The sequence below is a fragment of the Aythya fuligula genome, chromosome 4 (assembly GCF_009819795.1).
Source record: "Aythya fuligula isolate bAytFul2 chromosome 4, bAytFul2.pri, whole genome shotgun sequence".
NCBI lineage: Eukaryota > Metazoa > Chordata > Aves > Anseriformes > Anatidae > Aythya > Aythya fuligula.
The window spans coordinates 6,346,727-6,418,815 of NC_045562.1; the positions used below are offsets into that span (position 1 = coordinate 6,346,727).

General features: G+C 38.7%; 1 protein-coding gene across 1 annotated transcript; it reads left to right on the forward strand.

Annotated features, from left to right (window-relative positions):
- Window positions 1-20,843: 20,843 nt before the first annotated feature.
- On the forward strand, window positions 20,844-53,659 carry TACR3 (tachykinin receptor 3). The gene is made up of 5 exons (XM_032187039.1): window positions 20,844-21,295; window positions 36,504-36,692; window positions 38,051-38,201; window positions 51,009-51,205; window positions 53,350-53,659. Exons 1-5 carry the CDS (start codon window positions 20,844-20,846, stop codon window positions 53,657-53,659), a joined length of 1,299 nt encoding a protein of 432 aa, XP_032042930.1.
- The last annotated feature ends 18,430 nt before the right edge of the window (window positions 53,660-72,089 follow it).

A 72,089-nucleotide genomic window follows, 5' to 3' on the forward strand; every position in this document is an offset into this window, starting at 1 on the left:
TTATTCATAGGCTTCCTTACCCAGAGAGAAGCAAGCCAGCTCTGAAAGGAAGGACTGGGAAGTATTTCCCCAAGGGGTAAAAACAGAACAACAAAGCCAAAACATTTAATCACACACAAAAAGTAAAAATAAAAATAAAAATAAATGTAGAATTATTTTTCAAGCTGTTCAATTCTGTACCTCATTTTAGATAGTTTTGAGATTATCTGAATGACTGCCTTCAAGTAACCTCCAATAATTTTGATCTCCTCCAGGCTCAGGTGCTAGCAGCTGCTCCCAAGCAGTGCCATGCAGAGCTTTGTCGGCTTCCACTGCTCTAGCTGGGCTGAAAAAGGACCCACAGTGCTACAACAGCCCCTGTAAATCAGAGCTCAGACCCAAATGCCCTAAGTGAACGCCATTATTGAATTGTAAATACTTGCAGTATGCGCTTAACTAAAATCCACTAATCCTTGTGAACGTTTGTAAGTACCTCATTTCCCTCTTCGATATTTTCCATTGATTCCCTCAACACCTACTGCAAAATGTCAGCATTCTTCTTCAGTGACAAAATAAGTTGTGTTACATTGTTTGATGTCTTATTGCTATACCATTTAATTTATTGTTTTCTAAAAAAGGAAACTGTATTGACCTTTAAGGATTATGTATGACAGACATAAATTTAAACAGCCTCCTGCCTTTCTGAAGCAAATGCAATTTTTTTCCCTTGTCATTTAGGCTGTCTTCAGTTTTCCCTTATGTCAGTGTAATTCTTAGATGTTTATCCCAAGAGAATGACATTCAGTTATGCAGGCAAGGTGTTTCCGGCACAGACTTTGTTTTTCAGATACAAGGCAGATTAGAAGATCACATTAATCAACAAGCTTCATTATGCTAATGAGGGATTAAGTATATGTTGTGTCTCACTTTTTTTGAGGCTCAGTTTGCCAGACAAAAGATATGTTTATGCATTGATATTCCATAGTCCTACCTGTTTGGAGATTTATTACTTCAACTTTTGCTTCTCATCTACCATACTGTGCATTCCTCGCAGAGGGAAGCTGTGCATTTTACACAATTATCATCTTCCTTTGGAAACCTTAAATCTACCTATATCATTCAGTCTTCTGAATTCTGAACTATTCTACATTTTGTGGTTTCTACAGTTCTGAAAGGCACTGCAAAAAAAACTCTACCAGCAACAGAACTAACCAGTTTTCTCCCATTTCAAAGAAAAACCTTTGACATTTCTTCTCCGCGTGGCATTTGAGTGGAAAGAGTCAGTAACAAAAACTGAAGCAAAATTTCACTGAGCTGAAATTACTTTTTAAGTCAAGTGTTTTGCAAATGAAAACATTTTTGACTCTCTATAATTGCAAACAGTTTCTTTAATGAAGCTCCTCTAGGTGTTCTCAAAAGACAATTTTTGTAAATATTTCCAGTTCTAACATAAAACACCTAGAACAAGACTTCATGTTTCATAGGCAGTACCTCTTTCAAGAGAAAGTTGTTCCATTATGTTGCCATTCCTTTATCAAATGAAGTATATTTTCATTTTCGCCTGTTTACTGCTTTATTATTATAGAGATGCTCACAGAGGGGTTCGATTCACAGTTATGTTTGGTTAGTTAATCAGATTATTTTGAAGTTATATAAAGGTGTGGAAAATCAGCATGCCCAACATGCGCTTATGGCTGATGAATAATGTAGTACAAATCATCTTCCACAATAAAGAAAAATAAATTTAAACATGTAATCTTTTGTGTCCTGGACTTGTATAACCTTTTAAAAAGCTGTTCTTCAATTCAGAAGCCTGAGTCTACTCTGAATTTCTAAATTAATAAGAGCTTTCTACTCTGAGAACATAGCACGTTCCCAATAATCACAATATATAAAACTTATTTTAAATGAAGTAAGCCATGATTAATAGCTTTTTTATTTGGCCCAAACACGCTGGAGTTTGATGGGGTACTATAAGAAGACAGAAGTGCACCTGAGGTGCTGGAAATCTGATCAGCTTTTATTTTTAAGATGCATTCACCCATGCTAGAATCAATTATCATTTCCCTAAAGAGGAATCATATTTGACATAGTTTCTTTGATTCTTTTTTTTTGTGTTTAACAAAATGGCCAGAACAGTGTTCTCTCTTTTGCTGATCTCTGCTACTACATCTAAAAAAAAAAAAAATCAGAAATTCAGAAATCCTTCAAAGTTCTTCCTCTTCTTTGTAGTCTTTCTTTCGTACCTGTTCCTTTCCTGTGACTGGGTATTAAATATCCATAATGTTATAAGGATATAACATATGTGTACATCCATAGCTATAACCTATGCTTATTCTAACATTGGGTCAATTTACAACAATAAGGAGAGTGTCATCAAAAAAATAACCTCACGGAGTATATGTAACATGTAGGATTCACAAAACCTCCTAGCATTTGGATTTAGGACATTGCCCAGCCATGTGTTGCACATCTGCTTGTGCTCTTGGCTTCCAAGTGAAGAAAAGTTGGATTGTGAGCTAGAAAATTGTTGTGGAGCTCAGGTATATTCACAAGGAATCACATTAACATTACTTAATCACTGTATTCCGAGAATAATTAGCCTACATGCAAGATCAACAGGAAGCCTATTAACAATTTATCCTTCTGGTAGAAGCTACCTTATTGACATCTCCTCCGGTGTTTTCTCCCACTGGAAGAAGCAAATCTGAAAGTCTGAATAACTACGGCAGCAAGGAAAAACATAATAAGATTAACAACAACAAGAGGCTTTGAGACCATGTTGAAAAAACAAACAAAAAACTAAAGCAACTTGAAATGAAGACAAATAACAATCAAAAAAAGAATGAATTTACAAAATAAGACAGCCTTCCACACAGAATTTGTCTCTGTTACAGATTCACAGTGAATTACACAGGACAGGTTTTGCACCTCCAGCCTCATGCTGTGATATAGCCTAACCACCCTGCTTTACAGGAAGGCCATATCAAAAGATTTTTTTTGCCTGCTTCCTTGCAGTAACGTATTATTTTTTCACCAAATGCATGCACTGAATACATACATCAGTATTTATTTATTACACCATCCCCATTCACCTTGCTTGTTCTCTTACAGTATTCTTGTGGAAAATCTTGACAGTCAACCCACACTTGCCTTCCTTGGTTCCAGTGCAAGTTGGCCACTGCTTTAGGAGCTCCTTCGAATAGCTGAGTGGAAGCAAGGAGTAGAACTGAGACACTGTCCCAGTTTAACAGAAGTCAGTATTGTGTTTGGTGGCATAGATCAATTCCAGTAAAGTAAATTGGTCTTTGCTGAGCTTCATTCTGCCATGGATGCAGTAATCCCCATGCCAAACAAATGTAAAACTACCTCAATAATCTCCATACCCTAGTACGCTTTTACCCCCAGACTTCACAGAATCCCTAAATATGAAAAAAGCAAGGGCTACTGATCAGCATTACAAGAAAAGTGCTGAAAAGCACCTACCCTGAGTATGAGCTTCTTATTCTTAATGAACTTCCTTAACCAGTTTTGTCCTCTTATTATTTCCTCCTCTCTTGGAAACCATCCACCAGGAAGAGTTCTGGTTTTCACATTAATTAATCCACAAGAACAATAAATAAATAATAATTAAAAAAAAAAGAAGAAGAAGAAGAAAAAAAAGAGTATTTAGAATAAGAGATTAAAAACTCTGAGGACTTCATATGATTTTACCGTAATATAGGGATTAAAGAAAAACATTCATAAAATTGAGATCCAGTACTGTTCCAGGACCAACCATAACCTTCCTGTACTCACTTGGAACTACTGGGGCCTCTTTTATTAGATGAAAAAATAGTGGAGACATCACTCAATATAAAACTCTCAGTGTCTGATGAAATATATCTGCACTGCAATGGAAATTCAGGAGACTAATTTACTTCACCGAGTTTCCTTTCTCATAATAATTGAAGATCTTTATCTCTAAATCTAGTTTTACAATTCTGTGCTAACCAGGAAATACCTACACAGCGCTTTTGGATCTGTGTACTTTTCCAGACTTAACATTTGAAGACAGAGAGAGGGGTTTCCACTTGCCTGATAGCTCAGTTAAGTCAGCAGTAAAGATAGACAAGCTCAAAAACATGCATATATATAAAGGCAATTTTCCATGGGATTTGGAGCTCATGCTGGTAGTGATTTGTAATGATAAAATTCATCCTAGATCTATCTAACAATATATGATTCCACCATAGACAACAGCTGCAGAGCACACTCCGCCAGAAAGCTTATTTCAGGTCTTTGGGATGGGTGATGATTCCTGGATTAACTGATTAATTGCATTAGGAAGAGTCTTGCAAAAAAGCAAAGCCCGTGGGATGCAGAACATTCTGACAAGAAGGAGCTTGGCACAGAGGTGACAACATGCACTGATTAGCATATCAATATGAATTTGTCAGTCACATAAACCTGGAATACCAGGTTGCACTTCACTTTCAGAAAGAACAGTTTGCCCTTCTCAGATAAGAAGTGACAGCAGTGAAAAACACAGTTGATTGCTGAAGATTGATGGCATTTGGGTAGGGGAGATGCAACTGGATAAAGAAAACCTTTAAGTGGAATGATGTACTGTTTTCTGGCCATAGTATCAAACTGCTACTTTCTCACCCTAAGGCTTTTGGCTGCCCTTAAAGAGATGGCAGGAACGAAATAGCACACCAAAAAGCCAGCCTCCAGTGTACAACCATGAGAAATTTCAGTGTGTTTTGGTCCTGGATCAAGACGAAAACACAAACATAGAGCTTGAGACCACAGAATCACAGATTTTTTATTTTTTTTTCCTAAGTGGAAATTCTCAAAAGCTTAGATTTTTATTTATTTATTTATTTATTTATTTTAAATACCCAACCAAATTCTTTGCCGTGTTTCACAAAAGCAATCAGTTTAGCTGTCTGCAAGTAAAACGTGTTCATTGCATTGGCCAGAGGTTTGGAGATGTGAAAAGCATCTAGACTCCGTGATAATGGAGGCTCTATAAAGCCCTGCCAGTGAAAGACAGGGTCTAAACACAGCTGTTCTGTGTCAACAGATAAAACCGCAATATTTTCAGGTCTCACAATGGACCAGACAAAATGGATCATTATAGAAGCATTAATATATCCACAGACACAGACAGTGCATTTGTCAGTCCTTTCTCTGAACCTCCAAAAAAACAACTTGCTTCAATTTCCAATTATCTTCAATGCTGCCTTTCTAATCTCCCCTTTCCCTGCTGCTTATTGATTTGTCTCTTTCCCTTTTGTCCTTCCTTCAAGTTTCTTTTCCCTCCAGTTTTCTTCTTTCCTTTTGTTCCGGATGGAAGCTGGCTCTTACAGCTGCAATTGTCCATTGCCTCACCTCCAGGCTCCCACTGCCCTTTGCCTTGCCTTCCCAGGCACCACAAACACTACGTCAGTAAGAGACAAGGACACGAGGCAAAAACACTGCTCGACAGCAGGGAACACTGGTCCATCTCTCTGGGATAACCAGTCTTTCAGTAGGGCATTGCTGGAATTCCCCTGAAGTGCACACGCCAGCCCAGGATTTCCTTATCTCTGTCAGCCATGAAAGAAAACGTGTGTCCTATAGCAAAAGTGATGAAGAGCCTTTCCTCTGCCAGATTAACCTGGAAATAAATCCGTTAGATAGCACTCTGAACACCTGCAGTCAGACACAAGAAATTAGTTTCTTCAGCCTACAAATGCTACCTCGACATGTATTCCTACCACTACAAATCCTACTTGACAAAATTAAATTATCTGAACAATTTAGTGAGACAACAAACATTTTATCAACATCCAACATCTGTATCAGTTTTAAAAGAGCAGAAGATTTATAAAACAGCTTTAATCCCAGGTGCATATGTGAGAAGAAATTATTTTCAGCCAATAGCCTGAAGGGGATATGGGAGATTTAATCAAAAGGCCTGTTTTTTTGTTTTTTCCTGCCTGACTCAGGAAAGCTAAGGAAGACTCATATTTTAATTTTAGAAATCCCAGATCTCTGAGCTCTTTCTTATAGCCCTTTTTGTAGCTACTCTCCTAGAAGTCATTGCATGGGGAAGAGTATTTGCCTCTGTTTTTTTGTTGTTTGTTTAATAGTATGGCTTAGTTTGTAAGTTCATCATACGGTAGAATTTATTTTCATTTGTCACTTATTGGAGTAATGACTCAACATGAAGGTACAAAAATTGACTTTAGGACACCCATGCTTATAACTGTTCACAGTTTTGAACCACAGAGGGGTTTTTGTGGAAAAGATACCGGCTATGAGGCATTTGGTTTGCTGTTGTCACAGACAGGAAAGGGTTTTCACCTTGGTTAAGGAGAAGTCCAGTAAACCTAAAAGGCGTTTTTATCATGAAACTATTACCTGCAGCCAGCCCGAAATGAATGGTATCCCTTAAAGAGAAAAATATTATTGATAGATTAACATTAATATGATCCTATGATTATGGTTAGAAAAAATTGCCAGATGATCATCTATCATCCTTGTGGATGCAATGTGTGCACAGATAAATACAGTGACCATCCACCAGCCTCGAGTCCATGATCAGGAAAGCTGTAGCGATGCTATCTCCTAAGACCTTTATCATCTCCATACGAAAGGGGTTTTCTTGTTGTTGTTTAATCTAAAAATTATGGAGCTAGCACAGCCTCTTCATCATTAACCTTGCCCCAGTGTTTCAGCTTTTCTTCTGGCTACCCTCACTCCTAACAACACCAAACTGGCCAACAACTCAATTGGTCATAAGACCAACTTAGGTCTGTAAAGTTTAAGTCAATCAGTTAAGGGAACTTAAATTATTGTAATAAATGCAATTAAGGTGAAAACATCTCTAAGCATGTGGAAGGGAAAAAATGATCCTGTATCAATTTAATGATTACTACGCTTGCTTTAAAAATTCCTAACTAGATGCCTACTTCCTTAATTGGAGCTTCCTGAAGACGTCTAGGATTTAGGAAACATCTGTGTCCTCAACATCATCCTCTGAGCAGAGACAGCTCTCAAATGAGAAAGTCTCTTCTCTGAAATTTTTTCTTGGCAATGGAATATTAAACTACAAGAAAATACAGGTTTTGGTTTTCTTTCAAAGTTTTTCAAAAATACCTCTAATTTCTCTACTGTAATTTCTCTATTTTTGTACTGTACAGAATAGCAATATTTATACATATTTTAAAAGCTACTTGGTAGTTTTTTTCCTTTTCAAAAGACAAATGACGTATATTTACTCTTAAAAAATGTTTCATAGCAACATTCAAAATATGAAATTAAAAAAAATATTTAGAGAAGTTACTTTTCATAAACTGTTTTGAGACAATCCTCCTAGGGAGCAGCATCACTCATACCAGCCAGTCACAAGAAGGCAGGCACATACACATGTATGTGCTGGAGGGGAGAGACAGATACTCTACTTCTTAGCAACTTGTACTTTCTTATGGTCAAGAATATAACAGAAGGTTTCGTTTCTTGAGAAGAGTAAGCTTTTCATGATTGCTACCTCTAACATTATCCAAGAATGAGATGCCACTTATATGTTCATATACATGTTCTTTTTTTTTTTTTTTTTTAAGAAATTCAACTCCTTTCCCTTCTTTCTTAAAATGTATGATCAAATTTGCTAGTCTTTTTAACAGAGAGCTATTGCCAATGGTTAGAATACCTTTTCAACATAGCTAGCAAGATAATGACTCATACCACAATAACAGAGATTAAAAGGAGCTGTTCACAGAATGCAGTAAAAGTAATATCCCTGTATGTCCCAAGATGCTTTTACTGAAACCTCAATACTCTTTCTGAAATCTGGACAACTTTATTGAAAATTAAATTTCTCTGACTGAATATATTCATAGTGCATAAAAGCCTAACCACTGCTGCATTAAGTGTAATATTTCGCAGACAAGTCAGCAATGAGTTTGTCAAACCAGCAAGAAAGAAAAAACTCATCTTAGAGGGTATAATGGGGAAATTCTCCAAGCTTGGATTTCCCACTTCCTTGGCTGTTTAGAGTTGCCTAATCTCCTGCTTGTATAGTTTAAAGAATCAGTGACAAAACCAATAATGAATAACTGAATGGCTGGCTGCTAGGTTCTCCTGAAGGTCTGTGTAAACTCACAGACGGACAGACGGCAAAAAGGAAAACAAAATTAGTATAACTGAGGTAAAGCATGAGACTGTATTTTAATGGCTTGTAATGATGGGATGTTTATTTGCGTTTGTACAGTCAGAAAATAAATGACAGCAGTTCAAAATGCTAAAGCCATCACCCAATTTGAAGGGACAGCAGCCTCATTTGCTGCAACGTAATTCCATAATACTTGCCATGTTTCCTTTGGCATCTCTTAATCATAACATACCTGGGCATCTGAAATCTAGTCTCTGTTTAGCTTATACAAGTTGAAGCTTATAGTTGAGTGAATCTATCAGCTAAGACCATAACTATACCAGTTCCTTAAAAGTTTAAGGAGAGAAGCCTTCTTTGACAGGAAAGTAGAGCAGTCTACCCGTGAAAGGTGTGAGCCCACTCACTGAAAAATAATTATCAACGAATAAGGAATTACACGTTGCAGAAGTGTGGCTGAATTAATAAGCAATAGAACTTCCATTACTATAAAAAAATCAGTCAAGATGTTAGTTTGTGACTGTTTTTGATAGACATAGGCACTCCAAGCAAAAAACTTCCATGTTTTCCTGGAAAATTTACATTGAGAATTTCAACTTTTTGCTAAGAAAACTTTCCGTTTTCAAGCTTATTTTTTGGAAAATGAAGAATAAGAGAAGCAAAGAAAATTTTTACAAAGGCAAGTTTTCCACAGGAAAAATTTTCTTCAAATGACTACAAAAAATAACAAAAGTTGTCTGATCAAATCTTGCTCATGAAAATAATATAAGAAAGCATTTGCCAGGCACAGTTTCTACTTTGCACTGTAATTTATGACTACAAACCCGGACACTGAACATCAGTCAGCAAGCTGAGCAAGGAAATAGGGGAATCAACCAGTCATTAAGCAATATGGTAATTACATCTCTCATAAATGAAAGATGTTTGTTCCTTTAGAAAGTGAGTGCGAGGAAAGCAATTTTGTCATCAACTCTTGTCATTATTAGAGATAGCATAGAATGATAGAGTCATACAATCACAGAACCATAGAATCACAGAATGCTTTGGGTTGGAAGGGGCCTTAAAAACCATCCAGTTCCAACCCCCCTGCCATGGGCAGGGACACCTCTCACGAGACCAGGTTGCCTAAAGCTGCATCCAGCCTGGCCTTGAACACTTCCAGGGATGGGGTATCCATAACTTGGATTGGCTGTCACCTCCTTATTTTCCACGTGCCTTATAGCACATCATCCATGAGTTCCAGGAGGATCTGCTTCATGGTCTACATGGGCACAGAAGAAGACTGTCTGAGTTGCCCAGGTCTTCCTTTTTTTTTTTTTTTTTTTTAAAAAATAGTGGTGTTTTTTTGTTTGTTTGTTTGTTTTGTTTTTGTTTTGTTTCTTTGTTTTTTTTTTTTTTTTTTTCTTCTTTTTTCTTCTTTTTAAAAATAGGTCATGATTTCCCTCTTCCAGCCAGTGGGAACTTCACCTGACTACCACAACTTCTCCAATATGACAGATAGTGGCTTAGCAATGACATCCGCCAGTTCCCTAAGAACCCATCTCATCAGGTCCCACGGACTTTTGCACCTTCAGGTTCCTTAGATGGTATCAAATCTGATCTTCCCTTACAATGGGTGGTTCTTCATTTTCCCAGTGAATAGTACAGTACAGTATAGTACAGCATAGGGTAGTACAGTGGAACTATATAGTGTAGTATAGTATGGTGCAGTTACACAGTATGGTATAGCTAAAGAGCATGCAGGATCTGTCTTCGTGTAAGATGAATTGAGAGGCTGAGTCTAAATCAGAAAAAAAAATGCCACATTACTACCTGAGATTTAATAATAATGATCGAATAAAAGGACAGGATGGTAAATATCTAAATACCTTCCACTCTGTTCCAAAATAATCAGTCTCCAAATGTGAATGCTAACATTTGGAGACTGTCTAAGTAAGATGTATTTTTTCACAATTTATATAAGTTACTACCTTTTGCTTTTGTGTCTCACCCTCATTCTCTGCTACTAATCTTTAAAATTGGGTCTGGTGATATATGTTGTATCCACACACAAAAAAAAATAAAATTAGTCTAAATCATTTTGCCTCAGAAAATAAATTGCCTACTTCTCTATTGTCCTCACAATGACTCTGAAACATGCTGAATTATTGAGAAAGGTCAGATCATTTGCAACAAGATTCTTTTTCTGCCAAATGAGCTTGTGTGACACTTGAAATAGGAAGAAGGTATTGTGACTTAGTACGTTAAAAAGATTTCTTGCAAGAAGTGGCATACACAGAAAAGCTTGGGACAAAATTACAGATGCTTGGCTTTTTAACCTCAAAGCAACACTTTGTTGAAGTAACCTCAGAGCACTTGACAAAGGAGATTAGAAGGGTGAGAATTCTGCAGTCGAATGAGGAACTGACTTATCTGAATTGGCTTATGCTACAGCCAAACTAGAATGCAGGACTCCAGAAACCCAGTTCAATGCTCTTACCACTCAGCAACCTGTCTTTTGCTTCTCTCCATTCTAAGAAAAAGCAGAAAATTGAGTAAGAATATGCTTTTCCTTACTTATTTTTTTAAAGTGATGATCAAAGCAAGGAAGATATATTCAGCAATACAAATTATTTCTAGAATTATGATGACCACAGAAATCATGGCCTGCTTCATATCTAAATTATATCTACTTTTCCTGGATTATCTCCACTATAACTGATTTTTGGTGATGGATATTAACGTGACAATTTACTTTTTCTAAACGCCTCAAAAATGCAATTATTCTGTTTTCCCTTAAGATCTAAGAAACACAGAAACATGACTAGGGCAGAAAAGCTCCTTTGAACTTGTGAATAGAACTAGAATACTTTAAAAAGCCTACTGAGCAGGCAGAAACAGAGTAGAAATCTACACAACCACTTGCAGCAAACTTGTCCAGAAGACTCTTTGCTGTCTGGAGGGAGCAGAGGTGGGAAATTATACAAAGCATATTTCTAGAAAATCTGCCATTAGAAAAGCTAACAAAATTACACTCTACATCTATTATCCTCTTTATCATTTCAACTAGTCACTAGTTTTTACTAGCTTCTGGGGGGATCACTGTGACCCAGTTATCTTCAAGTTGATTTGTAATCAGTCATATTTTCTCTCATTTTTTGGACTATAATGCAGCTTGCTGAACATCAACCAAGTATGTGAGCTTCGGCAGTAAATAAACAATTGGCCAGATAACTTCAGAGTGTCATTCCTTGGACTGACTGGAGAAATGAGCCATCTCATGCTGAAAAATTCTGAATGATGAAAGGCAAATGCCAAGTACTCTGCATAAATTATATTCTTTCCACATGAAGACAGGAAACCAGATGAATAAGAACTCCTTTGTAAACAGATGTCATAGCAGAAATAAGATGGTTCAGTGGTTTGCAGAAAAGGAGCAAGAGACTGACTGACTCCTTGAAGCCCAAAATTGAATTTCACTGATACAGTCATAATTGTTTTTCCTTTCATCCCAATTCCAAAGGAAGGAGAAGGATCATGCAACAGAAAAATATAAACTGAGCACTAGGGAGAGACACAGGAAAAGAAGAAACAAACAAACAAACAAATATTTAGCAAAACTGATTAACTTTGATTGAAAAACAATATCCCTTACGACAATTACTTCAATAATGGGTTCCATAAAACTCTACATAGGCAGACCACGTTGTATTTTGGAAAATAAAGTATATTATTATTTCTGCTGAAAACCAACTAACTACAAGACATTTTTGCTAAAGAATCTCTATAGTTTAGAAATACTATCTATGTAATGGTATGTCTTAAAGATTGCCATACCCCTTATGCATCACTTTTGGAAGTTGTTTCTTTTCCATTGACAGGCACATATTGACAGACATTATAAGTAACTGTGAGCATGTAGCCTGTGATACTGGTTTAGGATGCAGAAAAAACAAGTTCAGCTTCCTTCTCCATCTGTACCTAAATTGCTTGATAAAAAAAGAATGGATTCTGTAGTAAGCAGGTCACAAATCTTAGACTTCATAATGAAGGAGAGGAGAAAGCAAAATGTCTTCCTACATTCCTGCATTCCTTTTTACCCTTTATTTCCATTGCAAGAAGATACAGTCCAAGACAAAATCAGCCACAATGCTAAAACATCCCCTCCTATATTTGCTATGGAATTTGCAGATACAGCTTTTCTACTTAGTTATCGTATGCTTCCTGCAAAAGCAATTACAAAACTCACTTGACTCTGAATCTTCTATAGCACTTAGAATTTAAAATATTTTGACAAAACTGATAAGAATGAAATATTATCACATGGAAGTTTATACTTTTGTAATTTTTTCCTTATACAACAAAGAAAAGAGTAAGAAACTATCCCTATGCTACCAGAATATGGTCTCATCCAAGCGTACCAATCAGACAGTCCTCTAAAATGATGATGATGATACTATTTTTTTTTAGAAATTCTCTGTAGATAATATTCCAAATCCACGAATTGCCTGTAATGCTGTGCGGAGAATGATTCATGAAAATTCTTTTCTAATGAAGGAAGCAAGTAACAATGAGTATTCTCTTGATACAACAGTGAAAGTAAGATAATAGGGAAACTGCTTGTCAGAGAAGTCTGAAATCTTTATTCGTTTTTTAAAATGAGCACCAGTAACACATATTAAAGACTAATTGGTTTAGTAGACACGTTAACGTCAGTATTATGTAAGTAGTTTAACTAAGTAGCTCTATCTATGTGTAATGATTTCTTTCTCGCTTTTTTTTCGAAATACTATTTCAAATTATCATGGATTTATGTATTCCCAAAACACAAGAATGAAAGGGCAGCTATAGATACACCTACATACACCACTGTCACAAGTAATCAGAGCCCCACAGCTAGACAACGGAAATCCAAATAACACCTGAAGCCAAGTACTTTGTAGGATCCAAAGATCAATCTCTCAAATCTAAAGACACACTACTACTTCTTTCATCATCAAAGAGAAAGCTTTCCTTTAGAAAATAATTTGTGAACATATCTTTAACTCAGAATAGTCTCAATGCTGCTTATTGCTACTTGCAGAAATTACTCATCCTGATGCGTGCCGAGTATTACTTTTTTCTAAAAGTAGTTTCAGTGTAGTTGTGCCTCAGTATCATATCCTAGAAGAAAGCTTGTCATTAATCAGTTCTTTAGCTCTGACATCCTGGGCCTGGGCTCACGACCTGAGCAAGACATGACCATGTACGAGCATCGAGGTTTGTAGGGCACCTCCTCACTCATTCCTCCACTCGGGAATTGATGCAAACTGCAGTTGAGTGCAGGCGGTAGAAGAAAACAGCTGTGTGCTTCAGTGTGGCCTCTGATCTGGACAACAGGGGACCAAGAAGACCCTGTGACATGCCGTGATGTCAAGTCCAAATCTTGACAATAAGCAATGCCAGGATAAGCGCTTGGAAATGCACTTAGATCCCCTGCACTCTTGAGCATATTAGATTGTATCGCCCCAACCAACTGGTCATCTTTTCCTAGTGTAGCTGGTAAAAAGGCACAGGGTGTGGGTGGGAAAACAATCTGCACAAAATGAAAATTGAGTTCAAATCAGGAATTAAATGTATTGTTTTTCTTACAAAAATCTCTTGCAAAATTTCAGCAAAGGAAACTACGTGCAATGAAAAAAAAAAAAACAGATGAAGACTTAGAAACAAAGAAGTATTACAAAGCAAGGTCATTGAGTAATTTTGCACATTATCTTTTCAGTTATGTAAATCTCAGATTAGACATGCCTAAGTGGAAGAAAAACTGACTAATATTTAGGATAGCACACAATGAAATTAAAAGTCTGATGTTTTAAATGATAAAAGACTTTTTCATACAATGCAAAACTAGACTATGGAGTTCATGAGTCCAAAAATACCACGCAGTGAGAGAAGAAACTGCACTGTTATATCCACAGATACACCAACGAGCAAAGCATTAAGAAAGGATATTAAAAACCATTCTTTAGAATTTCAGCTAGTTTTAAATATTCAACATCCAACTGAGATCTATGTTGTCCTACCGTTTCCAGCTGCAGATTTCTCTTCTTGAAGTGTCTGAAAACAAGGTACTGGCTATCTGAACCTCTGGTTCAACTACAGTGTGAACCCAAATGGCAAGGCATAATAACTTTAGCAACAATATGAAAGGGTTCTTCTTGCCTTCCAGTGTTTTTTTTTTAATGTATCTATCACAAAGTGGACTTGTAAGGTGACCAAAAAGCATTACTATTTGAATCTAGAAGGAATCCTATACCCATTTAAAATACTACTTTTGTTTATATGTGCAAAGCCTAACGCAATGATCTGATAACACTTCCGCAGTGCTCTTGCTCAAAAGAGGACTGCATAATCCTCTAGGCTCCCATGCAGTTAATAAATGCAGAGCCATTACAGATAGTAAATCATTTATTTGCAAGGTATTTTAAAGAAAGTAGTTCTAACAAAGGCAATGAGGCAAACGCTTCCCAGGGAAATGGCACTGTGAAAAGTATTTCAATTCCTTATCCTTTATGTTGCTTCAAAAGGTATCTTCTGAAGTGAAGAACTCTTTGAAATAACCTAAGCGTCAAGAAATTTATTGGTTGCAGCTATGTGAGAAATGGGATAATGTATTAAGTATGGCATCACGTCTTACAACAGCCAAAAACAACAGAATGCCTCGGATCCACCCTGGGGTCTAATCAAGTCCTCACTTCAAGAACTAATCATGTTAAATTCTAATTATTCCGCACTGAGAAAAGGCTGGAACAATTGCTAAAGGCTGACAGGCATTCAACCAAGCTGTTTGCGTTACTTCTACATAACTCTAAGTAATATCCTTTTTCTGAAGGCTCCATATTGGAATTTTCTCAATCTCTTTCAAGTACAAAAATATTGGACAATTAAATATACTGGGAAAATATCTTTCTTCAATTATTTTGTTAGAATTTTTATGTTTTATGCTAAATTTCAGTCTATGTAAGTCTATGCCTATTCTCACTTCAAAATTGTGTGTACCAGAAGCATGTCACACTTCAAAATACAATGCCATAAAAAGTGACTCTAGCAAGCGTGTAGAGTTACAGACAGGAAAGCACTTTTAGTCAATACCTCTTCAGATATGACCCTTCAAACAGAAAACAAAGGTGCTTTGAAAATGAAATTCTTTTGAACAGCTGCCTAGCAGGACAAAGGCCTCTGGAAGATGGTTTTCTACAATCCTGCTACAGGGAAATGACGTCTGTGCACTGAAGAAGCCTAACAGTTCTCTTACATATGAGGTAAAAAGATAAATTAAAAGGAAAATAAAAGCACCTGGCACAAGCAGTATCTTTAAAACTATACGCCAAACCTGAAAAAAAACACAGTGACAGCTGATGCAACCCTACCGTACCATACCAGTAATGCCTACCAAAATCTTTTATGAGTTTTGACACAGCTATTCTCTCAATACTTCTTCATGCACAAAACATAATTCTAGAAAATGTGATGGTCATTATTTGTTCTAATTATCTTCTATTTGTGTTTAGTTTAAGAGATTGAAAGAGATTGGAAATAGCAGAAAAATCTTCATTACAAGTTGCAGCTGGCATAAATATATCAGAGTGGGGGAAAAAAAGGCAGAAAAAAGAAAACACAAAGAAAACTAAGAGAAGAAAAAGAGAGGAAGAAAAAAAAAAAAGAAAGAAAAATCACAAAGTAATGGAAATATCTGGTAGTTTTAAATATGCATTTCAGAGCACCGACTAGACCCATGCACAATACATGTAAGGAATGTTGTAGATTCTCAACCAGGACTGCAAGAAACATAAATCAATAATAAAGTCTACTTTTTGTGACCAATCATTTTTTACAGCAAAAATCCATTTTATACCAAAAATGGTGATCAATAGGACAATTTCCACTGATTCCGATGTGGCCGGTGTGTTCAGGGAGTGGGAGGAGAGGTGTTCTCTTTTCAGCAAAATAACTTTCTAAAACAAAGTTTAAGAGTTTCTTTCTAACCATATTAACACTAGAAACTCTCCTACTCTCCACATTTTTTGGCTACAATTATTAACTGTATTTAACTACCAAGAGCTATATTTGGGTGGCCCAAAACTTCATTTTTTAATTAGTTTATTATTCATCTATCAAGACTATTCACCCAGTTGCAATCCTCAGTCTATGGGGAAAGTTCTCAGTTAGGGAAACCTATCTGCTTCTGTAGAAGTCCTTCACGTAAAAAGAAAAGGTAAAATATAATTCCAATCACTGTAAGAAAGCATGATTTTAATTACTGAGCTAGTAAGTCTGCATGATAATTGGTTGCTTCTTTAGTTCTTTAATATGGAGCAAATACTAGCACAGTCATAACAAATATGACATAGCATTGAATATCCTTAAATTGCAAAAATTAACCAAACTAAAATTTTGCATGACTGACTGATGAACAGAAGATGTTAAAGGAGCTAAGTAACATCCCAATGAAGAAAAAGTCTTGGACCACCACAGCTTCTGGTAAAGGATCATCCCTTCCAGCTGTGGGCTGGAGCAAGCAGTCATAAGGCTAAGTCTAAGAAAGCAAGAAAATGTTAATACAAAAAACAACTTAGCAATAGCCTTGGTGCTAAATACAAAAGAAAGGAACCCCACAGAATGGGTCTTGTGAAATGAAACTGCTGTAATTTACAATGATGCAGGTTGGCATTCATGCTACATAAGTGTGCCGTAAATCCCTGTTTGTGCGCTCCTGCTGATATTCTCTGGCTCTTCCTCATAGTGTACATGTGAATTTAGTAGAAGAGTGACTTCAGATGAAAACTCTGAGTACGCCGTAAGACCTGCAGAAAATGGGATCATAGTCCCATAAATACCAAAGAACAGAAACATTTCTAAATCTACCTTGGAGTTGAAATGCTAAGTCAAGAGCTTAACTTCCACTTTGAGCTTGGTAGGAGAACTTTGGCTGGAACTGTAAAAAAAATAGCTTCAAGCTATGTAATGGAAAGGAAGAACCACAGACAGTCACAGCTACTTCCCTGCTCACAGTTTGGATGTTTCTTACACTTTGCTGAGTAATTCTGTGAAGCTGGGAATGGGAAGCTACTAACAGGCACGAGTTTAACCACAAGTGACTGTACAAACACAAAGCAGCTATCAGTGGGAGGGCAAAAGAGAGCAGCAAATAGCAGATGATCAGAGAGCAGGCACTCTCAAACTGATTGCAGTATTCCCTAGACAAAAATGAAACATTCCCACTGTGAATATGCATAAGCTGGAGCAGGCAAAACTTAACATAAGAAATCATATACTGAAAACAGTTTTAGAAGTAAATGATAGAATGATAAATGATAGATGATAGATGATAGATGATAAATGATAGAACCTTTACAACTTCTAGATTTTTCTGCAGGAGAACAAGCAAAATAAACTCTGATCTTGGTCTTTTGTACTGCTCCTTTACATGAGTTTCAGCAGTCAGGCAGGTTTTGCTACACAGAAGTTATTAATACAAATGTTTTCACCAACGCTGCTGTCCAACTTATTTGAGAAGGTGAATGCTGATAAGCTTCAGCTGACCAAACCTCAATCAATACAAATATCGACAAAAAGCACAGCTGACTTCACTGTCCAAGTGAACTCTTCCACCAGGCAAGAGCCAATTGCTGGCTTCCTAATCTATTTTCTTAATCAGTTAAGTTAAATGCTAGTAAGACAGGAGCTAAAGGACAGGTTAACCTACATCTACCTCGGTTGTAGTCTTCTGGATGTAGCAGGAGCTGGTTCTGCTCCAATTGATTGTACCAGGCTGCTCCTCTAGGAGAAGTGTTTAAAAAGTTCCCTACAGGAGGGGAATATTTGCTCAGGGTTCCTCTGAAGAGGAAAACTAAGAGGAATGACACTTTCATTTCTATGCTACAAAGCTGACACTTCTGTTTTCTTATGATTCACATACCACATCGGTGGTCTGGCTGACATTTCGGAAATAGAATACAAAAAGCTTCCAGATTATTATTTTTTTTTTTCAACCAAATCTCAAGGAGTCAATTTACCTATAGCTTTTTTTGCTTGTGTAATGAGATGATGACTTGTACTGACTTCTCACACCCTGTGAGTAGGAATATACCGAGGAGCAATTTCCCTGGGGCTACTGTAAAGGACGGGGGAAAGATACGTGGAAATGGTCTCTCCAGAATACCAGTATGCAATGGCTAACAATTTTCCAAGGCAGAGTGCTAGAACAATCTTCATTCCTGTGAGAAAAGAGGAACAAAAGATGAGATTGCTGCTCCCAAAGTCATAATATGGACCCTAATTTGCAGCATTAGTGCAGAACTACTGCATATCACACCTTTTTCAGGGGAATCCACCACTGAGACAGAATTTGCTAGGATGAGAGAAATGTAATTAACAGTGGAAGTGTTTGTAAAGGTTGCATTGCAGAACTGCTGAAAGAGAATGAGGGAACAGAGTTTAAGGTCTCACAATGGCCTTATTTTCCCCATGAGGTACATTGTTCGACATGTGAATGGCTCACACATGACCAGAGTGTAAATCCCTGAACTTCACAGGGCAAATAGTTCAAACGCAGTTCTTTGTGTTTCCACCCAGGGGAAATTGTTTCTGCAAGTGCTTTGGTGTGCTGTTCTTGTCTGTTTGCACTCTGCTGTGTGCTTGGCAGTACCACGTGCAAGAAATCAGGTCCCCCTGGCCAGCACCCCACTGGTTTTGCTAGGAAAGTGCACCTGAGTTACTCAACTGCTTATTCTCCACTATCTTCCCAAAGACCCCTCTACACAAGTTTTAAGGGCAGAGAAATGTATCTCATAGTTCACTGTGGAGCCCACTTAAAGAGTAGTTCAACCCACTGCAGCGGTACTACAGCCTCTGCTGGCACAATGCTTCTCACCGCGGTATTTCACGAGAACATGGCACAAAGGCTGGTAGGGAAACAGCGTGCAAACTACTATTCCCTCCTTCATACTTACCCCCAGGGAGAGGACAAAGGTTGATGCAGATGGAAGATGTAGGGTGCAATACAGGGAACCGTGGGATTAACTCCAGTGGCTTGCCTGTGACAAGGACATGCTGCGGATGGATAGATCCTAGACGTGCTGTAGCAAAGGGTGGATTTCAGCAGAGCTTCTGAGCTTGGGGTGGGCTGCCACTTGATCGTGTCAGCTGGTGAGACCTCAGAAGAATATAGAAATGTCCGTAATAGCAGACATTCAAATTAAAACTGCACTGAAGACATGAGAGTTAAAGTGCGGGCACTACTTCCACTGGGTAAATAAAACAGGGAAGAAGTGGCACGTGGGAATATCTGGATCTTTCATTAAAACAATGAACAAAAAAGGTAGAACGTGTCATTGCTAATAGGGGTACTCAACAGTTTCCACTGCTGTCATAGCTGAAGGCTCTGATGATGACAAGTAGTAGCTCTAAATTGTTGAAGTACGGAGCAGATCAGCACTAAAACACATTTTCTCCCCAAAAGACTGCAGCCTGTTGAGTAGCAAAGATTTGCTAGTTGAAGTCCTTTGCAGTCAACCCTTGCACAAAGTATGCAATCTCTGTGCCAGCTGTTGTTAACACGAAAACTGACTTCTTCGAGGTGAAAATATCAGGTATTACATTTACTCATTTAACTTTTTCTACCAGTATAGAAATTGCTGGACCTAAAAATGCTGTTTGCTCAAAGTGATTACAGAATTACGTGCGAAGTAAGTGCAAGTAAGTAAAAAGAAGTCAAAATATACATTTTTTTTCAAATACACAAAGAAAACAAAACACTATTATTTTACCCGTCTTTATGAACATCTATGTTTAGGGCTGCATAATATTTCAACAAACAGTGTCTGATGAATATGCAAACGGGTCTACAGGCACCAACATTAGTGCTGTAAGTAAAAGGTAGTCATATTTTAATTTTATAAATGTTTGTGATGGTAATTGCATATTACAGATTGCAAAGTGAAATTGGAGAGCGACAAGATGTATTTCTTTGTCTGAAAGAGGTCACTGTCACAAATCTGTAGTTAACAGAATGATTACAAGGAAAGCACGCACGAAATGAAAAGACAGTAGCAGAAAAGCAGATCTCGAAAGAGTTTTAATAAAAAGCAGTCTTGATCTTTTGGATATTCAACTAAGCCAACTAATTAGCTTTGCACAGGCAGGGCAAAAAGGCTGTTTAAGAAGGATGTGCAATAATGACTTCAAGAAAGGCAATATAAAACACATCTCAGCAGAAAAGAGACAAGAATTCATTTCTCCCCGTGGTGCTTCCCACAGCTCCTGAAAGTGACTGCTGCTGACAGTGAATGAAATAAAAGGGGAGGAGAGAGAACAGAGAGAAAGAGGTGTTAACTTACCAGCCGATGGAGCTTATCGCTCCGCTCCCTTCATGACGCTGGCAACTCCTAAGCCTATAAAACGTGCCTTAGCTCCCAGTCCCCTGCTCCTTCAGCAAAACCAAAAGCAAGAGGTGGCTGTACAGAGGAGGAATGGGACTCTGTTCTACCCAGAGGTAGCTCTCCTGCTTCAGCTAGAGCAGCATCTCTAACAGGCTGACCAGCACAGCCAAAGCTTTTTCTGACAGCTCTCTCCTCCCCAGCACTTGGCTGTGCTGCCTAACTTCTTGTTTCCTTCCTTTCCTCTTATCTTTGGGGGGGATTTCGGAGGGTCAGGGGAGCGGGAGGTGGGAGAGCCGTTCCCTGAAGACAGGAGAGCAACATCCGAGATGACTTCTGTCCCCACAGCCAACTGGAGCCTGAGCAGCAGGGGGAACAGCAGCCTGGGCGATCCCTGGGGACAGGCGCTGGGCGTCCCAGCTGGAAACGCTTCTGCCCCGGCGGCAGCCAACTTCTCCAACCAGTTTGTGCAGCCCTCCTGGCGCATCGCCCTGTGGTCCCTGGCGTACGGCGCCGTGGTGGCGGTGGCCATTTTTGGGAATCTCATCGTCATCTGGATCATCCTGGCTCACAAGCGCATGCGGACGGTGACCAACTACTTCCTGGTGAACCTGGCCTTCTCCGACGCCTCCATGGCTGCTTTCAACACCCTCATCAACTTCATCTACGCGCTGCACAGCGAGTGGTACTTTGGGGAGGCTTACTGCCGCTTCCACAACTTCTTCCCCATCACAGCTGTCTTCGCCAGCATCTACTCCATGACGGCGATTGCCGTGGACAGGTGAGAAAGGAGAGGGAAAGCACAGGGGTGAGAGATTGGGATCAGATCTGCTGCTGAAATAAAAATTCAAAGGTAACAACTAGTGAGTGACGAGAGGCAGAGTCCTCAATAGTTCATGGATTGTGCTCTTCTCCTTCTTCAGGATCTCTCCCTAAAACTGTTTTTCTCTCTGTCTTTGGTCTTTCTCCTTCAGCCTTTCATTTGTTTTACTCTCTTGCTTTCCTTTACAATAAATGCTCCCTCTCTTTGACTCCAGCTGCTCTCTGTGTTCCATCTTCGTGTACTAATTCTGTGCCAACAGCCATTGCTCAGGGTTTTGCTTTCCCCAGCTGCCAAAAGTCTCTCTCCCCTAGTTGACGCCATCTAATTCATAATGATGAGGAGCTGTAGAGATTGCATGTGAAGGGAGGGAATTTCAAATTTCCCTCCTCTTTGTATTTCTGCATCTGGCAGAGGCATTTGCCTCCTCCTCAGAAACCACTCCAGACTCTGTTTTTAATGGCTCTCCTCTCAGAAAGCTCTGAGCTGCCTGGTTCCTCCTGATTTTAACTAATGAGACCATTTAGGCTGCCATCTGTGCATACCCAGAGGTCTGGTAAGAACATGGATTCAAAGTGCTTGATTTTTTTTTTCTGATTACTTGCGGCAAAGCAGCCTTTCAGACTGTGAAAGAAAACAGGATGGGGAAAAAACTTTACCTTTGCGCTCTTGACAGTAATTGAATAAGACAGCTGTGGTCTCCATACGGCAAAGGGGAGATAGAGTTGTCAGATTTCCAACAGAGATGCCTTAATGGACCATCTTTCTTACATGTTGTGATTCTCTGGTAGGAAACGGTCCTTTCTTTATGATCATTTTCACACGTGCTGTGCTGGAGGGATAACTTCACACATGCTTCAGAAAACCAATGAATTCCTGAAATCTCATTCTGAAAAACGGATTGTTTGTACTTTGCTTTTAGCAATGCAGTGAAATTACTCACGAATCTCCCTTCCACATACCAAAATCATGTTACGGGTCCTGCATGAAGTGACTTGGCACAGCTGCAGAACTTTCAGGTGACGGTAGTTAAGGTTTTGTGAGGTTCAAGCCATCTTCCAAAACTTTACAACCGTCTTGTTTCCAGGTGCAAAGACTGGGAAATATGTTGCACTTTTCTTGGTGCTGTGCACAGAGACATAATGATTTCCCGTTGGCTGTATTCATTGCAGATTTTAGGTGGCATTCTCAGCCAGATGCTGAGAATTCCTCTTCTGTAAAGCTGGAAATGCTACTGGAAATGAGATTCGTAGCAGCTCTTCTACCTCTCTGCTCTTGGGATGGGTGAAAACAGGAGGAGATCAGTGCACTTTCCTCCTGCCAATGATGCTTTGTTCCCAAGTGTTACTTTCCACAAATAAAGGAGAAGGCAATGTAAAGCCAGTGATACTATCTTTACCCAGGCAAAGGTTTCTTCCAATAATTGCCAATTCAGGTTTAATTTGAGATTCTCACCTAGTTTGGGCTTTTCAGAAAGATTACATTTTTTTAGTTGATGCTGAGGATTTAACTGTTACTGCTGGAGCTGTCAGTGTTTTGGCTGAGCCAGGTTACTAGGATGTTCTGAGTAAGGGCTTTTCAGTTTTCTGACACAAATATCCACAGAGATGTAGCATGTACCATCCTGAGAGTTCCCAAATATGCTAGGAAACTGGAAATGAAGAAGTTGTTTTGTGTAATTCGGTTCCTTGGGATACAGAAAGATGCTTTTCTGGAGTGAGTGAAGAATAGCTCTGCTCCACGCTGACTGTCAGAAGTGCAGTGATCAGACAGCAACACACTGGAATGTTTTCCTTGCTTTATCAGTGCCAAACACTTGATGCTCAGTCGTGAGTTAGTTACTGCAGCTACTTCCTCTGATCCATCTTTCGTCTCAATAAATAAATGAAAGAATCACAACTTTCCCCCCCCCACCACAATTTCAAAGCTCACCTGCCCCCATACAGAGACAACTCCAAACATTCCCTCGGGGGAGCTCAGCGAACGATGCCAGGCTGCTTTTAGGCGAGCTCTCTGTAGTAGTAAGGAGCCTCATTTAAGACAAACTTAAAAGCACTCTGACACTCCTTCCCGATTCACACTGCCATCCCTTTTCCTTTTATACCAAACCACATCTGATGTATTCAGCACCTTTAACCAGTTCCTGGCTAGCTCTCTGCAGAGTCAAGAGGAAAAATTGGTGGTCGAAATGAAACTTGAAGAATCTCCTTGGATGTACATTCTGTCCTATTCCATGGCACAGATCTGCTGGGGGATATATTTTAAAACATTGATTCCTATTTGCCTTTTGTAAAAGTTCAGCCAATGCTTTGGACAGGAGACTGCTTTAGTTTTGGCCCAGTAAAGTCATCCTTACATGTTTATATTCATTTGAAAAAATAATAATACTACAAATCAGGGTTAAGCTAGCAAGGGAGCTGAAAGAATGGGATCACATCAGATGATTTAGCAGTACAAAGTGTTAACATCCCAAAATACTGAAAAGTCATGGTTTGCAGCTCATCAAAAAGATTTGCTTTTCTGATCATTTTAGACCATATTAACACTCACAGGGAATGAATGAGTCACTGTGACTTTAGACATTACTGAGCAGAGGTCACAGGCAGCACAATTTTCCTTTCATGCCTGATTCTTTGCATAAGGTTTCTGTAGACGATACTGTCTAAAATGTGTACACCGTGAAATTGCTGGGCTGGCACAGACTTCTGTGGAGCAGGCAGTTCCTACAGTAGGATGTGCCGGGTCTGGTGCTGAGGATGAAAACATCCAAGATTACTATCCTGCCCAATATAAGGCTGCCTGGCCACTGAACACAGACTCAAACGTGTGGGTTTATTCACATTTCTGACCACCCCTTCTTCGTGGCCTTCTGCTTCTTTTCCAACAGGCTGTTTGCAGTGTACTGCAGAAGTGCCACAGGCAGTTTTAACCAAGGCAGCTCAAGTGTGAGAAGCAGCACAGATTTCACTCTGCACTGCTCCACAGGCAGTCATTTGTTCCTTCTGCTGTCATTCATGCCCAGAGCTGCACAGTGCCACAGTTACATCGCTTCCAGTGGTCACTATAGTTCCTTTAGCTACCTTTTGGGGACAAACTCTTAAAATACTCCTATAATGAACTGAACAGGGGATAAGCCACCTGGATCCATCCATTGAAGACCCGCTGTCCCATTCCTAGTAGCATTCAGCATGCAGAAAGTAGTGGTTCATGTATGCTGGTGTTTCATGTCCAGACCCAAGGCTGTCTCTTTCTAGGACCAGCTCTAAGTATACAGGTCTAGAAAACCTCTGCACATATCTGAGGGCTACAGAGGAGGTTTGGAGATGTAGCAACATAGCATGAAATAGCATACCTTCAGGAGAACAGGAGGTTTTTTCTATGCTTTTTCTTCCCTGTTGTTAGCACATCTACAAAACAACTTCCTCAGGTACTGTTTTCTCAGCAATTCCACTATGGTTTCTGTATTTCAGAATGTTTAACTCTTTGTAAAAGCAACTGCTGTGGAATTAAACAAGGTATTCCAACAGTGACAGCGAGTAGTTGCTGATCCTGTTCGCATCTTACTACTTCTTTTCTTCCTGGTGTGTAAACAAACTTTTGAAGAACTATTACTTAGGCATTAGGTATCTTCATAAGCAAAAGTACTTGAAAAGAATTATATATAAATATGCCAACAAATCATAAATAAAATATAAATAGTTATATAAATAAAATTACATTTACAATACATTGAAATCCTGCATTACTGCAAAACACCCTGCAAGGCTCACTGCTGCTCAACACAGGTGAACACAGTAGCATCAAAATGGTGTGCTGGTATCAAGGTTGTAAGTAATTATTCTTTACCAATTACTGGGAAAAGAAAAAAGAGAAAACCATGAATTTGGCCTAATCTTTTGAAAGATCAGAGTCTGCCAAATGTTACCCATCTATCCTAGCCCTATGCTCTGAAGAAGTCCTAGACCATTTTTCAGGTCTGCTACTTGGAGAGTCAATGCTCTTACAGTATAATAATGACAAAATAAAGTCCTATGTTAAAGAGAATTCAAGTTTTGTGGACTTTTTTTTTTAATCCCTGAACTTTCCTCACATGTTGTGTTCACATAAACTCCAGAGCTGCTGCAATGTGCTGCCTCAGAGAGCCATTAATAACGGCAGTCCCATAATTAACTTCAAATCAGAAGCTAATCGAAGTAAATCACCATTTTTTAAACTTAATGTACCAAAGTCCCATTAAAATTTCAATAATAATTTCATCTTCTTTGGTCCTTCTGATAGAGCAAAACATGCTTTTTCTTGCCCCCCACAGAACTGTGCCTGCAACTATATTTTTAGGAGGAATGAGGCTATTAAAATTAGAACTGAGAGACAGGTACTCTGGCACTCTTATTCCTGGTACCCCAGACTGTTTAAGCAGGACTACACAGCACCATGTGGTTGGCCTGGATAACAGGTTGATATGAGGACATCAAAAAATGACATTTTTTTAAAGTTTGGCAGACTCAAACAAAGAATCAAATCAACAATCAAACAATTTGCAGCAGAAGGAAAATCAGAACCCAAGAGCCATGGGCCCTACTTTCTCTTTCCCAGCACCCCTACGCTCATTTTGCTGAACATGAATCAAAATCAAATCAACCTTTCCTAACAAAATATTGGATAATTGTAGAATCTCTGTGCTTCAGAACATGTTTGAGTCTTGTTATTAGAGTCTCTGCTTCCTTTTGGTTGGCCTTCTCATTTCCTTTTAATAAGCTTCCCTAAGTTCTCACTGTTCCCCCTTTCTACATCAAACACTACTATAGCAGACGGTCTGGGGCCTTTTTTGATTCTTCCAAGATGTTAAAAGTGGGCACACTCTAACCACTATTTGAAAAATAATGTTTAAGCCAGATTCTAGGCATTGTTTGAGATCATCTCAAGAGCCTCTTGTCTTCTTTGGGCTTCTCCTTGTAGATACTCCATAAAGACTCATTAAGGTTGTCTAAGCATTTAGTTTACATCTACACCAAAGTCACTATTATCTTCTACTATTATTGTATGACCTGCCCTCACAGCCTTTCTAATTTCCTTTGGCATTTCCCCATTATTACTGTAAATTATCTGAGTGTATAATCCTGAAGTTTATTTTTTCAGTCACATTTGGGGTTTCAAACTGTAAAATTTTATATTGTTTATAAATACTTCTGTTTTATCTGACTTGATTTTAAACTATATTTAAAATGATGTTTCATTCCTCTTATTGAATGCTCTAATCTCTTGTATGAACCTTTATGTTACTGTGCTAGGTTCTTCCTACCAATTTCCTAGTGTATCTATTGAATCAATATCCTTATTCAAAACTTGTCATTCTTGTTTTCCACCTTATTTCTTAGACTTCTAATATATCTACAGAGGTACACATATGAATGGGTCGGTTTTCTGTTTTCCAGTAACATTGCTCAATTACTAATGGTTGTCAGTAATTCCTCTATATAGTCATAGAGTCATTAGGCTTCAGCGCTAGTAATGTGATACGAGCTTGTAATAGAAGACAATTGCAAGCTGTAAGCACGTGATTCAGGTTATCAAACAGAACTAGAATTCATCATGTGTACATAGTATCACTCAAATACCACCTAGGCTCTCCAAGCTCTCTAAGTGTATGCTGCCAGAAGGGCTATTGTCATAAAATGGTACCGCAAGCCCTGTAAATGAATCTGTTACTGAAATCCTGAAGTAGGCAGCTGGCAGATTGAAAAACGCGCATTCTTTCCAATAGAATACATTTTGGCATCTGGCTCTGAATGAGTTTCTATTCCTGGGATAAATTGTTCAAGGCCTTCACGTGCCTTAAACATTTCAAAATGGATAAACCTGTCAAACTGCACTTGTGCATCTTTGCTGTAGAATAACATCATCTCAATTGGTAGTTAATTGCCTGAGTGTCACCTGTCCCATGCGCTCAGAAACACCAAAGAATAGGGAAATGCATATGTGAAATAATGACATTAAACGTGTCCAATAGGCTGGATATGGAGTGAACGGGGCACGCCATCGTGTTGTGGTCGGAGGGTAGCAGCATCTGCAAAAGACGCATGCCAAAAACATATATGCTAGTATTTGTGTTGGTAACTGAGCTCGTGCAGAGGCATGGTACCAAGCTTCTTGTGCTTGGCTCACCACTGCACAGAGGAGGCTGAAGAAATGGCACGGAGAAAACCCGCACTGCCCAGCCAGCTGCCTTCACCTGCACACAGCTCAGCCCAAACAAACCTGCAGACTGTGGCCTCTCATTCCCCTTCTCTCTGAAAGTCATTCAAAGGAAAGATGTCTCAGAGAATTGATTTCCATGTACAGGGAAGAGAAGAGAGAACTCGCACTGAAAACCAGCTAGAGATGAACATAGGGATGAGAAACAAAGCCCAGATGGGTCTCCTTCCAGGTTTCTTGTGCTTTACAAACTATCTTCCCCAGGCAGAACCCCCTTATACCTGAGAACGTTTTCATCCATAAAGATGGATGAAGGGAGTTTCTATAACCCCACAACGCTGTTTTTTCACATCTGATTGTTATTTAGCTTTACCTGCCTATAACTATATCCTATAACTGTACACAAAATACCATCTGCCTTTCCCCCAAACTAAAGCTTAATACAGCTTTTAGTCCAAACTAACGGATTACTTTATAGTATTGCATCAGCCTTGGTTGTTGAATATCACGAAGAGAAAAATGCAAATACATGCTTTTAAAATTATTACTAGTGTATTTCTATTTTTACTCTTACTACTTTGCCAGTCAAACAATAGAATTCAAATGGGAAATACCTTCCCCATTTTTCGTGTTCCCAGAATGTGTATTTTTAGATGAATCGTGATATTTCTGGATTCCAGTATCCAGGATGCCCTCTAAAAATATTAGTTCTCAGAACTAGAGAGAAAAAGTTGAACAGGAGAGCTTTAAGGGGTCAAAAATCAAGAGGTGAAACACAAAGGATTCTGTTTTGAAATGTCATTTGTAAGTACACCACATGACTTGGCACCCTGAAATGATTTTCTTGGTTTGACAATTCTCTCTTTCTTTCTTTCTGAGAAAAGAGGTGAAATGGTTTCGGCAGAATATCCTGATCCAATTGCTACAGGATTCAGACTGTCAAAGACAGGAAAAATAAGCCATTTCTTGCTGTGGTATAAGTTCACGATGATCAAGCAAAAATACAGAACCTTTGGGCTTTTTGTCAAAATTATTGTCGGAGTTATATTTTTGGTAACATACTGAGACAGTTTGGGAATAAATATAGGCACAACAGCTTTCTTCTTGTTTTGCATTGAATAAATATTCTATTTAACAAGCTGCTTTCATATAGTGCAGTGAAAAGATGGAGGTTGATAAGCCAATCTCTGCAGAGATTGCAGCATAATCATATAGAATGGTTTGGGTTGGAAGGAGCCTTAAAAATCATCTAATTCCAGCCCCCAAGCAACATTTACAACAGCAACTAACCCCAAATCTTCCCGTTCAAGGCAGGAAACAACATCTGACAAGTTCAAACCATATGTTCAAATGAGAAGTTCATTTTAGACAGTCTCTTAGGCTTAAATACATTTTTAAGTGTCCTTATCCATAGCTTAATGATCTATTGTGGAATATAACCTGCAGCACTTTTCCAAAGATAGTTGAGGGCTTGGTTTTGCTTGGTTTTGTTTTTGTTTGTTTATTTTTCTTTAATATTATTGTCTACATACATGTATTCCTGATTGTTTAGCAAAGAAGAGACAAATTTGTATCATTCACAGTATTTGGCCTGGCCAAAATCAAGTTATTTCAAAACAAATGCAGCCTAGCACCCCATAGCAGGACAAGAACCTAAGTATAACTCACAGCTGGATAAACGAGGTTGGTTGTTTTGTATTGCACTCATCTTTACAGTTTTAACATGGATTAAGTCAAAGTTTTAAAATGAACTATCACTGGCCTCTAAATCAATTTCAGGGATAAGAACAGAAATTTCCTAGGGATACATTTTGCTGACTACATAAATAGACCCTGATTTTGATGGGATTTCTCCTTTGGTCTTACCTGCAGAAGTCATCCTAATGTAAAGCAGAAAGTTTCTCATCACAAAAGGTGTTCACACATAGGCAGATAAATGACTGCTGTAACAGGGCTGTGTCTTTTACTGTTGTGAAATAAGGGTTCTTTTTCATACCTTGCACTGAAATAATTCAATTTTGATTCATAATAAATGACTCGTTACCAATCGCTATAGTCAGTTAATGAACCAAGGTGTCAACGATCTTATAATCTGACAGTGTCTGAGCTAACCACAGAGAATGGAATAACCTATCTGTCTCCGTATCTGTCCTGGCTATTCATCCTGGCAAGGAGAAAGAAGAAAGCCATTCAGATGGCAGTGTCAGAAATGTAGGCAATAACAGAGCAGGCTGTGGTCTGTGCAGATGGAGCTGTTTTTTTCAAACTTTGCATAGAAATTGGTTCTTCGTAGCCCAGGTGGATTGAACTCAAAGAAAAGGAGAAACAGAAGCCCTCCTGTCAGGAGATGTCCCTTAGTCCATTTTATGAGACAGACCACAGAAAACTGTTATCCCTTTTCAATGAATATGCACAGCTATAGCACACCTCCCATAAAATCAGTTACACACACAAAAACCACACACAAATGTCAATAACTGAAATGTTCCTCAAGTAGGAAGCACTTTTTAGGAGGGCTCAGCCATACTGAGGAATATCACAGAATCACAGATTGGCTTGGGTTGGAAGGGACCCTAGAGGCACCTCGTTCCAGCCCCCCTGCCACGGGCAGGGATGCCACCCGCTAGATGATGTTGCCCAGGGCCTTGTCCAACCTGGCCTTGAACACTGATCACTTCCACAAGAAAAGATTGAGGACTTGCACTAGTAGGCAGAAATCAATGTAGAAGTTGCAGATTTATTTTTCGTCAATCAAAAAATGCCTCTAAATTCTCACCATTCATTCAATCTCCTTTAATCTACTCTACCCACCTTACAGAGACATTTTATAGGACTTTCAAGGACCACGTTTTAAATAAGGGACATGGAATCACAGCAATTTCCGTAACTAAGCTTCTTAATTACCAGTTGATTCCAAATGCAATGATAGGAGACAAAGTTTCAGATCAGCTATATTTAGGGAACAACAGCATCTGTGTGTTCATGAAGTGCACTCTGCTATCTGCCATCGACGAGCCACTTATATGCATGCATTATCATTTTCTCCCAGTCTCTTCCTCTGCCAAATCCCCGTTGCAATCCCTCCCTTTGACAAATTTCCTGTTGCAATCTGGGGCTGAACTCTCCATTGGAGTTTATAAAAACACTGTAAACAGGTGAATCAAATCACTTAGGATGACTAAAGGATTCCAGCTGCATCTCCAGATGGGAATTTGTAGGATCTAGTTTTGAATGCAGCATTTTTTTGTAAGCGTCCAATGTATTTTTGCAACAATTTTCTAAATAATGTGTTAAAAAGGGAAAATGTTCCTGTCTGTATTAACCAATGCATGCAGTCTTACAACAAGCTAAATTAGGATTATTTTTTACCTTCTACTGTCAGGAACATAATACACAAACTTAGGATGATTTTATAGTACTTAAGCAGCTGTCTCTCAGGTTGTTTGCAAACCGTAGCAAGCACACAGCTACGTGACTATACTGTCATTATGAACAGTAATTTAAAGGGTTTACCAATGTTATTCAAATGAGGATTGTTTTATGGTTTCAGAGAAAACAGATTTTTTTTGTTTTTGACAAACCTAAGAAACAAGTACCAAATGGTAAGTTGTGGACTTCAGCCAAACTGAGCAGATCTGAAAGAAACTTGATCTTTCATAACCCTAGCAGATAAGAAAACTGTCTTGAAGGGACGAAGCACTGCGGCAAGCACATCATCATGCGCCAGCCATTACACCTTGCAGCCTGACTGATTTCTTATCAGGTTCAATGGAAGGGCTCTTGGTGACTTCAGCAGTAATTAGCTAGGAACAAAGAGTAACACCAGTTGAAGCTGAAAGAAGAGTGATGTCAGTGAGATATATTGTGATCACAGAAAAATAATAATAATAATCAAGCAGGCTAGTGATGCTAGTGATTAAAGCGCTACCTAAAAATTCTTTAGAGAATGCACACACACAGCGCAGACATTGAATAATGAGATTCTTGCAAGTGTTGGCTTGATAAATTTCTAAATGTGCATAGTCCATTTTATAATTACCTTGCAAGTGTTAGTGTTTATGTTGGATAGGGTAATAATGGTTTTTGCTTATAGTGATAAATGAGCATAATAAGATAATTCTTCTCAGTTGATACGTACTTTAGATTCAGCTCCCCCTCCCCCTTTACTGTGTGGAACAAGCTATCTGTGGCATTATTACCAGCTCCTTCTGGAGTAAGAAAGCATCAGAAATCCAATCCTGAAACTGAGGATCTCAGTGAGAGACTGAACAATACAAGTCCAATGACTGCAAAGCAAATGGGCACAGCAACTCACTGCATAATATTTGTGTGGCTACAGAATTCTCCTCCTCTACTCAGAGCCTCCTGGAGTTCTTTGCTCAGCTCTGGGGGCCCAGCACAAGAAGGACACGGATGTCTTAGAGCGAGTCCAGAGCAGGGCCATGAAACAGATCAAAGGGCTGGAGCACCTCTCTGGTGAAAGCAGGCTGAGGGAGTTGGGGTTGTTCAACAGGAGAAGAGAAGGCTCCAGGGAGACCTCCTAATGGCCTTCCAGTACCTAAAGGGGGCCTTCAGGAAAGCTGGGGAGGGACTCTTTGGCAGGGAGTGGAGTAACAGGACAAGGAGTAATGGCTTTAAACTAAAAAAGTGTAGATTTAGAATAGATATTAGGAAGAAATTATTCGCTATGAGGGTGGTGAGGCACTGGCACAGGTTGCCCAGAGAAGCTGTGTCTGCCCCATCCCTGGAGGTGCTCAAGGCCAGGCTGGATGGGGCTTTGGGCAGCCTGGTCTGGTGGGAGGTGTCCCTGCCCGTGGCAGGGGGTTGGAACAGGTCTTTAAGGTCCCTTCCAACCCAAACCTTTCTATGATTCTGTGAAACACCACAGCAAAAATGAACACAACCAAACTCATATGACAAAAGTTGAACACGTGTAACAATTGCAGCTATGAAGCAATATCTCACTATGTTAATTAAGCAGTTTTGTTTCTAAGAAAAGCCACTCGGGGAACATTAGATACTTAATTGTAATTGTTGTTCTACTAGTAAATTAGAATAAAACAGGTTTGTTGTCAAAGGTTCAGTAACAGAGAGTTGTCAATACTCTCTGGTCACCTAAGCCTGTCCTACACGAAGGCGTTATTGAAGGAATACTCAAGGCTCCTCCACCTCCTTCCCATTTCATTTTGTTTGCTAGAATGACTGACTGCTATGTTTTTGTAATCCATTTTCTGCAAAAGCTAGGCAGTTAGCTCATCACTCAAACTTCATCAACGAAGACAAGCAGAGTGCTTTTCTTCTGATCCCTGTCCTTTGGCTTATCTCGCCCAGATAGCCAACAGCTAAAATTTCTATTAGCACAGCCGCATGAGTCATTTCACACAAACGAGGCAGCACTTTAAAGGGCAGTCACCAGACAGAGAGGTATAACAACACAATTTTATCTCAGCCAGAGAGAAGTATTGTTGGTACCGACTGGGAATAAGAATAATATATCTAGGAATAAGAATAATTTGAACGTAATAAACATCTGACAATAGTACATGAAATAGTGTCAGTCTGCAATCTGAAGAAAACTAGCACTTGAAAGGAATGACCCCAGGCTGGGAGGATCTGCCTTAAGAGTCCTACAGGCATATGAAAATGATGACTTGTTTATGGGTTACCACCTACTGCAGGCACAGATGATCAAGCGCTTTGGACAGTATAAGGCAACCCACAACTCAAACTAGATCAGTTTGAGAGTCGGGATTCATAACTATGTTATCATTACCAGGCTGGGAGGGAGGAGGGTGGAACTAAGGGGTAGAGGGTAACAATCCAACTGATGCGTATTTTCATGAGATCTGCTACTATTTGAGCATTTAGATGTTTTAAGGTATCAGCATAGTAAATGCTATCGGGGACTGAATGCCACAATGATGGCAGATGTTGGATTTATCATGTGTCTGATGGTTAACCATAAACTGAGGGATATTTTTGCTAAACCACATATCTATCCTATAATTACCTATCTCTCAAGTAAGAAATTTTCAAAAAGTAGGAATATCTTGACTAACCAACTAATCAAGTTTGTTTGCCATAGCAGGTAAATACAGATGCAAAAGATTACTTGCATATTTTTTTATCCAGAGCATTTCTACTATAAATATTAGTGGCTTGTACCTATAGACTTGGGCAAGTCTAACATGTGTAATGTAACAATGAGGACAAATCACAATCACACCTTCCTTTGTTTTAAATGAGTAACTGTAGATCAGAGCTATCATCCAGAAAAAGGATTGATTCAAATCAATGGAAGCTTCTCCACTGATTTCAATGGACTTCAATTCAAAGCCTTCCTAAAAATCTAGCAGACTGTATGAATTTGGTAGTACATGCATGTAGACCCAAGCACTCACCTACCACTATAAGAAAGGTTTTCATGATCTAAAGCTGAAGGCAAAGATGAGAACATAAAAAGTAAACGTCATGAATGGCTTTGAAAATGTTATGATCTATGAATGGCCAAAGGACAAATATAGACAAGAAAAATAACTAATCACATATAAGTGTCACTTTGGAAGAGGATCTTCTAATTCAACCTTACCTACACTCATTACCTATGAGCATAAATTGATGTTATAACTTCTAAGCCCCACAGCAACACCTGAAGTCTCAACAATAGAAAAAAATATACAAATACAATGAGAAAAAGTGATGCTTTTTCACACTCTTCGATACCTTCAGGATACAGTATTGCCATATAATGCTTTTTAATGCGTACATAATTTCCCGTTAAAAAATAAATAAATCTCTGGATCTATCCCACTCCATCTTTATATGAGATAGAAATGTATAGAAAGAGTAGATGAAGAATCACAGTACTACTTACTGCAGTTTCTTTAGAAGGTATAAATGACACGAGGAGAGAAGCAGTACTGAAAAGAGGTGAAAATATTTTATCTACACACGTAGGCAGGAACAGGTGTAGTTTGACTTTCTAATTGCCATTAAAACCTGAAACAGACAGGGACAATGACAGTAACCAGGCTTGAAGACTGGAGACCTCCAGTGAAAGCCAAGACAAAGTCACAAACAAGAGGGCCTTTGGGAAATCCCTGATATATTCCAATAATCTTGTCAAAGATGATCAGATAACTTGACACGTACTACAAAAGACAGTAGAAGTATATGGGCCATAATTATTCCCTGGCAGTGAGTTTGTTTCTTCCTGAATCACTATTAATCTCCGTCACTGATGACAAACTGTTGAAACTAATCCAGGCATTCTCCTAGAATTTCGTAAAACTGTCAGTAGTGAAAAATTCAAGCTGGTTTTCATATTCATCACAGTTTGCTGCCTGCCTCAGGTGTTTTCACACTATATGAAAACAAACAAACAAACACGAGGAAACACAGAAAAGAGTATTTAAAATTTGTTTCCTTTTGACTTGTCCTAGTTTTTTCCTCAGGAGCTTCTTACAACATCACTATTCTAATTCTGATTTCAGAAGCACAGTGTACAATGTAAATGCTCTCAACAACTGCAGAAGGCAGATCTTCAGTCTCCCAAAGAAGCACTGAATACTGCCATGGAAATACGTTGATTTAAATTGCTGATCTGTTACCTCCTACATTCACTCACAAACACCTCTGCATTCTGCATTAGAAAGATTTTTCTAATATGCCTGGGGAACCCTCTGGCTCGGAAGCAAAGCATAAATGTAAAAACAATTTATTTGTGGTTTGTTTTTTTTTTTGGAAAGCATTAGTGTGTCAGATTAAAAACCACATAGTTAGTTATTCTGTATGCTCCTTCAGTATACATATATTTATGTGTATGCAGACAGTATCTCCCTAGTTTTACAGAAGTATAAATGTGATTCTGGTTGATACTTGACAGTATTCTAACCAATAGTGGAAATAAATTGGGAACTGTTTGTATTTAACTAAAACTATTAATAATTTGGCAGGTCATTATTTGGTCATTGATAAACGAAACGAAATAGAGTGATCAGGGAAGTTGGTTAAAAAGATGTCGATTTAGGGTTGAGTCTAAAAATCAAAGCAGTAGTCATGGAAAGAAAATGTAAAAAGCATGGAGTTTGTGGTACAAAGTATGTAAAATACAAAACCTCTGGGTCTCCTGTGTTCCTTGCACCTATACAGAGATCAAAGGACAGAAAGCAAGATGTGCTCTTCTCTTACTGTCTGTCTTGATGTTTTCCTATTACTCTCTTTTAAGCTTTGAAATTGTAATTATTTAGAGTAATATTTTAATTATTTTACATGTATTCTTCTAAAATTCTTGATATACATGGATTGCCAATACAATCATAGGGCAGCAAGAAGAATGCTATCCCTCCCTAGAACATGGGAACTGAGAAAGCAAATGAGATGTTCTTATGCTTTATGCATATATTTCTCTTGATGCTCTTATCCCTTCTCCACTACCTGAGGCAAAGCTCGTATGATTCCTTTTTACATCTGTGCATGAACCAGCTGCAGCCTGGGGTTCTTTGGCCAGCAACCTGAAGTCAGTCAATGTCTACTGAACAAAATGCATGAGAACTTACCAGGCTCCTGTAGCTACTCGACAGATGACTAATAATCCTGACAGCCTGGCTGTTAATTTTTAATTAGAGACAAATCCTGTATTATGTAGCAGAGTAAGAGAGGATCCAGATGCCTTGTTGCTTTTCAGTCAGGTAGTTCTGAATCCTGCAGTAGCGGGATTACTAACTCCTTGAGATATTGTTGTTCTACTAGTATACTCACGGTTGGCCAGGTGTCCCACAGCTTTCAGAAATCAGTGAGACTTTTGTTTCTTCTGGCATTGCCTGCAAGGTAGCTGAACCACCCAAACAGCATAATGCCATCAGAACTCACGGAAGATAAATATCTCTGCTTTTATTCTTCTCCCAGTCCTAAGTTTTAGGTGATTCTAGATGCATGCAAATCTCTGAGGGTTCCTTATGTTTGCTTTCTTTTACAGGTACATGGCCATTATCGATCCCTTGAAACCCAGGCTCTCTGCAACTGCTACCAAGGTGGTCATTGGGAGCATATGGATTTTGGCTTTCCTGTTAGCCTTTCCTCAGTGCCTCTACTCCATAACCAAGGTGATGCCTGGGAGAACTCTTTGCTATGTAGCATGGCCAGGTGGTCCAAAACAGCATTTTACGTAAGCTTTTGTTCCTTTACACTTGTGCATGGTGATGTCTACACTTGCAGCGGATGCTACACAGAGAATAGCTAACAGCATCAGTCATTGAGAGCAGGCCTTCTGAGCTAGGAAGATGGTGCATTTAAGTGATAAGTGGAAAAAAAAATATTTATTCTCTTCCACGAGCATTTTCCATTCCATGCTGCAATGTTTACTGTCATTGCCTCGCTTAAAATTACTACTTCCATACAGACAGAGTTGGTCAGAAATGGGGACAGAATTCCCAATTCAAAGCAAGCTCCCAGTTTATCCTAACAGGAAAACAAGCATTTCCAGCCTCTCCTTGTCACAGTCAGATTTTTTTCCTCCGGTTCTTTTTGAGAGAGGTTTGGATCTTCCCACCTTATTCTGTTACGTTATCACAATTACTTATCTCAAACATCAGTTTGAATAAGAAAATTGTAAATCTTGTAATTCACTCCAGTTTCTGAAAGTGTGGAATAACAGCCACTTAAATTGAATATATTCTCTATTTGTCCCTCTGGCAGAATTAGGAATAAGTGGTTATCTAGGCACAGAAACATCATTTGCCCTTTCATGTCCTCATTGGTATTTAAGATGAACTCTGTGTCCAAGGCTGAAAACCTGTGCAACCACACATCATTGAATTTGACCTTTCTTCTTCCTTTGGGCAGGTGAAAGAGGCCCTCATCATATATAATTTGTATCACTGTAGGAGCCATCCACAGGTATTTATCTTTAGGGCAGTAAGGCCACTCTCAGAGACAGCTGGGGATTCTTCACTGATCATTCACTGGAATTTTATGCGAAGATGGCATTTAACATGGACCTAACAGGAGTCAAAAGAAATTACCCTTTTTTACCAATGTTTAAGTCAGCAGAGATGCCGATACCGCACAACAGATACAGCATGTGAAGTACATGTACAGAGGACGCTTATCAGTGTCTTTGTCTAAAACTGGTATTTCAGTATTGGTTTTCTTCTTTCATTTATGGTCAAGCCTAGAGCTCAGAACCCTTAACTTGCCCTTAGGATACTTGACTGTGGAATAAATAAATCAATTCAGCGAGCCATGGACAAAGGTAACTTATTCTGCAGTCAGTAATCATGATTACTATAGAGTCATTCTTAATCTATGCTAGTAGAATCAGAGCTAGAGACCCCAGAAAGCACTTGCATTAAAATGTAACTAAATTTGCAGTGCAATTCAAGACTTTTTCAAAAAGACAGTGAAAGCACCAAGGACTAGCCAATCAATATCAAACATGCTTCGCGTTACAACAGCACTTGACTTTTAGCAGCCCATTCCATCAGCTCTGAAAGCACTTATCAGCCTAATGCTTTTTCATTGCAGGTATCATGTCATTGTGATCGTGCTGGTCTACTGTTTCCCACTGCTTGTCATGGGCATCACTTATTCCATAGTGGGAATTACTCTCTGGGGAGGAGAAATACCAGGCGACACATCCGACAAATATCATGAGCAGCTCAAAGCTAAGAGAAAGGTACTGTTCCCTTAAACCTCACTACGTGAATCTTAATAACATCATCTGCAGTTGCGTTGCAAAGTAGTCCAGTGTTTTCTTTCAGAAACAAAGTCATTTGAAATAACAGTCGTAAGAGATCTACTTCAATAAAAAAATTAAGTTTGACAAGTTGTCTTCTACGTTGGCTAGTTGTTCTTTTTCTAACTTCACTGTTCCTCATTAAATAAAAACATCGGGATTTTAACTTCATACTCCCTATCTAGTAACAGGTGAGTGTGTCTGATATTTGGAAACGAAGCCCAAATTCTTAGCCTTTATAGACATAAAATACTGAGTCCTGAACAATGGATTCGCAAACCATTAGCTCAGATTCTCACCCTACTGAAAAAAACAGTGAATCTTACTGTAATTTTCAATACATTAAGGACCATGCAGCTTTGAGATGAGTGCTGATCAGCCTGTTCATATTGAATGTTCTAGGTTTTACATAAATACCTATTGATGAGAAATACACAAAACTTTTTTTCCAGTATTTTTTCTGATAACTTATTTGACTGTAAATATTGCCTAGTCTAACAGGACTGTGGATTACTAATGACCTGATTATTTCCAATTCACATTTCATGATGTTTCAGAGCTATGAAGGCTTCTTTCTTATATTTTTTTCTTAACTGCACAGGAAAAATATTTTAAAAGCAACAAAATGTAGAGCAAACAATAAGCAAGCCCTTCTGCTTTTTATTTCTAAAAATGTTTCATACTACAACACATTTGAATTTTAGGATTTGTAAAAATGTTACCCAAACATGGAGCCTAACTTACCAGTGGTGAGCATATTTTCAAATGCCCACTTTGACTCGTGATAACATGAATATATTTGAACCTGTTGTATATGCCACCACACTGCAGCATTAGCAGAATGCAACTTGTTAGGTCCTGGGACAAGAGGAAATTTTCTGTCAATACTGAGGAACACTGATGTTTCCATTTCTTTCAGGACACTGCCAGGAATATGAAAGTGTTTATTTCCAGATACTATATTTGTTGTTATGACAGAGCATATATCAAAGGAAAGATTAGGATTTTCTCATTCATACTTCTTCATACGCATGAGAGACATCCAAAAGGCTCTATACCAAGTTTCAGTTTTCACAATAATAGGCATGTCTAGACATCTTCACTGTATGACACCCAGTGCTTCCCATGACAACAGAAGTGTTATTTATTTTGGACTTCATGTAGCTCTTTTAAGAGGGAAGAGCGTTAGCCTCTCCATAGGAAGCGATTATATTATCGCTACTGTTGTGTTGTAATAGTTCAAATATATTTTGGTATGTGAACTGAGAGGAAATGATGAAAAGTCATCATGGGAAACTAACCAGTATGCTTTGAATATATGCCCCAAGGTTAAACTATTAGACTCATTTCCAGAAATATTGAAAGCATGTCACAAGACCAGCATTTTAGTCCTTAACATTATCAATAAAAGTCCAACATTATCATTACAGTTTTTGCCATCCACGTTATCCCTTACCAAAAGTGTATTTTCAAAGTTACAGAATGTCCTTTTCTACAGGACTTATGCAGAAATAGTTTTCACAGGTCAATTAACTGTTATTACCAACACTGCCCTTTCACCCATTGAAAAAAAAGGAAGAAAATACTCAGTGGAGGGTGCCTGGGGTCTGATTGTGAAGACCAGCTGAGGGATCATTTTGTATAAGAGATACAGTTTGCAAAAGCAAGTGTGGAAAGCAGTATTAAAAACAGTAACTACTAAAAGCAGTAACTTGGAGAAGCAGAAGATCCCAGAACAGGACTGCTTTTTATCATAAGATGTTTATTATACTTGGTTATTATGTCATATACACTAAAGGTCTCTGAAGACAAAATTTGGCTCTTAATATACGGTATGATATGTCCAATTAGATCACTTGAATAGTTTTAAAACAGCACTCCTTAAGAACTCTAAATATATGCAAGAGAAGAAATCCTTAATTTAAGCATTTTCAGCGTGAGAGTATTGGAATTCATGCCTTCAACCCATGCAACTAGGAGATGAAATTATGTGCAGATATATTTTAACTGCATCTCTGACTTCACTGGCAGAGCTCCATGACAGCTCTTCAGTTCCACTGCTGTTCTCTTCAACAGGATTTATGAAATAACTCATATTTGGAAAGATGAATCACAATAGGTCATTCAGGGTGATAAACTAATAGACAAGAATCCAAATAAAGTTATCACTCAGCCAGCCTCTGATAACAAAGCTATGGCTTTTCTTTTATTCAAACACAGAAACCATCTATTTTTCCTCCTGTTTTGTATGCAGATATCTAAGCATATGAAAAGTCTGTACTGGCTGCACTTACTACAGAGAACTATAAAGCAGCAGACTGTATCTTCCACGTTACGCGATGATACAGTGCAAAGCATGTTTGATTAGGATTGTTTGAAAAGGTATTTGGTGTTAAGACATTAGTGAACATTTCATGTAAGACCTATTAAAGAAACTGTGTTTGCCAAGAAAAGATTTGAAGGTTGAGGAAATTGTTAATATAGTCACATCACTTTGTCTATGTGACAGTGCAAGGCACCCTGAATTCTTCTGAAAGCAACCACAAAGGATAAAGAACTCAAAGAATTTCATTCTACACAATATAGGTTGGACAACAGAAAGTCATACTTAGTCAGGGGGTCAAACATTTCAAATTTCTAGAAATTCAGGAGTGGATGGGAATGATAAGATTACTTGAGGAAACATTTTGGGAGGAGCTATTTCACGACAGAAACTGATTATCTACCTTTCATACAATTTGTCAGTTCAGGGCTAGACTAAGCATTACACCAGTGGCTTCAGATCCCAGTCCATTATCAGTTACTTTCTGTCCTAATTCATGCTCCAACATTTGAACCACATTTTTCTTTTCCTCTTCCTCTTCTTTGAGGGATCGGATGTCTCATAGACTGACTCATTTAAGACTGCCTAATGTGAGTCTTTTGAACTTTTAAACATCCACCCGCTACATGTGGGGACTTTGCAGACTTTAACCCTTCTTCTTAAAGCTACTGGCACGATATTGACTGATCTTCAGCTACTTTATTCTCCTGTAACTCCCATTTTCAAAAGATAGAGTTATAATTTCAATACTGTTATACATAAAGGAAGTTTATACATGGCTCTTAATGTTGCTATCAGCTTTACTAGGCCAGTGTTCCTCACATTCAAGGCAGACGTAGACCTGCCCTCAGATATTGTCTCCCCACTGTTTTTTCTAGCTAACTTTTCATTCCAATCCCTCTCCAGAGTTTACTTAACCTATAAGAGGGAATAATTATGTAGTGTAAATCAAATTAATCACTTACTGTCTTTGTCACAAGATACAGTTCTGATAAAACTTTTCCTGAAAAAACATTTCCCAACAGAAGATACCATTGCTTTGACCCAACAGGAAGAATACAGAAGAACAGAAAACTCTTTTCATTTTAAACCTTACCTTTACATTTCTCCTTCCTTCTGTTAACTTTATGATAATACTTCACTGTGCATCTGTTTTGGCAGTGTTCATGATTCCTCCATACTCATGCCTCCTCTTGTATTCTTTGCTTCTCCTGCCACAGTCAGGCCGAGGCATCACCTCTGCTTCTTACTGCAATGAAGATTGAATAAAAGTCACATTTTCCCAACATCAAAGCTATTTTGTAAATATGCATGTAAATAAGAAAAAATACGTTTACGAGTGACTCACACTATTATTACAGAAAGCATTAGAGAGATGGTCAAGTTTACCAGCCTAGCTTTATAAAAAAATTTGCAAAGCTTTATATATATATTTTGACATAAGTAGACATGCCATATCAATTTACAGTCAAATGTATCTATTTAACCAGTTAATATAGTATATTGAACACAGTGGAGGAGAAAATGAAGAAGTGGAAAACTTAAGACTGCCATCTGAAAAGGAAAATATGTTGAAATCAATGTGGAACTGTAGGAATAATGATGTCAGGGGAGTCACAACAGTCACATGTAAATTGAAAAATCACTGAAAATTACTATATGGGAAGCTTTTAGCAGATAAACAGGAATAGCCAGGTGAAGTGTTGGAAGGACTACAAATACATACTACAGAAAGACATCTCAACAATTTTAAAGAATTTTTGGAAACGAATACATGGAATATTCCCTTTTTTCACAGACTACAGAAGTAAACAACAAACAGGATCTGGACAAATGGTCTCTGTAAGAACCAGTGTGTGGTGTGAGCACTTCACACATAATCATTCACCCAGGTCTCTGTTTTGGGCATGTTCCTCCCCCCTGTTGATCACCATATCCTGAAATGCAAGAACTGAAAGGTGCCCAATGGAACTAGTCAGACAGCAGCTTGAAGCAGGTAAAAGAGAGAGTAATTCATTTGTACAGAGCTTCTGAGACTCTGTCCTTACAGATGCTATGATCTCAGCAGGTTCACAAAGGGATTAGTCAAATTAAAAATTAATAAATTCATAGATAGAGAAAGAAGGAAGCAGGGACTCACTCTGCTCTAATATAATTCTGGATGCTGGGACAGTATTAGTAAATAGAAGATGGAAAATGGTTCATGGGATCTCCCCAAACAAGCACCTAGGATAACTGACAACTGTCCTATCCAAGAGGCACTGTCTTACGTCCTTATGCTTCTTTTTTAAATAGTAGTACTGCTATTAAAGTTCAGCTGTTGAAGTTCAGCTATTCAGCACATTATTCCTGGCTTCTCACTGAGTTTCAGTGTAAATAAAAAGGCAGATTTCTTTTTTTAACCACATACAAATACATGACATGAAATCATTTTAATATACATTTTTTAATCTGTGGATGAGATAAGAAAAAATCTAGCTAGAAATAATGATACTTTTGCTGACATTAAATGGCAGCTGACCAGGACACAATGAAAGAAAGAAGATAAACTGTGTCAGGGTGGTGTAGTTTATTAAGGGGCAGAAAGAAAAAGCAAGAGTCAAAGCCCAAAACATTATAAGCACCTACTAAGGCTGACAAAGACAGGAAAAAAAAAAGACCATACTCATAATCTAAGGTTTAGTCACCAAAAACAAGTGATGAAAACCTCACACTGTGAACTCACATATCACATGGTAAGTAATTCTGAATTTAAAGATCTTTATTATTAACACACAACCACTAAGTCTAGACAAACAGACTACTTAGGTACCACCCTATTCATAAAACTTCACAAAGACTGCATTCAACCATAAAAATATATATTTTTATGACATTGTGGATCCAAGTAGTTGTCTTGCATGTGACTCCCTATTTCAAACACCATCTTGAAGATCTCCTTTTTTCCTAGACATTTGTTTAGTCTTCCTCAAGGCTGGACAATAATTGTTATCCCAGGGGACTATACAAAGGCATGGTAAGTTTAATATCTTCCCAGCTAGTTAAGCAATCCGTATTCTCCTAGCTTCTCCCAGTATGAGAATCAGCATTCCAGTTTCCAAGAAGTTACGATGTGTGAAACAACCTACCCATCCCATCATGGTGGGATGAGGTGCAGAAATTCAATTTGTTACAAATGCTGTATGCCTCGGGCCAAAAAGAAGTGCCTGTGTAATTTTTATTATTCATCAGCAATCCTCTTCTGTAAATGGGTCTACTCTTTGGCCTTGCAGAGATTGATAATGAACGTAAAATGGAGAAAAACCAAGAGGGGTGTGTTGGAACAGAAATAAGAGACAGGAGGAAGCTGAAGAATTAAACTCTATTTTATCAGCAGGTGGTCTCACTGATCTAACAGACATAGCACTGAGGCTTACAATGTATGGATTCCTTATTGCCTAAGTATCTGAAATTTCATATAGCTACAGATAAACTATAATTTATCAGAAATATGGATGCACTATTGGCAGGCACCATGCAGGCCAAAGCTTCATGATGGTGTAATGCAAATTCAGAAAGCAAAAAGGCTAACTAATAACAGGTTGGAAGATGATTTACCCAGCTAGCAGCAATTCTAGGCATTCTGCTGCTTTGTTGTAACTCAACAACCAGAAAAAAATAACAATATTTTTTTAAAATTATACTTTTTAATAGTTCCAGTCCTTACATGTAAACGTGCATCTCTTTAGGCAGTTTAAGGTGAGACAAAAGCACCACCTCTTATGTTCATCCACGGCCTTTCTTCTACAAAAAACACAAGCAACTGAACTGAACTAAAAGTTTCTATAGTGATTGTCTCTAAATCTCTCACTGTTTGCATGTTGTGAAACTAGCCTAAATTTATGATTTCCTGCTCCTAAGTCAGTCTCACCTGAATTGAGTCACCGAGTCATACATCTTAGACTTGGGTGTATCTTAGACTTTGGAGTGAAAGTACTCTAAAAACAAAATCAGTTTGTAGATTGTGATTGTGTGTCACTGAGAACATGGCGAGTTTTAAAAATCAGTTTTATCTGCGTTTGCCTTTGACATAGGCACATTTTTTGCTAAAAGAAAAGAAATAAACAACCCAAGAAGAAGGAATTCTCAGGAGCAATTTCAGATCTAAAGAGCAAGCATAAGCCAAGTGGAATGAACCTGAAATAAAATGATAATAAAATGGTAAAGGTTGCTTTGTTTCAAGTCCAGTTATGATTTTCCCCTCTAACACCTCTGAAGGTGATGAAAACAGCAGACTGTTTACATGCATTTCACAGCTTAGACCTTTTCATTTATGACGAAGAGACCTCTCTTTCTTACATTTGTATAAACTCTGGTTGTCATCTCTTTCTGCTCCCTTGTACCAGTTTTGTTTTTGCAGCTCTTACTGAGTTTTCATAGTGTTTTCAAGACTAGAAGTAAATTTGAATAGTAATACCTTAAAATATCTTCAATTGTTTTTTGTTTTTTGTCTTTTGTTTTTTGTTTGTTTGTTTGTTTTTTATTCCACATGGGCCTTCTCTCTCCATCCACCCGCTGTTTTAGTTTTCTGTATTGTCTGAATTAAATGCCATGATTTCTCAGAGAGAGAGACCACAGCCAACAAATATGTCTACAGTTTGCGTAAATACACTAAAATTGGTAATTTATTTCCCAGAGGAGGAAGCCATAGAATTATGTGTCATACCAGCATCGTGCTACAGTCTTCTAACCAGATGACTGCCACATGCATTACATAATGGTTATTTCTCTTAGTGACTCAAATGTCATTTTGAGGAACAACACCTCCTGAAATAGTATTTCCAAAATTCTCACCTTCTAAGTCAAAATCTGAAGCAAAAACCTTGCACTGTCAATTTTGGAAAGCCACATATACGACTATACTAAAGAAGAATAGAGGTGGTAAGAACAATAAGGATCTGGAGCAAGACTAGAAATTACAGAGTTAGGCCAATTCCACCAGCAGCACAAACCATGCAGGACTACTCACTCACACCTTGAAAGCCTCAAAAGGTCTTTTACTGCCTCTGAATGTGGCCCATCCAATCTGCAGTCGAGTTACCCCGTAAAATATAATAACCTGTGACCACATGCACAGCCCTGCAGAGAACACAGAGCTCACAGGTAGCCCTTTCCTGGAGGGAAATCAAAACCAAATTAATTTTAGCCTGAGTTTTGAGCCTGTTGAGCTTCCTGGATTGCTGCTCTGCATAATTAATTAGTGTAATTCAGCATAGCCTCATTTGTTTATTATTGCAATGTTCAGTACAAGGCCTTGTTTCAAAGAGAGAAAATTCACGTGTACCAATCCTTCTGCAGTTTGATATGGAAAATTCAGGTGAGTCCTAGAACAGTGGCAAGGTTCTGGGAGAGCCTTTCGGTGAGGATTAAAGGTCCCAGAGCATTTTCAGAAATGTAGCAGAAAGTAGACTTAAGAACCAACTATTCCTACTGGGAAAACAAACAAAGATACAAATACTTTGTTTCCCCTGCACCAAATTTCATCTCTGCTTGCAGAAACAAAATTGAAGTGTCCCCTGTCACTTGTTCCAGGTCATATTTACAGAAGAAAACTGTGGTAATCCAAGCAATAGTTTGAATTTAAAATGCATAAGCACGAGCCCATTTTTTTTCACTTTTTTCAGCACGAGGTAGATAATCATATTTGGTAACGCCAGCTCCACAGCAGCCACTCTGAGTCATTTTCTCAAGAACATAAACTCCTTCTGCTCCTCCATGCTGAAGGGCAGCACAATGATCCCTGGCCACCTCAGGAATTTTACTCAAACAGTGAAAAATGGGAAGAACTTACCGTGCACCTTCTGAACCGTTCTCTCTGCTCTGTATCCTCTGTGTACTGTACGTGCAGACCTTCAATGCTGTGCCTCAAAAAGGCTCTTTAGCAAATTCATTTAACAGAATTCAGAACTGTTCCCAAGAAAAGTCAAGAGCCATGCAGCATAAGTACAATTAAAAATGGCAGTAGCTAAGGCTATCCATGAAAAATGTCAGAATTTCTTTGATTTTGTGGGAAAAAAATAACATTTTAGCATCTGTAAGACAGCAATCTGACTCAAAGCTACTTCATACAAGAACAGACGATCTTTTCCAACTTTACAGCTTAAATAACAAAGCAAGTGATTGTGAATTCGGTCCGCAGCAAGGGATTATGCTAACTGAAATGAAAAGTAGTTGCTTTATATCAAGAAAGTGAGAAAAAAAAAATGGATGGGAAGTCAGAAGAAAATTATTTGTGGAGCATAATGTACATTATCTGACTGAAAGACTTCCTGCACTTTGAAGCTCGCTGATTTTTCTCCTTCTGAATCTGCATCTACTTCAGGTATTAAGAATCTACCCTTTCTAAAAGAGCACAGAAAATACCTGACCTGGTAGAAAATACATGAAAATCCACAGCACCTGTATCTCAGAAAACAGTCCAATCTCTATCCTGAAGCCAGTAGTTACCTTTGAATTACTAGTTACTTAATATTCTTGCAAAAGGTGGGTATCTTACTCCAGCTAAGTGTTGTGGAGAAGCAAAGGACATAATGGTGTTGCTTCTTCTCTGGTGCTTAGTGCACAAGTGCGATGTATGTCCCCAGGATTGGGAAGATGATTTACTGTTTGCAAGCTAACACCTAAGGGGAAATTCTTAGCATAATGTTAGCTTGGTGATTTACATCTTCCAAAAGAGTGCAGAGCAGAAAAAGGCACACATTATGGCTCCCAGAGATTGTCTTGAACTATGTTTAAGTTGTATTCATGGATAAATAATATCCATGAGCGGGTAAATGAAGACATTCTTACATGGTTTGGGTTGTTAAATTCTTGCAAGAGCTGTTGCATCTAATTCAGACTCATTTTTCTAGCTATTTTTCATGCAAAATAAATACAGGAGGGAAAAAAAAAAAAGTATCTGCTGCTGTTTCTCGGTGTAATAGGATCTGTTAGCTCTTCTTCACTTGTACTGCTTCAGATGTTCCAAAACACAGGCAAAGCCACAAACTCCAACTTCAAAAAACTTATGTCTTCTTTGTTCTTTTAAATACATTTGGTCTCATTACACCCATTTTTTAATGAAATAATGTTTCTAATTCGGAAGGGAAGGATTTAAATGAGCAGGCAACACTGCAAAGAACATAATTTTTCTCTAGACGTAGCTTTCCTTTGACACAGGCAGAAGTAGATCAATATCAGCAGAACATGTCGATGAAAATCAGAATATATAATGCTTTGATTTGCCATCAGATTCCAAATTTAGCCTCAGGACTTCCCTAGAGGTTGCACAACTGCTGAGGGATGCAGTACAAGTAATTTTAACAGAAAGGAGAAGTCCTGGGACAGCAAGATCCCCTCTTTCCTCCAGCCACACTGCCCAGAGTACACAAGGGGAGGTTGAAGAGAGCACCAGGGGACCTGAATGCCGCTGGGACACAGGTTGGAGACACCCATTAGGATCACACATTTCAGTAAAATCCATTGTAAAATGGGGGCAGGAGCAGAACTGGGCTCTAACAAGTGAATTTGGTTGCTTTCTGGTTTGCTTACTTTAGTGATGTTTCCTAATGCACAAAAGCAAATTTATTATTGAACTCTATGCAATGCAGAACAGGGGAGAAAGCAATTAAAAAAAAAAAAAAAAAAAAGTGATATCTCAGGAAATAGAAAAAGGAGAACGGGCATATTAAAAAGAAATGAAATAAAAGAACTTTGCATTGCCAGAACCACAGGTCTAAATACTCCAAACAACAGCAACAAAAAGGTACGGCTTTCTTTTCTACTCTGCAGTTGAACTTGCAAAGGTTCATTGGAGATTTTTTTAGTGAATCACCACAGCACAAAGAAACAGGCTTCTGTAGCAAACTCAGCCTTTTTCATTTACTTTCCTTGTGCCCTAATTAATTGAGCTTAACTGTTTATTGGTAAGTGAAATCAAGTTTTACAGACCTGGAAGGCAGCCCCTGTTCATTGCACTGGCAGCACCAAGAAATGGAGCTTTGCACTCTTTGGAAAGAACAAGGGGATGGACAGGAACCACAGCTATAAACCGTGAGGTGCAGTCTTGCACCTTCTCTAAAAGAAGAAGTTGGGAATAATCTCCCTCCTTTCAGCTTCCTCTTGTTCTCCAACATTTCTGCCAACCCACAAGCATTCTGAGCCCATGAGTGTGCTTTTTGATTTCTCTCATAACTTTTGTGGTTGACTTCAAATTCAGCTGTAACTTGCCTGTGTTTCTAACAATTATATACCACGGATACTGCAGCCTTGCAACATCTCACTTATCGCCATCTCCTTAGGCAACGTGCCAACGAGTGCATTGCACTATAAATACTCAATAGCAACTTATACTTGACTTTAAAGCCAAGACTTTTCTTAAATGTCCTTTTTTTTGCATCAAAAATTAGTACTCTTCTAGGAAAAAATACTTTGCACATTAATGAGGAAACCCCACTGTATGTCTTCCCTTAAACATACGTATATCAGCATACCATCACTCAGATCAGCGAAACCCAAATTGAGATAGACTGATCTGAGAGGAAAATGCTACTTTTTAGGTAATCTTTGTTATTTATTAAGAACAGTTGCAAAACTGAATCATTCAGAATGTAATGAGCTTTACTGTCCGTCATTTCAGTGACTTGTGTTCACAAATGAAATCAAACCCTAATGGCCACCTCACATCATCTTTTGCTTGTCTAGTTTAACTTTAGAAACTTTAGAATTTGCTTTAGAAAGCTGTGCTTGATGATGACTGAGTATTTAAGCACAAATTTCCAGACAAAAACTTTTTTTTTGTTGTTCTCACTGCTAATCAAGATGAGTGTGATATGTGTTGTTTTTGCTTTGTTTTGTTGTGTTTTAAGAAAAAAAATGGAGACAAAAATCAGGCCTCAAAAGCTTCCATTTTGTACCTATGATTTTCCGATGGTAAATAATTCTAAGAATAATTTCACATGCACAGCTGGTACTGCAAGGTTTGCTAATTAAATGTGAAGGCAAGTCATTCAATTTTCAGCTGTTCTGAAATTACAGAATTCCTGGACAGCATTGAAGTAATACTAATGACTCCAACCAGACAGAAAAGCACAGCAACAAGCAAAGCGCACCTGGAAATCAGTGGGCAGAGAGCTTAAGGACTGTGGTGAAACTCTGGAGTTAAGTCTTCTACCTGCACAATGTGTGCAAGGCAGAGGTGTAAATCCTTAGCAGAAGAACATGGGAAATTCAAGGGAGTAGAAAAGGACAAAGGTACCTTTTGTATTTTTAAGCGATGGTCAATATTTATCTGTATTGGTCAGTATTTATCTGCAATAAAATGCATTCTTGTCTTGTACAATACAATCCCAGCCTGCCAGTAAGCTCATAAATTTGGTGCCAGATGTTAAATGAAAAATTGCTTTGTTTCCAACAAGATGAGAATTAAGGATAGTACCATGACACTCAGACGTAAAATTATTTAACTAAATTAGCTGAAATTTTCTAACAATATTAGTCTAACTTAGGAAATTTCAGGTCTCTCTTTTTTTTTGTTTGTTTGTTTTCTGGCAAAACTACTAACAGCAGAAAAATCAGCACCTTGTGCAGAGGAATGAACTGTTGATAGCAATCCCTGTTATTCTTCAGTGTGCACAGAACAAATGCACAAGCATACGCCCAGCACAGACCCATCATGTCTGGTTTCATTCTACCCCCAAAATGAAAATCTGTTGTGTGACTTCTTGTGTTGGAAATAGTAGCCAGGCTAGCAGTTCACATGGCTGAAGGCAGAAAGAAGTAGTGAAAACTCCACGTGACTCGACTTCTCCTCTTGTGTGCTTAATGGGAGCAGTGGAAGCTAATGGATGTTATGTTGCCTGCAGAAAACAACAAATTAGGAACAGCAGCCAAGGAAACTCTTAGCCTCTAAAATTAAAGAGGATGTTGCAGTTGCTCATTTCCTACAACCTAGTGTTTACTCAAATCACATCTACTAATTGGGAACAAGGAATACACTTGTGGACTGCAACACAAAAATCACCAGGGTCAATAAAGGCCATCGTATGGTGTCCAAATCAGACATTCTAACCTTTTTCTAGATACCTACTCATGTAATAAAATATTATTTAGATAGCCAAATGTAAGTAAGCAAACATTTATTGTAAGAATCAGCACAGATATGTTAAAGAAGCTTTTCATATTATTTTAATTAGCAAAAAGAGGTTTCAATCCAATTTAAAAAAAATAGAAGAAATAAAATAGAAAAATAGAAAAGTTTAAAAGGAAAATGATACAAAGGCATGCTCATATGTGCTGTGACTAACTTCAGTGACCAAATACAAGAATTAATGGGCATTAAATACTAGTCGTATTAAAAATAAATATATATATATATTATTAAACAGCATTATCATTTCCTTTTTCAGGTGGTAAAAATGATGATTGTGGTTGTGTTGACATTTGCCATCTGCTGGCTGCCCTACCACACTTACTTCATAGTTACTGGGATCTATCAGCAATTAAATCGGTGGAAATACATTCAGCAAATCTATCTGGCCAGTTTTTGGCTTGCCATGAGCTCTACCATGTACAATCCCATTATCTACTGCTGCCTTAATAAAAGGTAAGAGCTAGTTATGAATCAGTGGGTGTGCATGTTTTCAGTGAGAAAGTAAATGGTTTAAATGTGATAAAAGACAATTTTTTCACTTGAATACTTTTCAACGAGTAGGAAGAAAAAAAATCACTTGACATGACCGCAAAGAACCAAATGCACATTTCCAGCAAATACTTTGGTCAACTTAAAATTTCAGAATAAAATTCAGTATTCAGAGACCAACCCTTCCCGTTTCCAATTGCAAAATTTGACACCTATAGAAGTGTCCTATGTTTTGGCTTGAAAAAACATTGCAAAGTAAGGAATTAATGGCAGTTATTAGTGATATACAGTGCAATCTGTTTGTTCACTAACTGTAGCCATCATTTTATTTTGCAATACTGGAAGGATATAACAAAATACTATTTACTGTGTATTTTAAACCTAGCCATTATATTTCTACTAATTTCTGAGGTCATGTTTTTTATGGCAGCTACAGAAGATGTTACTCATTAAAGAAATTAACACTGCTCATGTGGCTTAAGTATATTTTGACACTCATACACTGCAACATTAAACGTCTGGATTCTTTAATGGAAATCAACAGAAATATTCCTAATTTTGAAGCTCATTAAAGGTCACCTGGTTCAGAATTCAATCCAATAATGACATAATGGTGAGAGTTTTCTTATAATCAAGTTTCATATTGAAATCAAGAAGCCTGAGTGTCTGCTTCCTTTTCACATAGCAGGACAATACAGCCTGTTGCTGGGAGTCAGGACAATTCACACAATATTGTTACCTCTGCTGGATCTGGTATCAGACGGGGTTATAATAGCCCAGCCTCATCTTCCAGGCTAATTAGGATATTACTTATGTATCTAAATAGAGATAACATTATTTCAAGAGGAAGAAAAACCAAGCCCTGAACAAGGAAGAACATAGAAAACGAGATGAAAAAATAATACAGTCTAAAGATGCTTGGGTTTTACATCTTCCTACACTAAGCTTCTTTCCATTAGAGGCTCTTGCTTTATTGTTCTACTTTTTCTATATTTAGACTGCCTCTAAACAGAGGAACGCTGAACAGGAAGCTACGTGGTCATTGGTCATCATACAGCATCTCTGTGGCAAAATATGAAAGAAGAATAGCTTTTAATCAGTTCAACGTATTTATTAGCCTCTAAAAACTGAGCAGGAAAGGTAGTTAGTTCGGTGAGATCAGTCAGCTTTCACTAAAAAATATATCTGAGATTTTCTCTCTGGTCATCAATGCTCCAAAAAGTTACAGACACAATAAGCAACATTGCTGCATCGTTGCAACAAAACCCACAGCAGCAAGAGAAACGAGGAAGCCTGCTAAGTTTGAGGTCAAGGTGAAAAGATGCTCTTTTTCAGGTTACAAGAAATATACAGTGAATTGTTTTTCTAATAAATTTCATTTCTATGCTGCAAAGGCATACACACACAAAAAAAATAATAATAGTCCTTATATTGAACCTTCAAGTTATAAATTAAACTAATAAAAAGTACCCATTTATGAGTATTGCAAGCACTAGCGTGCCAAAGCCCCCAAATTCTTTGCTGTTCATATATTGCTCACATTCGGTACTCGGTTTTCTAGGATCTTTATTGTGAACGGTTTTCCAAATATTTTGTTTGAATAACTATTAGGCATTACATCACTCCCATTCCAGTGTTTCTGACAGAGAGGGAAACAGCAGGGATATTGGAATCTGGAAGCTGGGGTGCTAGTTAAGAAAAAAGGATGCTACAAAGTTTCTGCTGAAAGAAGACTAAAACATAGATGCAGGTTTCATCACAAGTCAAATCACAGCAATTTCTGTGAAGGCGGTGCTAGGAAAGCTGGCATTTATTTATTTGTATATTTATTTTTAGACATGGGCAAGTGAAGGGAAAATGAGTATTAGGAAAATATCCATGTTACAAAGCAGGGAAAGTAAATAAAAAAAATCAGAACTAGAAACAAGCTGTTACCACTGTCATTTTTCCCCTACTCAAAAGACTTCAGCCAAGCAAACTCTGACTGCCTTGCCCACGAACAGCATCAGGGGCAAGGTAATGAGCTAGGTCCTCGTGTTAAGCCAGCTCTGTGCGTGTTTTCAGGGGAAGGCTTGTGGCTGGCTCTCACCAGGTATCTTTCTCTCCAGGTTCCGAGCTGGCTTCAAACGAGCTTTCCGCTGGTGCCCCTTCATCGAGGTGTCCAGCCACGACGAGCTGGAGCTCAAGGCGGCCAGGTTTCACCCCACCCGGCAAAGCAGCCTCTATGCCGTGTCCCGAATGGAGTCCAGCATGACCGTAGTGCTCGATGACGGGGACAGCTCCCACGCCAGCCGCAAGAAGAAGGCGGCTCTGAGGGATGTGAGTTTCAATGGCTGCTCGCGGAGGAACTCCAAGACCATCTCCGCAGCCTCGAGTTTCCTCAGCTCCCCGCACACATCAGCAGATGATTATTCCTAAAGCATTTCAGGGTGACGCTTGCTGGAAGGGCAGCGCTGGATGGGCGAGAGGCAACGCTCTCCCACCTCGGAACTAGATATTGTATCACCAGAAAAGTCCCAATTCAGCTGACGAAGCCTAGCTACAAATATGAGACTTTTAGGCATCACTTTGGACAGAAAGAAGAACTTGAAGACACATATTCATCAGTCCAAAAGCACAGTCACAGCTTATACACAGCATTGTTTGCAATCTAAACATTATCTGAAACAAGCCAATAGTGTAAAAAAACATTTTTTCAGCTGTGTCTGGCCTGTGGCATTTCTGTTTCATTTACTGCAATATAACAGCCTCCTTCACTTGCTGAAGTTGAATTGTGTGAGGTTTTCTACTGAGTGCATTGATTTGACAGTAACAAAGTTATGTAAGACCTAATTTAAACTTTTTTCTTTACAATGAAGACGTAATAAACCCCAAACCTATTCAATTGTTTTATAATTTAGCCTCACCCCCATGCAAATGGACAAGATGAAGTTCATATGAACGAAGTTCAGCTCTGTCTAACAATATATATATTTTTTTTCAAATATATGTGAAATGTTTTGCTTTGTTTTTCAAAGGAAGAAGAAAATCTCTAAGGCTATGTTAAATTCTGCATAAGTTCCTGTCTTACTGAACGTTAGATTCTGATCAAACACATACTTCCAGGAGGATGTATTGCTTAGGTCAATGTCCCATAGCTTTCGATCTTAGTGCCAAGGGTAAGATCTTCCTCCAGCGACCCTAACAGGAGCTTTGGGATGTACAAAGGTCAGAAAAGGTTGGAAAGGCGAGAAATTCCCCCAAAAGACTTTAAACTGAATGTTCAGCTAACAGATCAAAAAAAATAAATAAATAAACTGTGGCCATGAACTGTCTTCTCTGCAGTAGACGTGGTGTTTCACCGACTCACCTCCACCAGGAATTTAGGGGGTGACTGACCGTGGCTGTTGCAAACAAAGCTGAACTTAACCCAAAGGAGACCAGAGGGAGGCCTCTATTTTAGATCAGTGGCTGCATGAGTCGGGTGGATCGACTGGCTTCATCACTTCACGGGTCAGCTGTTGGTGCGAATATTTGATTTCAGTGAATCAAAACTTCAGTGTGGATGAATGTCTTCCTGAATCAGCCAGACCAGCAGGGTGGGAGTTGGTACGGGCCAAGCTGAGCTGGCTTCAACCCACATGCATATCCCTTCCCAGCAACTACGGATGCCCAGCATCGTGGTGGTGAGCATATTATAGAGAGCAGTCACTGGAGTCATGTTTGTATTGTGATTTACCTGTACAGTGCAATTCCTATATTCTGCTGAGTGTAACTTGTGCTCGTCTTATATCCTATCAAATATCCTCAGACACGTACATTTGGTATTAAACAGTAAACCCTCACATACAGAATAACTGAAAGAACCTGGTCGTAGAGCAGTCTGCTCTGATACATGAAGTGCAGCACAATTCCAGAGTCTCACTTTTCCTATCCAAGACCTGATCTAAAATCCACTGAAGCAAAAAATTCTGTTCATTAATGGCTCTCCTGACTGTTCATTAAAAATAAAATGAATGAATGAATGAAAGAAAGAAACAAAGAAACCACAACTCCATTATCAATTTTCCCTCATGCCATATTTGCACACCCACCTTATTTTCAAAAAAATAATAAAAAAAAAAGCCAACAGTAAATATTATGCAGTACCTATGAAAGTCATTCTTATTTATTTTTTTCCCTGAAATACTCTATTTTAAGGACATAAAATCTTCGCAGGTGTTTACAATCTCAGCTGAGGAGGTTCAGGACCCCCCCACACAAAAATGAGCATAAGCATATTGACCTGGCAGTGATATATTACCTGCACATGTCATGAAGTCTTCTGGCTGCTTACACACAACTTTTAAGCAACATATGTACAGAAAATTTGTAGTTGTTAAATAAACTGTCTTTTCTAAATGTGGCTATTATAAAATCAGTGTTGATAAAATCTGTCTATGAATGTAAGTTTGAACACTATGACTGCAGTGATCTTAATTTGTGTACAAAACATCATACTCATTACTTTAATGATCCTTGATTGATATATATTGAGGCAGAAATGGCAGCTTCCTCACACCTGTCTTTTTTTTTTTTTTTTTTTTTTTTTTTTTTTTTAATGAGTGGAGCAGTCTCACCCTTACTAAATGTTTTAGGATATGATCTGTTGAACAAGTAATCTCTTGATAATCTCACTATATGTCGGCGGGGTGGGGATGTCCAAACCCAGCCTCAGCATTCCTGCAGCTCTGAAGTTGCACGGTACTCCTGTACACAACAAATGAAGGAATCTGTGCTCACCATCACAGCATTTTTCGTAACAAAACCTTGCAATGACACACGGTGCTAACCCAGATCTCAGCCCAGTCTCAAAAACCATAAAGGATTACACAGATAATCCTGTAGCACAGCAAAAACTGGGACCTACAGGCTGCATTTTAATGACCGTTTCTGAACAGATATTTTCAGCAAGTGTCAAGAGCATCAGAAAGGTTCTTCTCATCTCAAAGATCTTCTACGACATTAGTCTTTCTCATGCAAAACAGTTCTTACTGCTTCATCCCAGGCTCCTTCTGGTGTCTGCCTCTAAAATATTTGTCTGGTGAGAAAATTTCACTGGCACCTGACCTGCCTTTTGCAGGGAAGCTCCCCTGCTATGGGACAGGTTCCACTTTTTCATCTCCAGAAGCGTTATCTTCAGTATCACTTTTCTCTGTCATTCCTTTGACATTGACTACACTTGTGCTTAAAAGCTAAACATGACTAAATTTAAACACAAATCTTGAAACCTCATTTCAAGAAAAGAGATTTATTGTGTCTTTGTCTCAAGTCCTGCATATAAAAGCGTGATGTTGAGAGGAAAACTGAGCTCAAAGTATGCTCTGGGTACTCGTACAGGATGCATTCGGGAGATTGCAGCCAGTAACTGCTTGGCAGGAATCCCTTGACAGCTGCCCTCCCAGACCACTTCAGTTTTATTACCGATATTAGGATGCACTGGCAGAACTGGACGCACGAGCTATTTGCAGCATAGTTATATTTCATAGCTCTGTCTGCTGAGGAAGCTCATTGACCCCTACTAATACACATTTTCCAAAATGCTATAGCAGGGGAACTGGCATAGAGAAAGGGACCAAAACTCAAGTTTCAAAAGCTGTCATTTTCAAGTCCAGATAAGAACATTCCTATATGTTTAGAACACGGATATTTCGCCTTTACTACTGGTGATTTTCAGTGGCAGCAGTGAACAAGAACCTCTTATTTCACTGACATAAATGTCAAAACCTGACCAACTCATCTCTGCGTGAAGTATGCATTTATTTCAATATTTCTGAAGTTGCAACAGCGCAGGTAAAAATTTAAATCCGCCATACTATTTTGTTGAATTCAAGATGAGATGTACATGTAGAGCCCCAATTACTACATGCTGTTTATTAATGAATACCTCCACACATTGCTGTGGAAGAGGCAGGAGATTGCCTAGGATACACCACTGTTTACAAACGTTGAGCGAGCTCCTGGTATTAATGAATGCCTTCAGTTCAATTCAAGCCTTTTCCTGTTCACGAGGATTTAAGTGATTCTCTTTTCATTATTCAAAATGATTTGTTGAGTCCAGTCAAGGATAATTCCTTATCAGCCCATGAGCAGTTGCTGTGGGTATTTAAATTCAGATTGTTTCAGATGGGCTCATGCATCACACGGTGTACGGTTACTGCCTGAGGGGACTGCTCTGTATATGGTACGCCAGCCTCTCTCCTACCTGTAACGCTGAAGCATGCATATCAGGTCACAGCTGGAACCAGAATCCCCACAGCAAATGGTTACTTTTACGGATACCTAACCTGCCTGTTAGGAGTGCTCTGTAACAGCCTCCAGAATCGTTATTTCCAAGAGTTTCCCAGCACTACGTTTTTCACTGCAGTACTGGTGATGTAAAATAGCAGGGACACCAGCACCAGTCACCTGGACACGCTGCAGTAGTCCAAAACCTCTCTTCATAGCTTGCTAGGCATGCAATCCTCCTCCTACTAGTAGGATGTAAAGACACCTCAGAGCTAGCAGCAGACGAGCTTAGGTACAAGAGATGGTGCAGACATGCTAACACCAAGCTCTGTGAGGGCTAAAATTTACCTCACAATTACCAAAATAACAGATTATTCTGGGTAAACTTGTCCACGCTGCCAAGGCAGACCATCTCCAGTATGCAGATCCACACACACATGGTTCATGTAGCTACCTCCACGTTACAAAGCAGTTATTTTCCCAGTGTATACTACGAAAATGCCCGTGTAACCATCTGCCATGCTCTCAAACACTTCCAGCACCTCTCCCTAGTACCATTTTAGCAAACGTCTCTCACACCACGCCTACTCACAGACTTCTCCCTCAGTGAAATCCTTCCTCTTTCACCGCCTCCAGGTCATCCTGAGCTCAGTAAGGTTCGTATGAAGAGGATCACAGCAGCGTGGTCGCCAGGTGAATGTCACAAGCCTCACGTAGTGTGGTCAGAGTGCTCTGCCTTCTGGCAACGTGGGGTGGTCTCAAGAGATTTTTCCCCCATCACAAATGAGCTCAGCACTCAAAATAATGGGTCTGGTGTCACCGGTCAAACACCCTCTTAGCACTTCCTCGCAAGCATCACGGAAAGATAGAACAGCCTTAGCCAAAGAAACTACAGAGGAGCCAGAGGATGCTGTTATTAAGGTAAATGGTTTTAAACAGACATCCCATGTAAGTTTAGTTTTACAGCTTGGTGATCTATTCCGCAATGTCATGGACTAATCGCACTAGCACCTTCTGTACCTTGTACAGAAATCCAAAAATACTGTCAAACAGCTAAGGTATATGTACATGAAGTTTGACTCTTTGGCCCTGAAAGGTTGAAAACAAGTTGGGTAGAAATTATCCATAATGATGTCCATCCATAACTTCTTTGGAAAACAATGTCTGTCACTCAAAGTAACCAAATACATGGTAAAATAATTCAAAATCAATAATTCTCTCTTCCAGTATAAAAGGTTGACAGTTGGTAACACTTGTTTCATAATTAGGTAAACAGCACAGAAAATTATTCACTGAGTATCAACTGAAGAGATTATTTCGTTGAACTGTATCTCACCCTTGGAAAAATCTGGAGAAAACAAAAGCAACTGAATAGAAATTCATTTCCCTGACAAAATCCTATCTGAGTATGCCAGACATCTAACACAACTGTCCATATCCAGAGCCCAGATTTAGCAGTTATAAATAAATTAGACTGATAAGCAGAATTTGTTAGCTCAGAGTTTCACTAATATTTTTGCAAATAAGGAAAAACAATTGCCCTAGCTCTTATGAGTTGTGCTGTTATTTGAATGCTGAATTCACAAAGCACAGAATGCTCTGAATTTCAGCACACATTATCATATGTCTGCAAGTTCATATCTGAAGCATCTTTCCTTGTCTGTATTGTATAATAAACCACCCAGGATGATCGTTAAAAAAAAAATAAATAGTTCAAACAGCTTAGAAACAACAGCCTGCAAGTATTTTAGCATACAGCAAACATTTTCAAACTAAATGTGTTTTAAAAATAAAATAGCATGAACAATTGAAGAAAAAAAAAATCTTACCAAACAAATCCAAGAGCCTATAAAGGGTTCTAATGCATTTCTGCTACGTCTTATTTAAGGTAGATCAACTTTAAACAGCCTGAGCACCCGTGGCCTCTATTCTCACGTATAGGGTTGGCTGATGAGGAACTTAACTTTAATCAAGTGTCTGTAGCAAAGCTGTCTGTCCTACTCAGCTAACACGATTATGTTGTGCCAGTTTCTGCAGAAAGCAGCATGCCAGGAAGAGATCTGGCTAACTTACGCACCTGGCCAGCTCCCAGTCCCAGATGACATTATGTCACCCAGTATGCTGGTGGGATCTGCTGGAAGTCTGCTCATTACAGCTCCATGCAAGGTGGAAACAGCTCAGGAGGATTAAACTAATTTGCCTATACTTGGATTAAACTAATTAACCTACCTATATGCACCCAGTTATTGTTTTCCTTTCAGAAGCTTGCTGTAAGTACATGCCAAAAGTGATGAGCCTTAGAGTAGAGATTACCCAGCTACTAGAGGCTATACAAGAACTAGTGGAAACACCAAAAGAAATCGTAATTTCTTCCCTTTCTGAGGATATGCCCATAAGCATGAATGGAAAGCCTGAGTTGTGAAGGTCTTAATACAGTAAAATCCAGCAAATGAAATGGCACTTATGGCCCACAACAAAAGTTATGATTAAGCTGTTAGATTTACATTTAAAATTTATACAGTATCATTTATAATTTAAATTATAAATTTATCGGAAACATACATAAACATATAAATTACATAAATATATTTACTATATGTATTTACATAAAGAAATTTATATCATTTATATTTCTCTTATTCCAAAGGAGATGGTAAAACTCCACACTCATCCTACACACCTCCCATCTTCCTGCCATAACAAAATCTTTGGGCCCCCTACTCCAGTTCCTACACACTAAAGTCTGGCCCCAAGAGCAGGAGGCAGCTGTGATGCAAACCATCCAGCTTCCCACACAGCTGAGCCTCTACAAGCTCTGACACAGGCAGCTCTCATCTCAGCGTGGACCTAGAGACCTGAACAAGGCAGGAGAAGAAGGTCCTAACCCCTTTTCACCAAGCAACTCCATTTGCCTTAGCTGTCACAGTGGTACACCAGGGTTTATGTGTTACACAGAAGCTGGTTGAAAGAGAATAGATAAGGGGCATGCCAGGAAAGAAGGATCTTGAACAAAATCTATGAAATAGAAGATCTATTCACAGAAAAGGACTTGAAATCTCCCAATGCACCTCGGCCTCTGAACCGCAGCTCCAGGGCCCGTTCACAGAGCTGAGATCCTTGCATGAATTTTCAAGGTACAATATTCACAATATTCAAAATAATTAATTCACCCAGCAAATTAAGAAAGGAGATGCTGGACAACCAAATAGTTAAATGCTGATGCTCTCTTCTCTCTCCCACTGGCAGATGACTGCTGCAATGGAAAACCATGGGGACGTGTCAGAGGTTGGTATGAATGAGGAAAAAGTGTGCTAATCGCTCCGTTTTCATGTACGGCTTTGAAGGGATCTAGGTCACTGTTTTCCTAATCAATGTAATATGATCTTCAGCCCCAAATGCATGTTCCTATTCTACTGGATAAATTTGGCTTGGGGATTAATTGCTACAGAAGAGCCTTAATTCTTTCCAGGCCTCTGAGGAGGAGATAAAGGAGCTTGCAGGTCATGCACCAGAGTACCCAGGAGCCCTTGGCTTTAGGGGTAATTGAGTACAGAAATTGAATTATTTTCTTCTTGCTCAGGCTGCCATGTGTTTCTGGGTATATTAGGACAGGTTCTTGAGGTTTTAATTGACAAAGCACTGTTGATATTACTTTTGTCTTTCCAATCACTGCCAGAGCCATTAGGAATTAAAGTCGAACACTGATTTAACTTGCTGAGGAGGCGCAGCACATGGCATAGCTGTTAACTCTGCAAGGCTGCTGCCTGGAGATGAGGGTAGAGCTAAAGGAAAGGGAACGGAATGGAGTAAGAAGTTATTCTTTGCCTGCCAGACATGGATTTGAAATTTTGGAAGGAGTTGCCTCTGGCAAACAATGGAGAGATGTGTACTGAGGTTGGGGAACACTGCTGTGTGCGCATCACACACGTGCCTGATGCCCATTCATGATGCCTTTTTTTTTTTTTGATGCTCTATAGCATCCCTATAGATCCTTCCTGAATAGGAAGCTTCTTCTGTCCTCTCTTCTGTGTTTACTTTCAATCACACTGAAAATGAAGGCCCAGAATTTTGCCATCAATGTTGGGATTAGCTTTTACATACCAGCTAATCCCCAAACAAGTGGCATCGCTACCCTGAGAGCAGCTGACACTTGTAACAGCTGAGCATCAGCTGGGTGCTTTTAAAAACCCAGGACTATGCACGCAAATTGAATTATCATATGTAATGAGCTTGTTATCACAAGTAATCGACGCAGTGGGTCAGACTTTACCGTGGTATTAATAATCAAGGGTGCATTTTGCTCTGTTCTTCCACAGCTTGGCTGAGTGCTTCATAAAAGTCCAAGTACTGTAGTGTAAGAAAGTGATGAAATTCAATCCCTTGCCAACATCTGAATTTTCCTGTTTTTCTCCAGTAGATCAAATTGTGTTAGAGCCATCCATTTTGTGTTTCTGTCCTTATAATGTAAATTCCACCTGCTCCCCACTTTTTTTTTTTTTCTCCTTTCTCGCTCTTCTCAATGGCTCTCAGATGAAGACTGTATTTATAAGGCAGCCTGAAAATGGCCCTACTGAATTAGTGACCTCCATAAGAAGAGTGTTTTACAGTTAGGCTGCTATAACTGAGAAATATTAGTCTCCAGCTCTTCCTCCACCTCTGTAAGAAACTGCAGATGGGCATGAGATAACTGGGCTCTGTTTGTGATCTTAACAATGAGATTTGCAGGAGGTGCTTTGGTGCTCAATAATCAAAAAGAAAAAAAAAAGTTATTCATTGCAGAGCAACAAAACAGCAGCTGGTGATTGCAGTCATACAAAAGTACATTGCACCCTTAAACAATTAATATAAATGTCTTAAATGGGACTTTTTGTTATTTCAAAGACTTTTAAGAAAAAGAAAAAAAGTGGGGAAAGAGGTAGAAAAAGATAGGAAAAAAAGGGTATTAATCTTGCTTATCCTGAGAGAAAGCATTCACTCCCTAAGCTATAGAAATCATTACATGTACATTTTTAAAGCTCAGCATTTTCCTCAACGAGCACACCATAAAAGCTTTTACTGGAAATAGGCAGAAAAAAAATGTCCTTTTAATTTGTCTTCCTACAAATTCCAATAAAGCTTCCCCCTCCCACCCCCTTAGTCATTTGTGGCCTAATACTATCAAAGTACAAACCTGTCTGCATCCTTCTAATATGGAAAACCAACAGGAACCCCCAAAATGCTTAACAGAGATGCTTCTTTTTATATATCAAACTGTGTGCCTGCAAAAGGCACTGGGAAAACAAAACACTGAAAACTGTATTAGGGAATTCATGTTTCACCTCAGAGATGGCAGTGTGAGAACAGAAATATTATTTTATAATCATAATATATAAACATGGTACTTATTTCTCTTCCACATAAGTTCTTGGCATGGAGCAAGACCTGGTGTGCTGCACGCTTCATGTGCAGCAGAAAAAAGTGTGTGATACAAGAAATCACAGCCAGAAAACAGGTTAGCTAATAAAATTAATCACCCTGATTGGAGAAGGCTTTCAAAATGTCACCTGGTTCTCCCAGGGGGGAAAGGCACAATTCCCCTTCTCCTCTTGCAAGGTTAACATTGAACTCACAAGATGATCTGCAAGAGGGGTCCAAATACTGTACACTGTTCAGTTGCATGCAAGAAAGTTAATTAAATTATTCAGGGTTCGCTCTTACATAACTGAGCACATCTGCTCCTCAACAGAAATTATACGGATATTTTCATTACAGAATTTCATTTGTATTCATTCAGGTACAAACAAGCGAGCATAACACATTATTTTTCTTAGCTTTGCTCCTAAGGCACTCATTTACACAGAAACTGAATATTTGTTAAAATTATATAGCTATAGATGACAGATTTTCTGAAAGGGAACAAAAAAGAAGATTAAACATGAAAGCATTGCTTGCTTCCAGTTGTTACTGAGAGTTTAGGTATTTCCTCTAAACTATTTAAATAATTTAATCTGCTGAATGCAAGAGGAAAGGCTTTTCTGCTTTGCAACAGTTGCTGTTTGCAGAGAAATCTCAGAATTATTAGAAATGTAACACAGTCTGTTCTCTAAACCTTGTGACATTTTAGAAATACAATGTGCATTACAGATGCAATTGAATACTCACCTCCGGACACTTCTTGTTGAAGGCTGCTTAAAACTTTTTCAAGTTACAGGTTTATGGAAGTCTTTCTAAACTATTTAGTAGTCAGTACCAAAGAAATAAATTTGATATGTTTGCCTTGCAGCTTTATGGCTTTCAGGCATTCCCATACCATTCCAAATGTACAGCTATGGATTTGAATACATTACTGACTTAACGCATATGTACTAAAAAATAGGCATCCAAGATGCTGTAAATACGAAAAGTTACCAAACAAAATGGCACAGTAAAAAAAAAAATGCACACATAATGATATTCTGACAATTGTTAAAACAGGTTCCAGATCTTTTTATGAGTAATTTTTGGCAAAGAACATGCCTGATGAACCTGGCTTTATTTTCTATCTGCTATTTTGAGTGAGCAATGCGGTAAAAGAGACACAAGTCTTAGCTTATTCAGACACTATACTCAGCAAGTTATGCCCCTTTTTACCATCTTTTGTTCTAAATCTTCCCGTTAGGCTTTAAAATTTCAGGATAAAAACAAGTTTCTTCTAAGCATGACTAAAACCAGATTAAAAGATTGGAAGGTGTTTTTTTCAGGTTTAGTACAAAGGGAATCCAATCTCAGCTGGGCCTGCAGGACTCATTTTAACACAAATAAGACTAAAATGCAGTAAACGTGACCTCAGATTTGTCCATTAACCATGATTCTTTGTCAAACGACTTCTATTGACAACTCTTATTATTTCATTCGCCTCTGTGACCAAAGACTACTCCAGTCCTCATCAAACTGAAGTGGAAAACCCCATTCATTTCCTTTGACTCTGCAATAGCTCTTGCCTGAGCAATTCCATGCCAGCTTTCACTATCTGAAATTCCACCTGATTTGCCCGAATGAGCAGTTCATATAGTACACATTAGATCCAAGACAGACGTGTGGTGGGAAATAAATGCTTCAGAGTAACTTGCATGGCAACAACACACACACCTGGCTGTAGGACCCTGGGTGGTGTCACGGCCTTGCAGTGGCTCCACGCCATTTGAAAGGCAGCGTTAAATGTCATTTTTTCTTTTGCAATCTGTAAATGATTTATTTCAGTTATTTATACTTACTTCCATCTAAGCCCTTGATCCAGTCTGGCTTTTGACGGTTTATGCTCGATGATCTCTGTTGATGCAGTATTTAAACTGCGAGAACAATTTTGTCTTTGTTTCATCCTGCCTAAGTCCCTTAGAACTACTGGCTTTTAATGCATTTGTTTATCTTATTGACAGGGATCTTTCTCAAGTGATTTTTGTTCTACAGCTAACTGATGTCTATACTTCAGCGCATACTAATGCTAGCATCACGCACAGGAATCCTGACGGTGAGGCAATACAGCCACAATCCTTATATTGCAAAAATACAATTTCTGCTTCCTAGCTGCATAAAAGCAAGCGCAGGTAATAGGCAGAATCACTGAGACAAACTCATCCAAAAAGCTGAATGTACCAACACCCAAGAGATCTGCTTTTCTACTTACCCTACAAGATATTCACTAGCAGTGCTCTGTAACTGGTCTACAGTGTTCAGTCCGGGATGTCACTTGACACTATCAAAAAGATACAGAGCTTCTCAAAATACCCCTGATACCACAGACTGCATAGGAGGACAGTTTAATGGGTTGAATGATGTGGACCTACCACAGCTGAACTTGAACAGAAATCCTCTCCGTTACAGCTGGCACTCATTAGCACCTCCTCAGCTGAGAAACCAAGGGCTGAAACAACAGGTCTAAAACAAAACGTCATCTCCCCTTCTGTGTTTGAGTCACTCAGTTCACACCACGGAAGGGCTTCTCACACTGCAGAAGAGCTTCATTCTTTGAAGTGTTGAGAAGCTCTGATTCCTGTCAAAGTCAAGGGAGGTGCTTGTAAAGTAGTTGAGCATCTTGCCAAGGCATTCAACACTACCCACCCTAGATCTTAAAGGGGTATAAACTGTGACATTATGAAAAAAAAAAGAGAAGAAAAGGAAAACACGTCAGATCAGTCTATTTTTTGTCCATGGAGATATTTTCCAAATGCACCAGAAGGAAGCTATTACTTTGGTGACTTGCATACAGACTGGAGGAGAGCCACCACATACTTGCCTTAACCTCTGTGAAACAGGCCTCGGATGCATGTGTCAGAAAATGGATTCAAGGAACCTTTACTTATTTTTATCCACACAATTGCTCCTCTGCAAAAGTCTCTAAATGGAAAGCCTAAAATACAGCTCGCCCGAACAACCATCGTTTAACTGGAACATGCAGTTTTAGAGGAGGGAAAGAAAGCGACTACGCTTGATAAAGCAACTAGCACCTCACCGAGAGGGAGAGACGACCTACCCAACGTGACAGACTGGAAGAGGACTCCTGTCTGAAAGAAGGGAGCCTTCTCCATTTGCCTCATCAGACAGCCATGAAAGCCTCCTGAAAATAAAGTATATCATTCTAGAGACAGCCAGAGAAATTGATTTAACTTAATTAAATATTCATTGAACGCCAGTGCTCAGATTGCTCATAAAGATGAATGCTGTTAGCTTTCCTGGGACAGAAAGGATGAGCTTCTGAAACACTGGATTATTATTTTTGAAGCAACACTTTGGGGCCATTAAGAAAATCAGTAATTTCAATTTAATTAGGAGAGTGAGAATTAGACCAACTTCGAAAGGAACACTGTGTGCAGGGAAGCCTGCACTAGGATGAACAGCAAGGGGGTTGACTAAGCTGGAAAAAAAATCACATTGATTTTTGCATAACCAGGTACTAAACAATAACATCTGAGATACGCTTAGTATATATATTTTTTTTAATTAATGGAAAAGTGTTCCTCTTATTCACTGCATTTGAGTGAAACGTCATGCATGTATTTCATTTGCTACGTTCTTTTGATTTCCACAGTATCTTTATAAAACAAGCTGTATACCCAGTAACCTAAATAGTTTTCAGGAAGTTTTTGTACAGTTCTACTCCTTAGCCCAGCCAGTAATCATGACTAACTTCACAAGTACATATTTCCATCAGATATAACCCTGCACAATGCATCGTAAGAACAGGCTGCAAATCTGCCCGTTGGTTTTATTTCAATCAGGAATTCATCCCAGCTTTCTCTCACAAGACCACAGATAGAAAAGAAACAAAAAACCCATGATGTCCCATACCTGTGCCTGTACCTAAAGGCATTTGAGCAGCTCACCAAACAATGCCACCTTTAAAAATCAGAAACTTTTAAGTACATATATCTGAAACCATTATACCGCAAAAGACAAGGCAGAAAGCTATCTGCACCTAAACCTGAAACGCAGAGAAGCCGAACAGCATGATGCACATTTTCGGAGCAACTCGGGTACTGAAAGGGATGAATCACAGGCACAAAAGAGAAAAGCTCTCTAACAATAGGATCACTGAAAATTACTCTGGGGCAGGTATCTTGCAAAATGCACACACACCGTCACTACAAGAACAAGTAGTACAGCAATCAGTCACTTCCCTTATGTATCAAGAGGTATTAGTTAACATCCCTGTATCTGGGACATATTTCTCAGTCTAATGAGCATCAGAGAAAGCTACTTGTTCAGCCTCACCTATTCTCTTGTGATTGCTAGTGTTCACGCTTCAGGCCAGGGCATCATTTCACAACTAAACAAAGACCAAATAATTTCTCTTCACAGAGTATTATGCACCAGAACACCTGACAGTTACAAGGCAACCAAAAGAACACAAAACGTACGGATCAAATCACGAGGAAGGTTAGAAAAGCACAAAATGACCGCGAGGAATTGCAGAGATTTAGACCTTTCCATGTTTTCAAGAAAGCTTTAACTCAAAATGTAGTTACACATGTATATTAAGCATATTCCTGTACAGGTATTTGGTCACACAAGTAGGTACTCCAAGACATAACCCAGTAGTTAGATACCTAACTACAGGAACACCTACCTTCCTCCTGATGTAACAACAATCTTTGGCCTCAGTAAAGCAAGGACAAAAGTTAAGATCAATTTATTAAAGGTAACCTTTCCCCTTAAAAGCTGGTGCAGTATATGGAGTCTTAATGTTCTTCGTTAAAATGACCCCACTCAGACGAATTGCAAAGCCTCACGAGCTTTGGACCACAAAGTTCAGAGGCACCTGTTAAAAGTTTTGGTTTTGTTGCACCAAGCAAAACTACCTTCCTGTAGCATTTGATTCAAGTAGTTACAGGGAACATCAGGGCGCGGAGACTTCTTCGGAAGCAGACATTACTTTCACAGCCATGACTAAGTCAAAGAATACAGGATGAAATAAAAACAAAAATAATAATAATAAAAAAAAAACCCTTGTCTGATTCACAGAGCAAATGGAAATACAGGTCTCGTAGATGAGGTGGAGTGTCATATGCTGCCCTTTGCGGCTGCTTGTTTAGCCTCTGCACCTCAATTTATCTGCCTGCCAAAGTAGCACTGACACACACCAATGGAAAGGACACGTGGGCAGGGTCTCTGGCAATAACAAGTTCTGGCTCTACCTGCAGTGCATTACAAATGACCACTGCCAGGTATCTACCATGGAAACGTGTCCGTATCAGGTCATAAATAATCAGAAAAATGAATAAATGAGCAGTCTTCTTGGATTTGATTCTGTCCAACTCTTCTTGATTGGTTCACTTTTTTCCTTTTTTCTTGACACATATGCTACAAACAAAACCAAAAGGTAACGAGGACTTTTCTCACACTATATTAAAACAAGTAAAGTAATTGATTTATGAATATAAGTAATTATAGACCAACCAAATCCCCCATTCTATTTCTATTGCTTTACTTAAAAATAATAAAAATTATAATAAAAATAAAAATAAAAGGCTATTTCTTACAACCTGTTTTGTAATATTTTTTCAAAAATCAGAGTAAACACCATCTCCTGCATTTGCCTTTGGAAATTTTCCACGCCCGGTGAATCTGCTTGTCAGACAATCTATTAGTTAAAATTTTGCCTCTTTTCTCACTTTGTAGTTGGAAAGACCTCTACCCTCTCCAATTGCCTTGCCAAACAGCAAATCACCGTGTGTCTCTGAGACTTTGCTTGTCTCCACCAACTGGGTTGAAGAAAGAAAAGGAGCAGCGGAGCATGAGGAATTCTGTGCACTGCTCTTCTGCAGCGTGACCCAGGAAAATGGACAGGAACGGGTGCCCAAACACACTGCACCTTCCTAGGGGTCTCAAGACAGTGAGCCAAACACTGATGCTCTCTCCCCAACCTTAATGTCCACAGTTTGTGGCGTACTCAGTTTTGCAGCCTTTTCAGCCTGAAGTTTTATGAGGAGAGAGCCTGGTGTTTCACAAATTTTGAGGGAAGTGGAGCTGTCCCTTGGTTTTTAAATGCTTAAGAACTCATAGAATGGCACAAGTTGTGCAGACCTTGGGAAGTCTTGCAGGTATATTAAACCAAATACTGATTAATTTCAGTTTCTAACAAACCTCAAGGTTTTGATTCCTACAGCAAACACACCCATGTAACTGGTTATTTTCTAAAAAGTTGAGAACCATGCCCTTGCAAACAGAAATAAACTGTGTTCAGTGATGATTTTTTTTTAAATAATCAAACATGTCATGGATAATTATATATGTCAGCAAGCCATTCTCATTATTTTGCAACAGGTGAGCCAAACGTTAGTAGATTTGACAGTGGTTTACTCATTGAGATGTCTTTAATTGTCAACATGATAGATTTCAAGCTGTCATTGATGGTTGCTAACGTGTTGTCATTCAGAAATCAGCATTAGGCACTGAACTCCAAAGTAAGTCCTGCTGTTCAGTGATTACCACCTCCAGAAAACTTCTATTTTCAGATATTTACTTGCCATCAGTGTAACATAACTTGCAGCAACTGAAAGCTCGAGTCCCTAATCTCATTAATTCATAGACAGAGGCTACAGTAAACACACACTATCATAAAAAATAACTAAAACATCATAATCCAGGACTGTCACTCTGTTGTGATTTACAAGCTTGAAATAAATCAGCTGTGACCCACGCTGTGCAATGCAGCAAGGCTGTGAGATGAAACAGTGCACCATAAGGATTGGAGAAGAAAATGGGAACAAAGCCCATGCCCCCATATCCAACACACGTAATGGGGAGGCTGCTGTGATAATACAGTACAGCAGTAGCCAGGGGAAGAATTCATGTCACAAACATTTTGATGTTTGGGTTAACTGACTCCGACAAAATAACCTGCATTCGGAAAGTAATGAGAAGTCTTCCCTCATCATGAGGGAACAGTCTCGTGGTCTATGCTTTTGGCTGGATACACATGATATTCCTTTATGATCTGGCTTTAGCAAACAGAAACATAAAATCACCTTCCAGTTTTACGGCCCTAGCTGAGAGCACTACTTGAGCCACTGCTTCTGCTTCCTTCTTTTTCGTTCGGGTGCTTGTAAAACATTGGTGACTTTATGTGGTATTACTTAACAGAAGACACTGTCTGTCTCCAAGAAAACTGTCTCCATGTCTGTTGGAGATGCACAGAGTACAAATTCTAGATAAAGTGTATCTTCCCATCAGAATGTCTGCACATTTCTGTGCATACCGTCTGCACTGAGGCCAGTACACTGCTTCTCTCCGGAGACTTGGTAGATAAAAAGAGGCTGAACATCTCTTCATTGTAGGCTAGATAGTGGCAGTAAGCCATCTGGTGCCCAAATGCTGTTCAGAAGCTGCCAGAAATTGTCTCACGAATGGTGAGCACTTGCTCACTTCTTTAAAGAAGTTTCTACTGTCTCCTGTGGTGAAGACTTGTCCACTCACACCTGTGTATGATGAAAAACCACAGACAGAAAGCTTACGTGTTCCTTGAGCTACATATGAAGTGGCTTCTGTCCAGAAACTTCCATGAAATCCATTGCAGGAAGAATGCCCCTTCCTCCTGGGGGAACTTAAATCCATTAGGAAGCGAGGAAAACTCCTCCCTGTTTAGGCACAGACAACTCCACCAAGTCACATGCAAATGCATACTCTATTTTTAGTGCTACTGTTGAGTAACATTAAAGTGCTGTGTACCACAGAGAACGAAACCGTCCGTTCTGTCCAGCCTTCAGGCTTCCACACATCCAGCTTCGTACTGTAGCCAACCTAACAGCTGGCAACAAGTGCACTTGGGATCTCCTTCCACATGAAAATCAGTGAGCATCTGCAGTACAAAGTATCACTTGTGAGGTCTTAAAAAAAAAAAAAAATCAGCTACCTGCAGATTCCCAGACTGCTGAGGAAATATAGCAGAAACATTTCTGGAGCAGAAATTAAAGACGAAAGTCAAAATTGATAAAAAGAAAGAAAAAGTTAACTAATCTGCATATAACCATATTCATATCTATGAAATGAGAGATGCTTTTCTCATGGACTGCAGAATCATTCACTAGTAGAAAATTATTCTATTATAATTTTGTTCCCTCTTCCATAAAAGTTCTGATCTGATGTCAATGTTTCCCACCACATCAAGCAGCTGCCTCTCCCTAATAGAAATTTCACTGCTTGTTTATAATAAAAAAGCCATCCACGTCCCAAAGATACTAAAAAATATTAATGATCTTTCTAGTCACTGCCAAAAAATTCAATGCAGCTTACATACACATCTAGGCTGGTGTTTTTTTGTTGTTGTTTTTTAAGATTCATATGAGGATTTTCAGCCTTTTCCTAACGTAGATGAATACACAGTCCAGTTTGCAAGCTGAGATTGCCTTTCTTCCATGCAGAGTTTTAACAAGAATCTCCTTACTCTTTAATAATAGTTGTTTATCTAGCTCTCACCCATTCAAACAAAAAAAGAATATTTGTGAAATCATTAATTTTAAAAGGGCAACATTTTACATGTTCCTATTCCTCACGTTGCAGAAAGCTGTACTGTTCTATCATTCTGAAAAAAGTAAGCATTAATAAATACACAAAATGTAAGCACTTAAAATGCCTACATACACACAAAATATTAATTCATGTTCAGTTATTTTTCCCCATTCATTGAAGTTTTCTTCTTACAGTGGGACATGAGCCAGTAAAAATGAAGACAATTCCTTCTCCATTGAATTTCTGTCAAAAGCAACGAGCTAGCCAAGAAATATTTCTGGTAAAATAATCCTGTGTGTTTTTTTTTATGATTCCGATCATAATCAGATGGCATCACCTAACTATAATAAACAGAGCAGCAGGCTAGCATAATAGATTGAGGCATATTCAGCAGTAGTAATGATTCTTTTTCAAGACCAATTTATCATATTTCAAGTACCATCTCTCATGTTAATTTTACCCCCCTGTTTTTCCCATGTATGAACAGAGATTCCTTCATATCGCAATTCCAAAGATCAGTTTTTCTAACCATTTCAGATTACAGGTGATCAAGTGTCTGTCTATTGGCTGCTCTCCTTAGTTACCTCAGTTACTGTGATACCTTTTTAACATGAAATCAGAGCCTATCTTTGTTGTGAAA

Coding starts and splice junctions, on each gene's coding strand:
- TACR3 (XM_032187039.1), top strand. CDS start 20,844: ATGACTTCTGTCCCCACAGCCAACTGGAGCCTGAGCAGCAGGGGGAAC. Junction 38,202..51,008: donor AGCTCAAAGCTAAGAGAAAG/GTACTGTTCCCT, acceptor TTCCTTTTTCAG/GTGGTAAAAATGATGATTGT. Junction 51,206..53,349: donor TACTGCTGCCTTAATAAAAG/GTAAGAGCTAGT, acceptor CTTTCTCTCCAG/GTTCCGAGCTGGCTTCAAAC.